Consider the following 72,089-nt stretch of genomic DNA (forward strand, 5'->3'; position numbering starts at 1 on the left):
TAAGTAAGAGCGATGGTTCGAAACTTCACTTGCTGATCAAAATGTATACCAATAAGTATATAAAGATTTGCCATTTATATTTGCTTTCATATTGTTCACTTTTTAGCTCCTTTTGGCACCTACCTCACCTCTCTACCCCTTTGAATTATTAAGGAGTTTTGTCCCACCGTTTGTCTCTGTATATAGGTAACAGTCCTGACGAAGTCCATCTGAATCAACCTTGGAACTTCTACTTGCAATTGACTAAATTCAATTCACATTATTCACCTGTGGTCCTGAAGAAAGCTCCCTGACCTATGGGCTTTATATGAGCTGAAACATGTCGACCAATCACCACGTTTAATGCTGTAGAGGGTTCATTATACACCCTATCTGCAACTTGACTTTTTTAACGTTTCCCCAGCACCTATCAGAATAAAGTCTTTTTTATAGGTAGCGTCTGGAAATCTCACTTGGCCAAAACCCATGTTTGCCAATAGACGAACTCGAAACTACAGAGACATCTTGGTACACATCTTGGTACACACACGTCCACCAGACGTAAAACCAAATCCAAGTCAGAGCACCCTGTGGTCCCTACCCCCAGTAACTGGCCACTTTCCATGCGGCAACTGCTCGGTGTGCTCTCTGACCCAAATTACCAAAAGTGTCATCCTATCACCTAAATTGACCTGGACGATGAGACAACACACCAATTGCAACACGACACATGTAATTTACATGATAACCTGCCCATGTACTCTTCGATATGTTGGCATGACTTGCCGGAAGATTAAACAAAGAATATGCGAACATCGAAGCAACGTAAAATGTGGAAGAGGAACGACCAAATTGAGCTCCCATTACATTGAACACCCACACACTGTCAATGAGCTAAATTGGGTAGTTCTTGAAACATTGGTATCCAAAACACCAAACGCTGAGAAATTACTATTCCAGAAAGAACAGAGATGGGTCCACCGCCTCCAGACCAACATCGTAGGACTGAACGATGATATTCCATGGCTGAGCATGTCATTGTGAATAGAGTTGTGTTTCATATTCCAACTGGGCTAAAAATCTTCAATAGCCCCATCCTCTCCTGCATTTGATACTTAAAGCTCACCTCCCTTCTGTACCTAATAAATTAGGCGTTCAATACCTATATCCACATCAACATATCTGTGTGGGGACCCCGAGCACACCCCCATTGGCCTCTTTTGTCAACATAGTTTCGGCTTCTAAACAGCTGTATTCTTCATAAATCGCCAAAACACATCGGTTTGAATATCAAACCCTGACGCTGTCGTAATTTGACAATTGTGTAAATCAGCGCCCGTACACGGCTTATGAGAACTACAGACAGGAGTTCCATTCACAAGTCCCCAGCCTTCAATAAAGTTATCTATTGACACGGCCCGCACCAGTCCTTTCACTATCTCTACGCTATTGACTATTTAAGACACACCCCCAACCTACGTGTGCATGCAGGAAACTAGAGTCAGCACAAGTCGTAGCAGACCATTGCGGTACGGAGCCCTCGACCTCAACACCATCTGGAAGACACGTAACGTTAACCTGGGGAGTCCCCCTTGTAATGTGTGGTTTCTTGTTTCCATCTATTTAGTAACTAACGCTGCCTGTATCCTCGTACGGAGCCCGTACTTTGAAACTATCAGGTATTTTTTCCTTTAGTGAATACTGTACGTCATTTCTAAACACGAGAGGCAAACTTGACATAGTTTTCCTTCTAAATAGCGCGCCATACTTCGCTACTGATTTTCAGCTATGTTAACAGCCGCAACCTTAGGAGTTAGTTTGATCACAACACGCTCCCAGCCTGACCCGAACAATAGCCCTGTTGCGGACTAAACTCGCATCCATTATACATTACGAGCAGTCTTAATCACCTCCGCTGCCATATATTCCTGCTGAATTATTTGGTTGATTCTATTTGTATGTCTGATTATCTGTTGTATGTCGATTTTTCCTCAACCAGTCTTTGTCTCCTAGGGACATTGCGTTTTGTGCTCTCCTAAGTAAGAGCGATGGTTCGAAACTTCACTTGCTGATCAAAATGTATACCAATAAGTATATAAAGATTTGCCATTTATATTTGCTTTCAAATTGTTCACTTTTTAGCTCCTTTTGGCACCTACCTCACCTCTCTACCCCTTTGAATTATTAAGGAGTTTTGTCCCACCGTTTGTCTCTGTATATAGGTAACAGTCCTGACGAAGTCCATCTGAATCAACCTTGGAACTTCTACTTGCAATTGACTAAATTCAATTCACATTATTCATCTGTGGTCCTGAAGAAAGCTCCCTGACCTATGGGCTTTATATGAGCTGAAACATGTCGACCAATCACCACGTTTAATGCTGTAGAGGGTTCATTATACACCCAATCTGCAACTTGACTTTTTTAACGTTTCCCCAGCACCTATCAGAATAAAGTCTTTTTTATAGGTAGCATGAGGAGCAACCCCCTTTTTATCATACACTTGAGCACTCCTCACTTTTTTCCCTGATCACTGCTGGAGAATTCAGTGGTTCCCTCCAGGTGGAGGATGCATAGAATCAACCCAATGATGATGCTATCACGTATCTAAAGGCGGAGAACCAAGATATACCGCCCAAACATATCTTGACGTGATTGAGGGTTTTTTACCTATATCGGAGACAACCACTTGAACCCTGGTGCCAGTAACAAGTGATCCTTCCTCTTTTGATTATTTATGACTAGCCAGAAGCTGGTTGGATCACAGCTTCTCTTTCCCTACTTTGATTGTATCATACATTTCAGAATAGACAGAATACCCCTAGAAAAAGGAACTTTTCTGTTTGCTATTGATTTGCAAGATCACATATTTTGCTACTTTACCAGTTATCACTAAAATACAATGCGTATCATCAATTCATCAGTATCAGTCATGGGTTCTTGTAAACTCTTGGTATATCGGAAGTCACTCCACAAAGTTGATGGGGCTCATTTTGGGCTTGGCGAGTGGGCCACGTGCCCCTCCCTAATATAAATATGTTTTGCCCTGGGGTATGGGGACACCATGGCATTTGGGCTCAGGGAGGTGGGCCATGCCCCCCCGCCCCCCACTGTTGTATAAATGTTTTTGGTCCGGTGTGATTCCCTTCCCCGGCAGGGAGCTGGATGCCTGCAGCCAACCCCATGCTGCACAGCCCTAGGGTGGGTGTGGTTGGGGTTGTCTGCCCGTGGGAGAAGGTAATTTGCAGGGCATGACATCAGGCCAGGCACTGCAGCCAACAGCACACCGTGCACGTCTGAAAGCCATGCATGGCATAGGCTTGCTTCCCTGAGAGGGCTGGCCACAGGACGTGCATCTCGTAGGGTTGGCTTTATGTATGGTGTAGTATTACTTTACATTTAACAAGCCCTAGCAGTTCACTGAAAAAAAACAAAGGTTAAAGTGACATTATAGTTAGGAGAAACTTTCAGTGACAATGTAATGTTTTGAACTAAAAAACATGCTTAAATCCACCAGTTATTTTAACGAACTTTAACTCGTGCCCCAATTTGAATAAAACTTGTTCCCTGGCCATGCACTGTTAATCAATCCACATATCACTTTACTTATGACATATTCCATATTCTATAATATCATTGATAATATTACTGCAACACTTGTAATGACATTATCATGGCAGGGGTGCAAGTTACAGTTACTTTAGGACACAAGTTATAGTTACTTAACCCCTTCAGTGCCCATGACGAGCTGGACTCGTCATGGGCTGCGGTGGCGCTGTGCCCATGACGAGTCCAGCTCGTCATGAACTCCGCCCGCTAATGAAAGGCGCGGCACTGGGCGGGGAAAGGGGCGGGCATGCAAGGGGTTAAGAAAACTATAACTGGCGCATTTCAGTGTTTTTTTTAGTTCAAAACATTATGCTGTCACTGAAATGTTCATCTAACTATAGTGTCACTTTAACCTTTGTGTTTTTTTTCAGTAAATAGCTATACATTTCAAGAAAAACACTTTGATGGTGAATATGAATATATGAATATGACAAAGTGGTCTCGGAGAAAGGATCCAAAACAGATATCTCGGTCACAGTGGAGATCAAGACGTCAGATGGTCACAATGAGAGAACACACTTGACCACCCAGACACTTGCTTCTACAGGAAAACGGAGGTGAACATTAATGGGGTCCACGAACTCCGGATATGCCAAGGCAGCCAGGATATGGACAGCACTCGGAATCCCATTGGAGACACTACACAAGCGCACCGATCCAAATGTCCGTTATGCAATTTTGGAAGGGTTATTGGATGGTCTACTGATCAGATTAATCTCACTGTACGCACCAAACTCTGTCCAATACTCATGCCTACAAAGTCTGTCCTCAGCGTTAATACATGACCCATCGGCACCAATATACTGGGGAGGAGACTTTAATGGTACCCCCAATCTCGACCTCGATCGCTCGCGTCCCCCACTCCCGGGAACACAATTCGCTACATTAGCACAACATATACACACATGGTCCATCAACTTACAATTACGGGATGCGTGGAGAGGTATGCATCCCAGGAGCAGAGGGTACTCCTATTATTCGGGGCTACACAACCTGTACACAAGAATAGACATAATATTTTGCTCCACTGAGGCACTTCCCCGAGTATCAAGCATGGAGTACCTCCCTCGCACCCTATCGGACCATAACCCTCTATAACTGCAACTAACCTGGGGCAATACTAGATCTAGCGTCCCGATATGCCGCCTCCCTCTAGAACAGAGGTCTTCAAACTTTTGGATGCCGAGACCCCCCTGTCAACTTTTTGATGCGTAAGGACCCCCTCCTGACAAAAATGTCTAAACCTGTTGACTAAATTGCGTGGGATGAAAATGTAAATGAGGTTATGTGATGCCGCGTATTTTGGGATAGCATTGCTTCATTATTTTGATATTTGTTACACACAGTAACGCTGAGGAAAGATTTCACCCAATCAGTACCCATTTATAACCAAAATACAGCAATTATCATCAGAAAGATTTCAAGTCAACCTTTGTGAAGGGCCTTCCACTCTGCAGCAATACGTACTGCCACATTAGAAGCTCACCTGGCCCTGACCGGAAGAAGCAGGGGCCCCTTAAAACCCTGGCGGTTTTGTGTAGAGTTAAGCCGTTTACCCATGCAGCTTTCCTCTCACCCCCTCCCTTCCATCCCTCTCTCCTCTCCTAACCCCGGATCCCTCTCTCACTTTGCAGGTCATTTTCTTTCACCCCTTTTTACAACTTCTGAACTCTCCCCATTCAACCTCTCACTTCACCTTTAATCACCTCTTGCCATTCTGTCCTTTCACTGCCCTCATCTCTAACAGTCTCTCACATTTATCTCATGGCCTCTCTGGCCCTGTCACCTCCCGTGCCCCTCAGCACTTCTCATTTACCTCGTCTCTTCATTCAAATTTTTGTCTATTTGTATCTTACACCTCTCCAGTCCCCCCATTCCTCTTTCACATCTCCCCTTTGTTCTAACAGAAGCCCTCACCTTTGGATCACACTCACTTCTTGCGTGTCCACACTTCTCTTCGGCAATTCACATTTCTCCTCATCCCTGACCTCATTTTGGGTGCGGATGCAAGTTCAGAATGGGATGAATGAATGTATGATTACTGATGGGCTTGTTTGAGTGAGTTGCATATTGAGTAGTGAGGGGGACAGGTGAGTGAAGTGTCACATGAGTGCAGGATGAGTAGTGTACTCGTGTGACTGCAGGTTGAGGTATAGTGTGAGCAGGACAAGTGCATTTTGAGTGCAGAGTGATCACTGTGAGTGCAAGGTGAGCGGGTGAATGGTGCAAGTGCATGGTGATCAGTGTGAGTGCATTGTGATCACTGTGAGTGCAAGGTGAGCGTGACAATAAAGGGCGAGAATGAGGAATGAGCTGTCTGAATGCAGGGTGCATTCCCAGACCCATGAAGTAACTCAGCATGTTATTGACGGGGGCGTAGACTTTAAGATCTAAGTTAAACTATTGCGGCATTAATCGGGGATCGAGGGTGAAGGGAATAAATAATGTGCTGATCCTGCAACAAACTTCCAGTCCTATGGTTAGGGTTACCAGCAGATTATTTTGATGGCCCAGTCGGTACAAAAAAAGCAGTCACCTAAAGCGGTATTTTCAGCGCTTATCTGTGCATACTTCCCAGGGCCGGCTTTAGTGCTGGTGGTGCCCTGTGCGACAATGTTTGTTGGTGCCCCCCCAATGACCACCCCCACCACGGATTCTCTCACTAGCACCCTTTAACAGTGACCAAGTCTCCATAACCCCACACTCTCAGATGCATTGAATTAGTTATATAGTGCCACTCATACCAGTGTAGGGTGTCCGAGCACTTTGCATCACACACACATTACACAGAGACAATCAATCATAAGTGTGTAAATCAGTGTATAGGAAATGTTACATAAGCCAAAGGACTAAAAGTATAGGAGTCACATGTCATCCATACTGGTAGGCAGTATAGTTCAAGAGTGCTTGGTGTGGAGAAGCACAAACTCAGAGTCGAAAAAGAAACAGCATAGTTGGGAGTTTCCTTTAATAATAAGAATTGATTTCTAGCCAAATTAACCCTTTTTGCAACATTAATCAATGGTCTAATAATGTATTCTTTGTAGTGTGCATGCTGTTCTAGGATGAAAGTTAATAGCTCACTATTCTATATTAGGACTTTAAGTTATAAATTGCAAGTAACAAAAGGATGTCTCTTTTGAAAGCAGTAACCTGCTGATCTCTTCACATCATACACACTCTGTAATCTACTTGGTACACGTTCTTTGCAGCAGGCATATTAACCCTCTGCACTAACTTCACCTAAGTCAAAACCTCAACTATACAAAATTCTGATCTCTCTCCAGGAAGATAATTAATCACACAAGTTATCTTGACATTTATGTGAGGCCTGGTAATTGCCGGGAAAGAAATGCTGCAGCAGGTGCTTCAAAAGCACAATAAACTTTCACTCACGGCGCCCACAGGAAGCCAACTTTGTATTCCTTTCCATGAAATGCATTCTCACACTACGGCAGTGAATGTAAAATCCAAATGTAAGGAATAGGCACAGTGGGGACCCAGGGGGTACTGGAACCAGCAAAAAAACCTAAGCCTCTGTAACCAGTTTACAAAGGCATGTTAAAATGCAAATGGTCTTTAAAGACCTGTGAAAAAACACGGGCGTGCCGGAGATAGGAATCCAGACACTGCCCAGCTGAGCCCCCAGCAGCTCAAGTTTCACTGCAGCAGCCGGGCTGATGACACAGGACGGGGAAAGTGTGGGGGGGGGCTGAAGCCCTTGGGCCTGGGCAGAAGTGTGACTGGGAAGGCGCGACCCCCTTTGCATCACTCCACGGCCCCCCTGGGGGTCGCGCCCCACAGTTTGAAGACCCCTGCTCTAGAAGCACTTAAAGATGCACCTTTGTGAGCCTCCCTCACACAAGCTATCACAACATACTTTCAAGACAACGAGTGCACAGCCTCCAACACTGGAATAGAATAGGACGCAGTTAATTAGTCCTACGAGGGCATGCAATGAAAGCAGTATAGGCGCTTGTATGTCCCTTAATAAAGACCTGGAAGACACAGAAAAGGAAATACAATGTTGCGAACACCTTATATCTGACGACCCGCAAATCATACCCGCACAGGCCCAAGCTAAATTAACTCACAAAGAAACACTAGACTGATTGTGTGCTCTGTATTATAAATGATATTTAACTAGAAAACATGCATAGGGGGACAAAGCGGGGAGCACATTAGCATGGCTCTTGAAAACGGACATATCACAAACACCTATCACAGCAATCTATCATCTCGAAGGCCAGCTGGTCAATACACAGGCTGAGATTAACTCAGCAGTTTTTCAGTATTATGCCTCTCTGTACAGAGCCCCCTCGCCATATAATAGTCAGGAATTACAACTTTTCATGAGGCACACAGCTCTCCCATGGATCCCGCAAACATATTTTAATGCCCTAGAGTCCCCCATCTCGATGGCCGAGACCCGGTTTTCCCATCTGGGTCCGAAGTTTTGGAACTCATTGCATACTCCTATCAGGCTTGAGGCTCATTACATGTGGTTCAGGAAGGCCTTAAAAACCTGGCTGTTCTCCCTAGCTCATAACTAGCTGTTTCTTCTTTTGCTTTCACTCTTTTTCCTGCTTAAACCTACTAGCGCCAAGAGACCTGTTGGTGAATGTGCGCTTACATAAGTTCCTAAATAACCTATCATAACATAACCAAAGCCATCCAACAACTAGCGAGAGGCAAAACCACAGGGATGGATGGGTGGCCCCCGGAATTCTACACGACATTTAGCAAACAACTAGCCCTCCGCCTACATCGGATCTATGCAGATGCATTCGACCTTGGTACATTACCAAATTTCTCTGTGAGGCAGTGCTAGTGGCGCTACTTCAGCCAGGCAAGGATCTGCTCCAGATGGGCCCGCACCACCCACTGTCCCTTCTAAACACTGATTATAAAATTCTGGACAAAGTACTGACCAATAGACTATTGGAGGTGACGCAATTGTTAGTGCATGCTGACCAAAACGGTTTTATACCTGGCTGGAACACAAGCTTAAATTTACAGGATACGGCATGGACCTACAGTTTTTACATTGGATAAAGATATTATATACCTATCCATGTGCCGAGTCAAGATGGGTCGCATGATATCAGACCCCTTTAACATAGAGCAGGGCACTAGACAGGGAAGCGCATTGTCCAATTATTTTTGCCCTAGCCATGGAGCCCCTAGCCAGTGCACTCCACAGCCACGTAATCGAATGGGGCATCAAGGCCTATGACCATTGGCACATTATTTTGTTGTATGCAGACGATGCACTTGTTTACCATCGGGGTCACCCAACAGTCTTACATTCCCTGATACAACTGCTGGACAATTTTGGACATATAACTGGGGGAAATCACTCCTGCTCCCAATGACATCTGTCACTTCGGATCAAAGGGTGAACCTACCTGATGCCCCACTCACTTGGTCCTGCAACTCTTTCAAATACTTAAGAGTTCAGATATACCAGTCACTAATAGACCTCATAGATGGCAACTTGGGCAGGGTGATCGCCAGCGTGAAAGCCTCATTGACTTATATATCAAAAATGATACTGCTACCCAGACTCCTATATTCTTTGCCACCCTCCCCTTCCAAATACCGAGAAAATTGTTTCATGACCTAAAATCACTCCTCACATCATTGATTTGGGGTAAATCCCGAGTTAGAGTCTCTCTATCAAAGCTCTGTCTCCACACAGCAGAAGGAGGATCAGGGGCCCCAAACTATGAACACTATTATGCAGCTGCACAACTACAGTGGCCAATGTGCTGGCTAGCGGGCAACAACCTCACCAAGTTGAGCCATTGGGCGCCCAACCTTCAATGGTCCGCACTACTGCCATGGCTCTCGGGCTCTAAATTAGCATATCCAAACGGCCCGGGAAACATATTAATGTCGGACGCTCACAGCTGTTGGTCTGTCGACGTGTTGCAAAAATGCGCCCCCCTGCCCTATGCCCCAGATCTCCACCTCGCGGCACTCCCAGCACGCATACCAACCTTAAATGTCCAAAATTAGCAAATTGGTCTGCAAAGGGTTTAACAACATGGGGAGACTTATTCACAGACTCATGTCTCTGTGACTTCGATACGCTGGTAGATGACTATGGCATATCCCCCGGCTCCTTTTTACTCAAACACCAATTATCCCAGACATGGGGCAGGCCATGTGACGAACCTACGACAAGGTCCTGCAAACACTACTGAAGCGCGGCACGGGTAGGAAAGCAATCACAATATTGTAAAACTCTCTGAACCCAGATGCCATGCTACTACTAGAACCTCTCAGGGACTATTGGGACACAAAGCTAAACACCACACTCACTGATAAACAGAGGACCCAATGCATAGGATTTCCTAAAACAATTTCAGCATTGCTAGGATCAAGTACCTACAATTTAACTACCTTCCCCATACATACCTATCCCCACGCAGACTGGCGAACATGTACGCGACCTCGGCAGACATCTGCCCTAGATGCCAAAGCTCCAATGCTACATTCATCCACATGGTATGGAAATGCCCGCAATTAATCGAGTATTGGAATGAGGTAGCCTCCATAATATCCGAGCCCACGGACACAGCAATTACACCACAGGGCCCACACTTCTTACTAGACATAATGAAGCGTAATGCACACAGAAAAAACATCATCAAATGCCTAGATCTAGCACTATGCCCAGCCAAATGCAGACTAGGCATGTCATAAAAGTCATCAACAGCACCTCACACTCATGCTTGACTCTCCAAACTGAGAAGGGCACTGATAGCGAAACAATAATTTGACCATAGGCAACACCTTAAACCTCCCCATTGCCAATAGCCCCCCAGACTGACACAAATACATAACTTATATAGAATCGAAATTGAACCCCACACCTGCCAGCCCAGGACACAACCAGGACTGACCTACCTCCTAATATGATGCCCCCCACCGAACCATCATCATGTATACTCAAGAAGTATCACTATGGCCACACACTACGTGCCACCTCATAATTACCTACAGCTGACCCTACGCTATGCTACTCACTTAGCCTTGCTCAATAGCCCCTCTAAATCTAATCCAATGCCAACCCCCCTCCCACATCGCAATTGACCTCAGATAACACTGAACCTCTCAGTCACCCAACTAACGCCAATACAAAAAAGGGCTCACAAAGCCATTCACAAGGGGAGTGGTTATTGGTATAGCATGATGAACGTCAGTTGCTATGAAGTTTATTGTTATGTTGTAATATTGATCTGTGAATACAGAATTCTGTAATGACATCAATACCAGAGCACAGCTTAGCTAAACAGCATAAGCAATGCACGTCTTTCACAAAACGCCACAGAAACATATGTACAGCCTTAAATGTTTATGGACTGTGTAAATAATATTGAAAATTAATAAACATGATTTAATTAAAAATAAGAAGGTGGTCACAATGAGAGCAGACCAAAACATTTTGTAGAGGAATATTGCCTCCTACGCTGGGGAGGAAGGTGCCAAGGCTGAGGAAGAGGAGCAGGAGGTCGAAGAAACAGAGGCAAACGAAGAAAAAACAACAGAGTAGGAAGAGGCAGAGATCTATTAACACAAGCTGTGATGGGAAAAGAGACGAATGCCAAGCAACAGGACAAATGAAAGATATGGTAATCAAGAATGACACAGTGATAAACCTATCTAATAAGACTTTGATAGATGTACTATAACTTCTGAGTTATGGACTCGCCTTTTGTCCCACTAGGGGCTTTGATTATGTACAAATTCGAACTGATTTATTTAAATTGACTAGGACGTTTAAAGTGAAAAATGGTACATGGTAAATCAGGGTATCAGGGATAGGATGATCACACCTAAGACCTGGGATGGTAACACCAACCTCACAGTGGGAGATGTCCTACATGAACTAGAACAGAAGGAGATGGACGGTGGGCAGTTACAATGATAGAGAGCTTCCTAGAAGGCCTGGGCATTGTGTAAATAAATCTGTTCCCAGTAACTTAAGCCTGAATCCTTCTTTTTACCACAAATGGCACACAATGCCATTGACACTTTTCAGGATACTGTCACTAGGAAACTCAAGAAGCTTAGAAAATGCAGGAATATAGGACTTGGAACCTTACATGGGAACAACAGATGACTATTGACTCTTTAGCCAGAGATGAGAAAGTACCCCTTGGGAGTGGTTTCAAAAAGAACAACACATTTCTCACATGTAATACAGACTATGTGGTATACAGCCTTGAATGATCCTGTAACAAAAGACACAATCCATCATGCCAAAAAGAGGGTACTTGAACATATGAGGGCAATAGATGATGATATACACTACCCCATTACTAGGCATTTTCTAGAAAAGCACTTTGTTGACAGGAAACTCCTTTCCTTTTTTACAGTGAAGCATATACCCACGCAGCAGAGGTAAGGTAACACGATCTTGACCCTTAGATAGCTAAACTCTAGATACATCATTGGCATTGAGATCAAGGTCTTACTTGGTTGGAATATGGGTGGGGAACTCAGGGTGCACCTAAAAAATTATTGATTAAAACTATAGGATCATTAGGAATTGGAGCTCCATTAAAGTTCCAGTGTTATATTTTTGCACCATTGCACCCACATTTAAATAGGGTATAGGGTCCCGGGAAATGGGGTCCCACTGGCCGAAAATGGCTCAGGAAGGGGGTCTGCCCTTCCCTTTCAGTTAAGCAGGGCCTTTTAAAGGCTTGGGGATTGGTCCACGTGACCCCTCTCCCCTTAAAATATACTCTGGGGCCCAAGGGGCCAAAAAAGGCTTTGGAAAGAGTCCACATAGTTCCCCTCCCCTTTAATTTGAATAGTGAGCCCTGGGGGATGGGTTCCCAGAACCATTTAAGGTTTGGGGAGGGGGCCACATGGCTCCCCTCCCCTTTAAAAAAAATTAAACCCGCCCTGGGGGATGGGGTTTGCAGGGCTTAATAAGGCACACGGCCCCCGTTCCCTTGAAAAACAATACAGTGCCCTGGGGAATTGTGTACCCGGGGCCTTTTGAAGGATTGGGGAGGTGGTCCATGTGGCCCTTCCCTTTTCAAAAATGCCTATCTTGTAGGGGGTTGAAACTTTAAAGAATATCAAGTACACAAATCTTGTATCTCGAGAAGAACAAAAGTCTGTGAAATTTTTTATTTAGATATTGTATCTTCATATCATGATAGCATTCCACATCAGTTTCGATAAGCTCAGAAAGTGTTCTCAAGCATTTTCCAATCCCAAGCATTTTCATATCCCAATGCATTTTGGTCTAAAATAGACCTTCGTCAGGGGACATACTCTACAAATGAATGAAGAAATGAGAGTAGTTAAATGGAGGTAAAACCACAACCAAATAGCCAGAATCAAAGAAATGGATGGTGGCGTTTTAGTAACTGTGCAGTCTTTGATAGAAAGAAATCAATGTGAAGCAACTGATGTTGTGTTAAAACATCATAAAGATCCACCCGGCGAGTGAGTGAAGAAACTAAGCAAAGCTGCTTGATACCGGTGCCTCAAAGTCGACAAAGCAGTGTTCGCGTGAATAAGTGGTTTTTACAATTGACTGGTTCTTCTATGGGCAACTGTGCAGCTTCATCGTATGCAAATATTTTTATGCATATGTTTGAGGAAGAAAACATCTTAAATACCCAAACCTGGCAAGAGCATGCTTCCATTTTTTGAGATACATAGACAATATTTTCATTTTATGGAAAGGATCACAAGCCGAACTAGTCAAAGCTTTACACGCACTTAATGGCATCAATGAGAGGATACAATTCGCTTTCGAGCTCCACCAAGATACCATGACCTTCCTTGATGTTCAAATCAACCAGGTTTCCAACAGACTGGAAACCACTATATTTCGGAAATCTACTGACAGGAATAATCGTCTATACTTTAACAGTTTTCATCAAACAGCTCTGAAAAACCACTTACCATTTTCCCAACTTCTGCAAGTAAAATGTATTGTATCTCAACCAGGCGTTTGTATCCGACAAATTGAAACCTTGATAACAAGATTTGCACAACGAGGATATCCAAACAAGATCTTAGAACAATCAAAAATCCATTGCATGTCAAAGAATCGGACTGAGCTGCTTATCACCACTCCAAAACCCGTTCAAAACCGCATGGTGGTGGTTTCTAAGTTCTCCACCATGAGTCGAAGATATAAGAAAACCATCTTGAAACATTGGTCCATTGTAGCCATGGAACCTGACTTTAAGGGAATTTTTCTGAAAAACCTATTTTCGCCTTTAACAGGGGCAAAAACATAAAAGATTTGTTGACCCAGCCATTAACCAACACACAGCCTGGCACATACAAAGGCACCATACCCTGTCATAACTGCAGCAACTGCAATAATATCATACAAGGACCATTGATTAACCACTCAATGAGGGGCACAGAAATCAATTTACGTGTCAATGCCACTTGTGACACCATGAACGTGGTGCATCTTTTTAAATGCCCTTGTGGTCTAGCCTATGTAGGTAAAACTGAGAGAAAAGTGAAAACCAGGATCCATGAACATAAGAGCAACATTAGAACCCACAATTCCAAATCAGTCGTGGCAGTTCACTTGACTGAACATCATCACAATGTGTCACAATTAAAGTTTTTGATATTGGAAACCATAGAGAGGACAGAAGGAAGAGACAACAACAACTATCTTCTTCAAGGAGAGAATCATTGGATTAAAGTTTTGAACTGTTTAAAACCGCATGGATTAAACGATCGCATGGATTTTTTATGTTATCTGGAACCCTCTTTTCCTTTCACCTTGCTATGTCTTGTTCACTCCATTCAGTCTTCGTCCCCTTCATAGTGCTATTCTCCTCTTATCTCGCTCACATTCATCCCTTGATCCTCTTTATACTTTTGTCAGTCTGTTTGATGGGCAAATGCATTCTTTCTTATTCTATTTACTGTCCATTTACTGTCTTTTTCATCAGGATCTTTATGTATATCACACACACCTTGAGTTATCCCGTTTTATTGGAATTTTCACATCTCGTTTGGATGTCACACCGGTTCTATATTTTCACCAGCAATGTCTGTTAGTATCTATGTTTGAATCTCATTTCTTCATGCTCATATCATTGCATTTAGACTGACTGAATTTGTATACTCCTTTATTACTATTTTTTTGATTTATGCACCTTGCATTCACGGTGATGCATATTTTTTGCCTCTTTAACAGTTACTGGGAGTCTTTAAAAACAGCAGTTTCTCCTCTTCAAGATGGCTCTCACAAACCTTCCAGACTTACTGGGTTGTAGTCCTTTTTCACTGGCTATCACTATACTTAACGTTACAGGGCGTTAGATTCCGATTACACGCTTCGTTCACACTAGAAACGCACTCGGCAATTCTGGCCGTAAGTACTGTTTGCTCACATTTGCTTCCTTGGTCTTTCTGTTGGTTCACTCGCGATATTATTTAGGCTCACAGTCTTTATGATAATGGTAGTTTTGGCACTTTTATGTATGACACATTTTACTCCCACCTTGTTTTCTTCCATTTAACAACAGCGCTTATGCTGAACTCTTATTCATGCGAACACTGCTTTGTCGTCTTTGAGGCACCGGAATCAAGCAGCTTTGCTTAGTTTCTTCACTCACTCGCCGGGCGGATTTTTATGATTTTTTAACACAACATCAGTTGCTTCACACCGATTTCTTTCTATTGAAGGGTGCACAGTTACCAAAACGTCACCATCCGTTTTTTTGACTTAGTGGCTTTTTGGTTGTGGTTTGACCTCCATTTAACTACTCTTATTTCTTCATTCATTTGTAGAGTATGTCCCCTGACGAAGTTCTATTTTAGACCGAAATGCATTGGGATATGAAAATGCTTGGGATTGGCAAATGCTTGTGAATGCTTTCTGAGCTTATCGAAACTGATGTGGAATGCTATCATGATATGAAGATACAATATCTAAATTAAACATTTCACAGACTTTTGTTCTACTCGAGATTCAAGATTTGTGTACTTGATATTCTTTAAAGTTTCAACCCCCCAGTGGGATTTTAGTTGTGCTCAGGGGGACGTCCCCTAACCAGGGGACGCTACATTATGTGGTTTTGAATACACTCCATGTTCAGAGAGTGAAACCCCAGAAGCACGCTACAAACACACAAACTGAATAATTAGGCAGTGCGTGCCCCAAATCCTTTTCATGTTGTAGGGGATCTAATAAGACTTGGGTAGGGGGGCACACAGCCCCCCTACCCTTTAAAAAAAACAGCCCTAGGGAATAAGGTCCCCAGGGTCAAATAAGGCTCGTGAGGAAGGCCACAGGGCCTAATTAGGTCGGGGAGGGGGGCATGTGGCACTCCTCTCCTTTAAAATAGTTAAGGCCCTGGGGGATGGGGTCCCAAGCACCTATTGATGATCCCTCCCACTTTTTTATTAAATTTGGCCCAAGGGAATGGGGTCCCTGGTGCCCAAGGCCAACCCTATGCTGCATTCGGCAAAGGCTGCATGTGGTGTGGGGTTGGCAGCCTGCTGGGGGTATGGGCACTGGGCCTGGTGGCAGGTCAAGCCCTGTGATAAACCCCCACATCACACGGCCATAAGGCTGTATGCAGCACAGGGTTGGCTGCCTGCGGGGAGTTGGAAGCAGGTCCTGGCTGCAACACAGGCCATGAGTCTAATGCCATGCACTCTCAGAGGCTGTGCGTGGCGTGGCATGGGGTTGGCTGCCTCCTGCCACACACACCCTTTGACCGTGCCCAGCGGAGGCTTGGCTTTACATATGGTAATGAAAAATTACTTTAAGTTAAAAAACCCTAGAAATTAACTGAAAAAAACAAAGGTTTAAGTAATGTTATAGTTAGGTGTGATCAAAATATCTGTTTTTGTTTTTTTTAAAACTTAGAAATTCACTGAAAAATCCAAAGGGTAATGTAACGTTATAGTTAGGTGACTATGGTGAATATGACAGTGGCAACATTGACGTTTAGAACTAAAAAAAACACAGAGCCCCCGCCATGCACTGCTTTTGACCTCACAAATTACATCACTCATGACATGTTCTATGACATCATTTATGACATCACTAATGACATCTCAAATGACATAATTGATGACATCACTGATGACATAATCCAAGCTTCTTTTGAACACATTGCTTTATAAACAGTGCAGCATTAGAGCTATGAAAGTAAGTACAAAATAGCTAATTACTGATTGGTTTGACAAATAGGAAATGAACCAATTTAGCAATGCACCGTTCTCTCAAAATGTTATCATTGTAAGGTAGTTGACTCTTCAAAAGGCAGCTGAACCGTCCAAAAATACAGGAATGCAAGCGTTATCGACATCGAGCAGGAGGTGGGAGTCATCAAAAACTTGAATAAGGGTGGTTTCTCTGCTACAGTCCTGTCTGAATCTGAACTGGAAGATACTAAAGAAGTTATTTTCCTGTATACAGTTTGATAGTTGTGAGGGGACACAGCTTTCTGACACCTTCCCTAAGAATGTAAGTGTTGAGACAGTGCAGAAGTTGCTCAGATCACCTGTGTCAACTGTGGGTTTCTTTCATAGGAGCAAAATGTGCCGGATCTTCAAACTCTTGGCAAAAACACCTTGTTTCAGTGAGCAATTTACAAGGAAGGCCTAGTAGGACAGCAGCGGTTTAGTCATTTCCTTGTTGACAGAACCAAGCAGTGCATTTGAGAGAAGAATGGAAGGTTTGAACTTGATCATTATGTCATGTTACTCTGACTTAGAAACTGTATCAAGTGTGACCAGGAATGTGAGCTTTGTGGATTAACTTGCAGTCAGCCAGATTTTGGAGGACAAAATTGTTTAATAGACATCACTTTCACCTTAAAAGAAGTTTGCAAAATCCTCACGTTTGGTTCCCTGAGCAGGGGCCTTGCTAATGGAGGAACAGGTTTAACCTGTTTACCAATATCAATCAGAGGTTTTGGTTAATTTTTAGAGGTAATCAGAAGAGAGTTGATGTAGGAGATTTTCTCCCTGAAGAGATTCAGTTTATAAATTCTTTTAGCATCCCTGGGTCTAGTAGGATTAGACTGAGAGACTGCCTGATTCCAGATTTTCTCAAGATGTCTAAAGGCCTGATTTAGAGTTAGGTAAATGGGCACAAACATGACATGTATCCAGTCTACCCTTTTACAATTACATTATATTCCAATGCCCTTGTAATAAAGCAGTCGGAGTATCTGTCAGCCAACTATAAATCATGCCCAATGTTGTTTTATTTCATTATATAACTCCTTTGACAACCAGGGCTCAAAGGTTTTTTTTTTTTTCTCTTGTTTTTTTAGTGCAGCATGTTCCTTGATCAGGTTTTCCATGCATTTTATTGTATTCCTCTCTCATTACATTAAACTCATACTGGGACTATCGGATGAGGAGTTTATCGCAAGCCTTGTTGGCTAGAGCAATAATGTGAATGTTTTTTATGACATGGTAGCAAGTCTTCTCACTTTTACATTGACCTGACATTTTCTGGTGGACAATGAAAGAGAGAAGGGAATTTGAAAGTGGTCAGACTAATCTAATGGAATGGACATATCAGAGGCCAACAGCAAGTCAAAAATGGAGCCTTCGTCATAGGTGGCTTTTTGGCTGTGTTGGAAGAGGTCTCTGTCACAGAGGGAGTAAACAATTTTACAGGTTTGTTGTTTGCTGGGGTGAAGACCTCAGTTTAGATTAAAATCCCATGAGAAAGATGGTGGTTTTGGAGATTATCAGTTGTGCTAACCTAAAATCCATATGTTTTTCAGCAAATGTGCTGCTTTTACTTTGAGTGTGGTATTGAACATTCATTCTAAGATTGAAAGATTTAGGGGCAAAGATTCCTAGGGCGAGACATTGGAGAGCTTGAAAGTGATCAGTGGGAAGATGACTGCAATTTAGAGTGTTCTTGTGAATCACAGATACACTGCCACCATGTCTGTGTTCATGGTCACAACATACAATGGTAGGAGAGGGTCGAGGATATTATTTGAGGCATCAATGAGCCAGGTTTCCTCATACCCAAGATGACTAGGTTGATATTTGTAATAGAGTCTGAAATATCCAAGCAGTGTTTGACTACTGTTTACTCTGAGACCAACCAAGATATATTTTGGATCAGGGACAAACGCCCCACGGGAACTTTATAGCATATACACCAGAGACAGATGCCTGCAGACACATAACCACAGATACATGCACCCCCCTTGTTAGACCTGGCACCTTGGCGTGAGTTTCCCTTCCACTTTTTTGATGGTGTGCCTCGATGTTTTGCTGGTGTTGTCCGCTCAGGGCATTGCGCCACGGCTAATCCGTGCCGCAGTGCAAGTGCTCCCTAGATAAAGTGTACCTGTAATTGATGTTCATGATTGGTTTATTGGATTTACTGTCAGTCCCCAGTAAAGTGCACCAGGGGTGCCAGGGCTTGTGAATGCCAATGCTGCTGGTGGGCTTGCAGCGCTGGTTGCGCCACCCACAGAAAGTGGCCTTGTAAAATGTGTCTAGGGTCTGCCACCGCAGACCCTGCGTGCAGTCTGGGACTGTCGCGCTGACTGCGCAAGTGCCCCCACTTGCCAGTCCCTAAACCTTCCCTTACCTACATTTTAGCCACCCCTCTGGTAGGCCCAAGGGCAGGGTGCATTGTAGGCATAAGGTAGGACATGCCCTGATGTGTGTGGCATGTCTTAGTAGTGAATTACAGCCATTTTCGTTTTTCACTATTGAAGGCTACCTGTTCTCCATAGGCCAGAATGGGCTGCTGGAGTCGCTACACGCTGTGACCCCAGTGGACTCATAGAGCAGGGTAGAGTATCAAGTTTAGTAGGCCTGAACTCAGAATAATAAAATACTTCTTGTAGTCAAGTTTATTTTAATATCCTGGGTTTGTAAATACTACTTTTAGAAAGTTAGTATTTACTGACCTGGCCATTTCAGTCCGCCTCTGCTGTGTGTGTGTGTTCTGCCTAGCAACAGTAAGGAGCAGGGTTGGGGAATCCCCAGAGACAGGTTGGCTGCCAGGTGGTGGGTAGAGAGATGACACCAGGATGGGTGGGAGGAGTACACCTTGACTCTTGAATAGACCTATGCTCTGCCACCACAAAGCCGGCGCCGCCCCCTGTGGAGCGGCTGATGTCTCTGCCCTGCTGCTGAAAGGAAAGAGCAGAGTCACCATAACAAAGTGCTCCAGAACTGGACTGGGCCAGGCCCAGGCCCCCTGGCGCTAAAGAACAAAAGAATCACGGTATAAAAGTAGGAGCCTGGCTCCTAAGAAATCAGAATCCGGTTTTACCACAAAGAACCTCTGCCCGACTAGAAGGAGAAGAAGACGCTGGAAGGACTGGCCTGCTGCTTGCCTTGCTGAGAAAGGAGAGGAAAAGACTCGCTGAAAAGACTTTGCTACTTTGTGCTTGAACATTCTCCAAGGGCTTGATCTGAGCTTGCCCCCTGAACTGAACCCCAGGACTAGTGGGTTCTCTGTGCTCTTGCTCGTCCTCCAATTCGAGCTGTGTGTGCATCCCGCTGGAAAGAGACTGCGCCCCTCATCGCCCCTCCTAGGGCCATGAACATTCAGGAGCTTGCCTGCCTTTACCCCGTGAGAGCCCCGCTCCGTCCGGAGCCGCTCTCTGTCCCCGGGCTAGGTTGCCTGCACCCCTGTCACCGCCTGCCACTGGAGTGCGCTGAACGCGCTGTCACCTCTCCCGCCGGAATCCGTCCGACGACTGTGATCTACGCCGGGTCACCCCTCTGCACTGACCGTGCCCTGTGACCCCGCTTCGCTATCCCCGGACATCTCAGGCCGCGCCGCCCCTGCTGTGGAGACCCCCCTGCACCGCCGTGCTAAGGGTCGCTGGCCGCGCCTGCCTGCTGCCCACACCCGCTGATTGAGGATCCAAGAACACTTCCCCAAAGCCGAGAGTCGCACCGATCTGTGCCGACTCTCTCCTCGCAACAGTGCTACAGGAATTCCAGTATCGGGCTCGGGGCCCGCACCGCCTTACTTCCCCGTTAAATCCTCACCGCACGCCCGTCTCACCGCCGCTGCCCGGGAGCCACCGAGAGGAGCTGTGCACGCGTGAGCCGCGGTAGGCCTGAAGTAAGTCAAAGACTGGAATATCCCAAGTGACATTGAAAAGAGACTAAAAGAGCATCCGCTGAAAGAACCGTTTGCCTGCTTGATAATCTGGTGGCATCAAAACAACGTTACTGGTCTTGTGATAAATCTGCATATTGAGAGAACTATTTTTATATAAAGAAGCGTATTTTCACATACCTAAGCCTGGTGTCCATTTCTGGGGGGATTGATGTATTTACTGTGTGTGTGATTGTAAGTGCTTAACCAACAACGCCTGAAGAATCGCCTTGGCTGCTCACGCCACGCACCTAGAGGGTGAGCAAGGGTCATTCCAAAAGGGGTTATTCTTTGCCCTGACGTGGAGGAGAGGGTCCCTGCTTGACACAAGGACATCCTTGCGCCAACCAGAGATCCCCGACTCTAACATTGGTGGCAGCGGCTGGGATTTCGGATTTGCATTTATAATTTGCATACAGTGAATTATTAATCACCAGATAGTGAGAGCAGACCAAGTAACGCAGCCACAGGTTTTCATTTTTGAACTGTTGAAACATCGACCATTGCTTCAGCCATGCCTGGCTCACTCCCTGCTGGAAGAGCACTCTCTGTGATTTCTGGAATAGATGAGGTGGATTGGGAGGGACTGGAGGGATACACAGTAGAGCAATTGAAAGGCTACAGTGTAAAACTCCGAGTTCCCCATGCTGGATTCAAGAGGAAGATCCAGTACACCAAGGCGTTGAGAGCCTGGAAGGAGTCAAGAGACCCACAGAATGCGGGGGACATCGTTCCACCCGACAACCTTGGGGAGCCCAGCAGAGTCCTGTCGCCAGAGGAGCTGGCCGACAGGGCAGCAGACAGGGCGCATGCAATGGAGATGGCAAAGTTGGCAGGACAAATGGAAATGGAAAAGCAGAAGTTGGCCTTGGAGGCACAACAACGCCAAATGGATCATGATATAAGATTGAAGGAGTTGGAGCTGAAGGCGAAAAGTTTGGACACCGCTCCTTCTGGTGGCAGCACTCCGCCGGTGCAGGTAGAGTCCAAGGTGTACATCCCCAAAGATGTAGTTAAGGAGTATTTTAGAAAGGATGACATAGGGCAGTGGTTTAGGGCCTATGAGGTGGCCATGTCTTCACACCGGGTCCCTGAGAGAGACTGGGGAGCAGGGTTGTGGGGAAGGTTCCTTGCTGAAGGGCGGGACACACTGTTAGATTTGCCCCTAGAAATCCAGACCTCATACCCCCATATGAAGGAAGCTTTAATGACCAGGTATGGGTTAACTCCTGAGCTATATAGACAGAGGTTCAGGGAGACTAAGAAGATCCCTGAGAGTACGTATGTGGAGTATGTAACTTTTTTCTGCAGAGCACTGGATGGTTGGGTGAAGGGTAGCAAGGTGAATGATTATCAAGGGCTGCTTGATTTAATTGCATGGGAGCACTTGTCCAGTCAATGTTTTCCTGAGCTACACCAGCACCTGATTGATAGCAAGCTGTCCAACCCGAGGAAGCTTGCTGAGGAGGCGGACCGCTGGCTCAGCACCAGGGTCCACAAGGGTCAAGTGGGAGACTCCGCCAAAAGTGGGCAGGGTCCCCAGCAGAAGAGTGGGGGGGACAAGGGTAAACAGAAGGGGTTCCAAAAAGGCCCCCAAAGTAATCCCCAAGGGAACCAGCAGAAGGGTTCTCAGCCTCCCCCGCCCCCGCAGCAGAACGGGGCCCCGACAGGTAGGCCTGTTCCAAAGGGGCCCTTCAATTGTTACAGGTGTGGTGACCCGGGTCATATTGCCTCTGATCCTAAGTGTCGCCTGTTTGGTAAGACAGCACCCACTGGTGCTCCACCCCGGCAAGTAGCTAATGTTAATTTTCGGGAGGAGGTAGCAGTCCAGGGGGGTGGGGGTCCCGCGCATATGACCCTAGTCTCGCTAGGAGACAGTGAGATGGTCCCTGAAACCTACTTACCCTCCAACACTTAGAAATATGGGCAAGTAGTGACCATCAATGGAAAGAAGGTTGAGGCTCTTAGAGATACAGGAGCCAGCGTGACCTCGGTGAGGCAACACCTGGTGTCTCAAGAGCAGATTGTACCCAATGCCTACTGTAGGGTTGTCAATGCTGACAACAGAGAGAGTCGTTGTCCAATGGCTCAAGTTCCCTTTGAGTGGGGGGAGGTCTCTGGTACTCTCCAAGTCGCTGTGAGAACTGACATGCCTGTAGACTGTCTGCTAGGGAACGACCTGGAGAGCTCCCCTTGGGAAAAGGTGGAGAAGACCACGCATCTGAGGATGGTGGGTCTACCCGACTGGGCGTGCATGACCACCCGGTCAATGGTAGCCAGTAGGGGTGTTGAAAGGGTCCTGGAGCCTGAGGGAGAGGTCCAGGAACCGGCCTTAGGGAGAAGGCGCAGGAGGCGCGGGAAACCGGCCCCCAAAGTTCCCACGGCCCAGGAGGAAGCAGACCCTGAGGGGAATGCTCTGGAGCCTACCGGGGAACAGATTGCCGAACTGGGAGACCTGCCTGAGCTGACCCATTGGCAGCAAGAAGGAGGTCCCTCCAGGGAGGAATTCTGCAGGGAGCAGAAAGAATGCCCTTCTCTCGTGGGTATGCGGCAGCAGGCTGCAGACCAGGCCAATGGTGTTCAGGCCAAAACACACTACGTGTACTGGGAGAGTGACCTCCTGTATTCAGAGCCTAAGGCTGCTGAACCTGGGTCGGCCCGTGTGCTGGTGGTACCCCAGAAGTTCAGAACCTTCCTACTGGGGCTGGCTCATGATGTGCCTTTAGCAGGACATTTGGGGATGGACAAGACCTATGACAGGCTTGTCACTCACTTCTACTGGCCCCAAATGCACAAGAATTCAGATTCCTACTGCAGAACCTGTCAGACTTGCCAGGCAAGTGGTAAGAGCGGAGGGAAGCACAAGGCTCCTCTGCAACCCTTCCCCGTGGTCGGTACGCCATTCCAGCGAGTGGGTATTGATATTGTTGGGCCTCTGGACCCCAAGACAGCCCTGGGCAACAGGTTCATCCTGGTCTTGGTGGATCATGCCACCCGGTACCCTGAAGCCATCCCTCTGAGGACAGTGACGGCCCCCGTGGTGGGACGGGCACTCATGGGAATTTTCTCCAGAGTGGGATTCCCTCTAGAGGTGGTGAGCGACAGGGGGACCAATTTCATATCCACATATATGAAATCCCTGTGGAAGGAGTGTGGGGTAACTTACAAGTTCACCACTCCTTACCACCCCCAAGGAAATGGGTTGGTTGAGAGATTCAACCGGACCCTCAAAGGCATGATCATGGGCCTAGACGGTCCAATGAGGCGTAAGTGGGACGTCCTCTTGCCATGCCTGCTCTTTGCTTACCGAGAGGTGCCACAGAAGTCTCTAGGGTTCAGCCCCTTTGAGCTTCTGTATGGTCACCCGGTAAGAGGACCTCTGAGCTTGGTCAAGGAAGGCTGGGAGCAATCTCCCAGGAACCCTCCCCAGAATGTATACAGTTACATGCTGGCCTTCAGGAACCAGACTAGGCGTTTCAGGCAACTTGCTGAGGCAAATCTGGAAGCCAGCCAGGAGGAGATGAAGCGGTGGTACGACCGGAATGCCACTCTGGTAGAGCTTCAACCTAGACAAAAGGTGTGGGTCTTGGCCCCAGTGGAGCCTTGTGCACTTCAGGATAAGTGGACAGGTCCATTTGAGGTTGTGTAGCGCAAAAGTCCTATCACCTACTTGGTGGACATGCAGTCTCCCAGGAACCCTTTGAGGGTCCGACATGTTAACCGCCTTAAGCCCCACTTAGAGAGGACCGAAGTGGGCATGCTGCTGGCCACTGATGATGGAATGGAAGAGGAGACCGAGCCTCTTCCTGACCTCTTAGTAGCCTCTGAGAAAGATGGGTCAGTGGATGGAGTTAACCTCTCACCCACCCTGACCTCCGAACAACAGGAAGATTGCCGCCACTTGCTGGGGCAGTTTCCAGATAGGTTCTCCCTGGTTCCTGGTGTCACAGATTGGTGCGTCCAAGATGTGGACACGGGAGACAGCTTACCTGTGAAGCACAAGGCTTACAGGGTAACTGACAGGGTCAGAGCTTGCATCAAGGAGGAGGTCTCCAAAATGCTTGCTTTAGGGGTGGTTGAGTCCTCCAGCAGTCCTTGGTCCAGCCCCGTGGTCTTGGTCCCCAAAGCTGCTGCGCCGGGAGCCACACCTGAACTCCGGTTCTGTGTGGACTACAGAGGACTCAATTCAGTAACTAAGACTGACGCGCACCCCATCCCCAGAGCTGATGAGCTCATTGATCGGCTGGGAGCTGCCCGGTTCCTCAGCACGTTTGATTTAACGTCTGGGTACTGGCAGATCGCCTTGACCGATGGGGCCAAAGAGAGGTCAGCATTCTCTACACCAGATGGGCACTTCCAGTTCCGAGTCATGCCATTTGGAATGAAGAATGCCCCTGCCACCTTTCAGAGGTTGGTCAACCAGGTACTGGTTGGGCTGGATGAGTTCAGTGCCGCCTACCTGGATGACATCGCAGTGTTCAGTGCCACCTGGCCCGAACACCTGCGCCACCTCTGGGAAGTGTTGATGGCTCTGCGCCGAGCAGGCCTCACGATCAAGGCGAGCAAGTGCCAGATCGGGCAGGGTTCCGTGGTGTACTTGGGACACCAAGTGGGGAGTGGCAAGGTGGCACCCTTGCAACCCAAAATTGAGACCATCCTGGCTTGGGAGCCCCCCAAGACGCAGACCGCAGTGAGGGCCTTCCTGGGGCTCACTGGGTACTACAGGAGGTTTGTCAAGGCCTATGGAACGATTGTTGCCCCCTTGACAGAGCTGACTTCCAAGAAGCAGCCCAGGAACGTGATCTGGACTGACACCTGTCAGAAAGCTTTCGACACCCTGAAGACTGCCATGTGCACGGCGCCCGTGCTCTTGGCCCCTGACTTCTCCAAAGAATTCCTAGTGCAGACAGACGCTTCAGAGCATGGTGTAGGGGCTGTTCTCTCACAGATGACTGAGGAGGGCTGGGACCAACCCGTAGCCTTCATCAGTAGGAGGTTACCTTCCCGGAAAAGTAGGTGGAGTGCAATTGAGCGAGAAGCATTTGCTGTGGTCTGGGCGCTGAAGAAGCTAAGACCCTACTTGTTTGGGTCTCACTTCCGGGTTCAGACAGACCATAGGCCCCTCAGATGGTTGATGCAAATGAGGGGTGAGAACCCAAAACTGTTGAGGTGGTCCATCTCCCTACAGGGTATGGACTTTACGGTGGAACACCGTCCTGGTACAGATCACGCCAACGCTGACGGTCTGTCCAGGTATTTCCGCCTTAGTGACGAGGAACCCCCTGGGCAAGGGTAGTTCTCCCCACATTTCAGCTGGAGGGGACACGTGTTAGACCTGGCACCTTGGCGTGAGTTTCCCTTCCACTTTTTTGATGGTGTGCCTCGATGTTTTGCTGGTGTTGTCTGCTCAGGGCACTGCGCCACGGCTAATCTGTGCCGCAGTGCTAGTGCTCCCTAGGTAAAGTGTACCTGTAATTGATGTTCATGATTGGTTTATTGGATTTACTGTCAGTCCCCAGTAAAGTGCACCAGGGGTGCTAGGGCTTGTGAATGCCAATGCTGCTGGTGGGCTTGCAGCGCTGGTTGCGCCACCCACAGAAAGCGGCCTTGTAAAATGTGTGTAGGGTCTGCCACTGCAGACCCTGCGTGCAGTCTGGGACTGTCGAGCTGACTGCACAAGTGCCCCCACTTGCCAGTCCCTAAACCTTCCCTTACCTACATATTAGCCACCCCTCTGGTAGGCCCAAGGGCAGGGTGCATTGTAGGCATAAGGTAGGACATGCCCTGATGTGTGTGGCATGTCTTAGTAGTGAATTACAGCCATTTTCGTTTTTCACTATTGAAGGCTACCTGCTCTCCATAGGCCAGAATGGGCTGCTGGAGTCGCTACACGCTGTGACCCCAGTGGACTCATAGAGCATGGTAGAGTATCAAGTTTAGTAGGCCTGAACTCAGAATAATAAAATACTTCTTGTAGTCAAGTTTATTTTAATATCCTGGGTTTGTAAATACTACTTTTAGAAAGTTAGTATTTACTGACCTGGCCATTTCAGTCCGCCTCTGCTGTGTGTGTGTGTTCTGCCTAGCAACAGTAAGGAGCAGGGTTGGGGAATCCCCAGAGACAGGTTGGCTGCCAGGTGGTGGGTAGAGAGATGACACCAGGATGGGTGGGAGGAGTACACCTTGACTCTTGAATAGACCTATGCTCTGTCACCACAAAGCCGGCGCCGCCCCCTGTGGAGCGGCTGATGTCTCTGCCCTGCTGCTGAAAGGAAAGAGCAGAGTCACCATAACAAAGTGCTCCAGAACTGGACTGGGCCAGGCCCAGGCCCCCTGGCGCTAAAGAACAAAAGAATCACGGTATAAAAGTAGGAGCCTGGCTCCTAAGAAATCAGAATCCTGTTTTACCACAAAGAACCTCTGCCCGACTAGAAGGAGAAGAAGACGCTGGAAGGACTGGCCTGCTGCTTGCCTTGCTGAGAAAGGAGAGGAAAAGACTCGCTGAAAAGACTTTGCTACTTTGTGCTTGAACATTCTCCAAGGGCTTGATCTGAGCTTGCCCCCTGAACTGAACCCCAGGACTAGTGGGTTCTCTGTGCTCTTGCTCATCCTCCAATTCGAGCCGTGTGTGCATCCCGCTGGAAAGAGACTGCGCCCCTCATCGCCCCTCCTAGGCCCGTGACACTCAGGAGCTTGCCTGCCTTTACCCCGTGAGAGCCCCGCTCCGTCCGGAGCCGCTCTCTGTCCCTGAGCTAGGTTGCCTGCACCCCTGTCACCGCCTGCCACTGGAGTGCGCTGAACGCGCTGTCACCCCTCCCGCCGGAATCCGTCCGACGACTGTGATCTACGCCGGGTCACCCCTCTGCACTGACCGTGCCCTGTGACCCCACTTCGCTATCCCCGGACATCTCAGGCCGCGCCGCCCCCGCTGTGGAGACCCCCCTGCACCGCCGTGCTAAGGGTCGCTGGCTGCGCCTGCCTGCTGCCCACACCCGCTGATTGAGGATCCAAGAACACTTCCCCAAAGCCGAGAGTCGCACCGATCTGTGCCGACTCTCTTCTCGCAACAGTGCTACAGGAATTCCAGTATCGGGCTCGGGGCCCGCACCGCCTTACTTCCCTGTTAAATCCTCACCGCACGCCCGTCTCACCGCCGCTGCCCGGGAGCCACCGGGAGGAGCTGTGCACGGCGTGAGCGCGCCCACGACCGATGCGTGAGCCGCGGTAGGCCTGAAGTAAGTCAAAGACTGGAATATCCCAAGTGACATTGAAAAGAGACTAAAAGAGCATCCGCTTAAAGAACCGTTTGCCTGCTTGATAATCTGGTGGCATCAAAACAACGTTACTGGTCTTGTGATAAATCTGCATATTGAGAGAACTATTTTTATATAAAGAAGCATATTTTCACATACCTAAGCCTGGTGTCCGTTTCTGGGGGGATTGATGTATTTACTGTGTGTGTGATTGTAAGTGCTTAACCAACAACGCCTGAAGAATCGCCTTGGCTGCTCACGCCACGCACCTAGAGGGTGAGCAAGGGTCATTCCAAAAGGGGTTATCCTTTGCCCTGACGTGGAGGAGAGGGTCCCTGCTTGACACAAGGACATCCTTGCGCCAACCAGAGATCCCCGACTCTAACACCCCTCAACTCATGTCAGGGTGTTGTAATCCCTTTCCAACCTCCACTATCATAAGCTCCATCATATTAGCATTAGGGTGACATGTTACTAGTAGGCCTACAGGACCGTTTTCTGAGCTCATGATACTTAGAGAGACACCTCTGTCCAGCCCCTTTGAAGTAGCCCCCACTCTAAGATTACTTCCCATTATCCCACCCAGGATAAAGTGCTTGTTAGTGAGAGATCTGCGATCCCCACCCACTACCGCCTGTGTGGGAACACAATGAAATGACATACACAACCATCAGTAACACACTGGCTCCCCACAGGGCACCCAACAGTACCCGTTATTACCAGGAGGCCTCCAATCCTCTTTTGGGGGATCCTCCGGACCTTGCTAGATTGAATATATATTTTTCCATTTATAGAGAACCATGTGCAACAATCAGTAGTGGTGATTTACTCAGGTCACTCTTCAATAACGCTGACAAATTGCAAAGGTAAGAGGCAGGTTGCCGGACTTACTCTGTGCACCTACATCCACCAGCACATTTTCGCATGGACGTTACACTTTTTGCACATGGGCTAGACTGTTGTATGCTCCCTGCATGACACCTGGGGCCTCATGTAGGTAGCCAAATACCGGTCGGTAACGGCCGATTTTCGGTAATTATACCGTTACCGACCGGTATTTTGGCCATTGGCATGTAGGGGGACAAACTTTGCTTTCGGAATTTACCGAATCGGTAAAATTACCGATTCGGTAATAATACCGAATCGGTAATGTTACCGAATCGGTAACTTTTCCGAATCGGTAATTTTACCGATTCGGTAAATTCCGAAAGCAAAATCGAGATGTAGGGGGAGTGTGTGTGTGTGTTTAAGAGTCGGTATTTACCACCAACTTATAGTTGGTGGTAAATAATGAATGTATGTGTAAATGCATTTTTACGCGCGTAGCAGTGTGCAATGTGGCATACATACATGCCCTTAGGGCATGTATGTGTGCCACATGTGCACACATGGCCGAATCAGGGGTGCAACAGGGTGTCAATGTGACACCCTGCCACCCTTGTATGTGTTCCCCCCATTACTGAATCGGTATTTACCGATTCGGTAATGAGGCATACCTTCCCATCAATGGGAAGGTATGCCTCATTACCGAATCGGTAAATACCGATTCGGTAATTACCGACTAGTAACGATTCGGTAAAAAATACTGACTCATTACCTACATACCAGTTACCACTTCTAAAATACCGATTCGGTATCGTTCGGTATTTTAGAAGTGGTAACTGGTATGCTACCTACATGAGGCCCTAAGTATCTAATATGCACTGGAATTTCTCTGTGATACATCAAGAAATGCAGGGTAGATAATCACACACAAAGTGTCCACTAATAGGCCGGTTTCGCACTACACCACCAGGTCAGTGTTCCCCACACTTTTGAGTTGACCCAGAATGCTCATGGTTTACATTGTTTCCTCTGGGCACCTGTGACATGGTATCTGCAGTTGGTCAACAATGTGTGGATTTTTACACATTTGTGCCTGTTTTCTTGTCTTTTTGTCCTCTGACACCAGCGATCTGGTTCTATGTGCCACAATTGCATTGTACATATTGACACTTAAGGGGTTTGTATTGTGTAAATATATATGTACAATGTTTATAAGAAGTACCCATACTTATGTAGGGTTATTTAATTTTTTTAAGTCAAAGGATTCACACTGCTTATATAGTTCTGAGGAGGCCGCAAACTAACTTGAGTCCACACCAAAATGGAAAAGGAACTTTGATATAATGATCACCAGCCTAATCACATTACTTATGCAATATATGGAAATTAGGCAACTAGATTGTGGAATATACTAGTGGACTACCTTAAAACGGCTACAACACAGATTAATATTTTTGGACCAACTGTGTACAATAAGAGTATATATATGAGGAAAGTGTGTTTTATGTTGTGTATTTGTTATAAGCATGGGATTAAATTCAAGAAATAATTTAAGAATTGATCTATATCTACAGTCCAGAAGGAAATGTTTGGATTATTCGATATTAGAATATGTTTTGTTTAAGAATGCATGAAGTCCAATAATAATTCTGATATTATTGTAGACACTAAATAATAGACATTTATCCCTCAAGAGTCAGACTTTTTGAGTTATTTTTGAAAAGCAGTTATGCAGCATGTGATGAGTTTAGACACAGGACTTGTTTAACATTTGTTGTGTACCCGAGTAAGATTGGATGGTTTAATATTTCTGGGTGGTAGACCTTGTTCTGGTGGTCTGTGGTTTCTGGTGGCATGGATGGGGAAGTTATCTTCACCTGAGAAAAAGACGGGTTTGGTAGCTGCATTTGGTCCATAACTTTCAATGTGTTTGCTAAGGTCAATACTATCCAGGAAGGGATTTGTTCTTTTGGCCCATGGTTCTCAGTTGCACCAGCAGGTTAAGTTTCACCAGAGGAATTATTCTTTGAAGTGTGGCAGTTGACTGTGTGCTTTTTTGGGGTGAGCAGAATGTGAGTGTGAATATAGTATATGAGAGTTGTGAGACTGCCTGTGGTAGTTCTTCAATTTTGTTGCACTGAAGGGTCAAGGAGGAAGGAAGATCAGGAAAGTAAAACTGGAATGGTACTGGTATAGAAGGTATGGGGTGTATATCAAGATTACGGGTAATATTTAGGAGCTGGTTGTGAGAAAGCCAAAGCTGGAGTAGCAGGGTAATATATCGAGCTCTAACTGGTGATTCATTGAGGGAGAAAGATGGGGGTATGTGGTGTGCATGAGAGAAAAAGAATGGAGGATACTGGGGGTCATTGATTAAGGTAAGATGAGACCTAGCACATGTGGAAAGAAGAGGTGATTAGCAGGAGGAGAGCAGGTGGTAATGTTATATCTAGGTGGGAGAGGGATAGAGTCTTAGAATTTACCTGGACCGACCATGCCATCTTTCACTTCACTATTTATGACAATCAGGACACCAATACCAATCATCACAGCTCCTCCTGCTACAGCTGGAGAAAAATAACCGGGATACTGTGGACACAGGCCCTCAACACCACCTAACCCTTAGCTTCATCAGACCTTGACCAGGCTGTCCTGCACTTCTCCGCATGGATCACCAAATGCGCCCTGTTGAAACCAGCAAAAACAAACAAAACCTCAAAACAAGCCAGCTGGTACACCCCAGACCTTAGAACCACCAAGCGCGACTGCTACCTACTCGGAAAATTATGGCGCACCACAAGCAACACCGACAGAGCCACTCACAAATTAGCCCTCAGCAACTACCACCTGTGCATCAAGGAAGGCAAGAAAGCAGCCATTACAACCCACATAGATACAGCGGCCAACCACACAAAATAACTCTTCAAACTCTCCAACCCAATAGTCACAGAAAACATCATCCACCCCTCTCAAGAACTCTGTTACAGCCTCCCCACCACACCCTCATCGATAGACTCTACAACATCAGCATTCAGTAAAATCACAAAAGAGGATCTCCTCTTTCCTTTCAGGATACACATAGAGCATCCGGGCTACCTCCCTTCACCTCCAAACCCATGGACATCCTATGAAGTGCACCCTAAGGATCATCCCTCAGCCCCACCTTGTTGAACACCTACATGTCCCTCCTCGCAGACATCGTCAGATCCCACGGCCACAACATAATCTCCTATGCTGCCGACACTTAACTAATCCTCTCACTCACTGAGGACCCCTCCAATGCCAAAATCCACTTATGGGACGCAATGACCAACATAACCAACTGGATTAGAGTTAACTGCCTTAAACTCAACTCTGGTCAGATAAAAGTGCCCTCTCAAACGTCCACCTTCTAGCCTCCTTTCTCAATCAATTAAGAGGGATTACCAACACGATGGGATTATAGTCCAACATTACTCAGGGGAAAAGTTCCACCTGAGCCTTCTTGAGTAAAACCGATGAAACTAAAAAATAATCCAGTCTGGCAAACTTGCCATGGGGAGCTGAATAATAGGTATATCCAGGCTCCTGGGCTTTCAATCTAGGCCAAACATCCACCAATCCAATATCTCTTAAAAGATTCTTCCTGAACTAAAGACTCTATTATCTCCAGAGGCTCTTGTAGACCCGTTTATATTTAAGTCCCCACAAACTACATATGGTACTGGCCAAGAGGGTAGTTCCATAGCTAAACAAATAAATAAGCCAGGATCATCTAAAACTGGAGCATAAACTGAACACAACGTAAAAGAACCATTGCCTGCTTTGCATTTCGCTATTGCCCATCTGCCATGCTTATCCACTGCATTTCTCCCAGGGTTAATAACATTAACTTTCACTAATATGGCTACCCCCTTAGTCCTAACATCCTGAGTTGTGTGACATACTACCTTCAACCCCAGAGAGTTCCGCTTGTTGCTATCGCTCCGTGCTATATAGGTTTCCTGAAGGCAATACATTGCTTTTAGAAACTTTAAATCTTCTTGAACCGTTCTCCTTTTAGCTCTGTCATTTAGCCCACAGATATTTTTAGTGACAATGCGAAGCTTAGCCATCGATCCGGTGCATCTGAAATGCCCTGCCAAAATTAATAGAAACTACTTACTGCCATAAGAAGCTCCTCCCTCCGTTCTTAAATTCACAGCGTCCTCTATCCTTTAATGCTGCCAAAAAAAATAAGTTAATAATATTTTTCTGCAATTTACATACCAGCTTTTCAATGTTTACTCCCAACCCCCCTTAGTCCCCCCACCTCCCACCTAACCCCCCACTGCCAATGAAAGCAGCCAGACCTACTAGTTCTGTGTGATAGAGAAGGCGAGAAACACCGCAAGCTCCCACTCCTGGGCCCCCCTTACGCCCCCTCACACCAATGTGAAAAATAATACCTGCCAAGATAAAGTGAGAAACCAGCCAGATATATAACCACCCTTATTATATCAAAGAAAAAGAGAAAAAGGGGTATGCCTCCCTAAGAAGAAACCCGCCAATATCCAGCATAGCCCACAGCTTCTTAAACTGAAACATCAAAAAATCTATACATATCTTCTTTCTGCCAAAGCCTAACCAAAATAATCTCTGGCTTGTATTTTAGAATTAAAATTTTTTACAGACCCTCTGTTGTCAACCTTGCTGGCACCAGCAAAAAAGCTTTGAATCCAGCCTCTTGATATGGTTTGAGAACCTGCTTTAAACGTCATCTGCACCTCCACTGTTATATGGCAGAAATCAGGGTGCACATATATTGCCTTCTCGCCTCCGGGTGAGCTTTCTCAAACATAGCCTGCTGCAGTATGAAATTACCCCAAAAAACTAAAATAGCCCTCGGCTGCTTTTGATCTCTGCTGGGCTGCGTAGTTTTATGACGAGTAAATGGAAACCGGTGGACCCTCTGAACTGCACATTCCCAGTCCCACCCTGTAAGTTCGGAAAAAGCTTCCTTTAGAAGGTCCAAAATAAAAGATTGAATGTCATTCCTTTCTAGGCCTGCCTCAATCCCAAGGAAGCGAAGACTATTCTTTCTCTGGTGTTTCTCCAGATCTTCCAATTTCCACATGGTGTTCATCAGTTGTATGTATTGGGATTTAGTCTGCTCTCTCACAGCAACCAACTCAGTCTCTATGGCAGTTGTTCTCTCCTCTATGATGTTAAGCCGCTCACCGATCTCCAAACAAGCCTTCCCTACTTTCGAACAGCGCCTTCCAGCTTTTTTGCAGCCGGCCTGGCTTTTTTCCCATCCGCCTGGGTTTCTGCGCGGTGTTCCTTAATCGACTCCAAAATCAAGGCCAGAGCGGAATTTGTATTTTCTATCCTTTCAGCCTGCTGACCACAAAGCGGAGTCTCTGCCTGAGCGGGCACCACCTCTGTTGATCCCAGTATCCTCTTATGGGAATAATCCCACTTCATCCCGCTGCCAGTGATGCTTCTCTCCCTATTCTTCCGTGGATCTATGTAGCCCTTGGATCCTTTAGAGCTCCTCTGATGCTTTTGGCACTTAAGGGCTATCTCGGGTGCTTCAAGTGTGCTAGAGCATGAGGTTGATGAACTATCCCCTGTTTCGCTACGGCTAGAATTAGAGACTTCCCAATGAGAGTTATCAGTAAGTGAGAAGAACTCATCATCCCCATCAGATGTAAGATCAGCGGCTACTGACCCATCGGGCTCTATACTACAGATTGAGCCCTTAATAGCACTGCTAAGAGAAACAGACTGAGAGTTAGGTTGAAGATCATATGTGACCCTGTGTTCTTTTCCTAGGGCCCCCTGGATCATCTCTTTGGAAGTACCGACCATCTCCCCCTGAGTGCTAGTCTCGCCTAGTGAAGAAGCCCTGGATACACAGAGCATAGAGCCTCCATTATCTGCCACTTCAGCTACCACCTCAATATTTTCTAGATGTACAGGGGTCAACCCGAGCCAATCGTTTTGATTTTTCAAAATCCTGCACTTTAAGAACTTCTTGGGAGATTTGGCTGCCCCTACATCCTTAGTCTTAAAGACGTCTGTGATAGCTGACTGGTGTGATGCAAGAGGAGAGGCCAGATTGTCTTTACCAGGGGGCAAGACCCCCTCTCCAACTGTCTTCCTCACCACCAGTTTTCTAGCCCTACCTTGCATACAGTCTGTTAAATTTCTTCTCTTCCCTGTCCCCATGCTATCCAGCGGATTTTTAGCAGTATGGGACTCATGTAGCTTACCTGCATTCTCCTCAATGTTAACTGGGGGAGACTCCTGTCTTGACCCCTGCAGCTGTGCTGTAGCCCGTGAAGTAACCTCCATGGCTTGCTTTGTCATTTTGGGAGGCATTATGCATTCTCAGTAATCACTTTCTCCAAGACAAAACCAGATAATTCTTCCTGGGCCCTCCGGCCGAATCCACAATTCACTGTGACAAGTCCCGCTCACTCCTTGAGGGCGCAGCGGCATGACTGAGCGAGCTTCTCAGCCAGCGCAGTGAGCATGCCAAGGTTTTTCTTCCATCAAGTTGCGCCGGCCACTCCCAATGCACCCCGCCGAAAAACGCTGTCGGCAACGTCTACCCAGCTTGCCTGGAAATCTGGCAGCCCTGGATGCTGCCTGTCCATCCGGCATCAGCGCACCGCCAACAAGTCACGTGCAGGTAAGCCAACTAACAGGGGGTTGAGGGGGCTGGAGCGGGAGCTCGATCACAGTGATTCTATGCGATCACCAGCTTCCTTTTCTGTAACATATTCCCCCCTTAAACTCAACTCTGCCGAGACAGAAGTACTGATCTTTGGGAAGTCAACACAGTTGCCTCCTCCTGCATCCACACCCTTTGCATGCTTTTCAGAATCTTCAGATTGGTCCCAGTCAAGACCAGAAAGACCGTCATAAGCCACCTCAATAATGCTCGCTTCGCTCGCTACAACAACGCTCTCTACGCCGGCATCACCACCCAGCTCCTCAGAAGACTCCAGACCATATAGAATGCAGCAGCCAGACTCATCCTAGGCCTCCCCAAACAGACCTGCATCACCCCCACCTCAGAAACCTCCACTGGCTCCCCATCCAGAAGAGATGCCAGTTCAAGAGCCTCATGCACGCCTACAAAGTTCCACATGATCACCGACCATTCTACATCAACCATCAACTGAACTTCCATCTACCCACTAAACACCTGCGTTTCTCCTAACTGGCCTGTGTGCACACCCCTTGCATCTGCACAGCAGAGAACTCTCATTCCCCTTCATCGTCGCCAAATCCAGGAAAGACCTGCCCCTCCACCGCCAAACAGTTCCCTCCCTGGCGGACTTCAGAAAGAAACTCAAGACCTGGATTTTCAACTGACTCATGGCACCCTCAGTACTCAGATACCTCTAGGGGTGACAGTGTTGTGCTATACAAATGCTGACTGATTGATTGATTAAGTTGTCACTTACTACCTGGGGACTGCAGGAAAAAGTCCTCTTGAAGTTTATTGTCTCTCTAGCCACACAGGAGATGAACCAATGGATGCTTAAAGTCAATTTCATAGTCCTGGGTACAAGTGGAAGCAGGTACAACCCTTCTTATTTCCAAATGGGTCTCAAACAGCAAGTCCAGTCTTCTATTTTTCCGCAGGTCTGGAGAGTGTACTGATGAGCTGTGGGTTAGGGGCAACTTTTGTAGTATTTACTAGCCAGTGGGGGAGGGGTCTCCTGGATACTCCCTAACCAATGTGGATAAAGCTCTATTAGATGTGGGGGTCTCTTGTTGGCACAGGCACAGGTAGGTACTTGTGACAAATAGGGTCCCTTGCCTCTAGTCAGGGTAAGAGGGTACACTCCTAAAATAACCCCTGCTCACCCCCTTGGTAGCTTGGCACGAGCAGACAGGCTTATCTCAGAGGCAGTGTGTAAAGCATTTGTGACCACATACAGTAATCCAGTGACAACACTACAAATGGACACCACACAGGTTTTATATAAAAAATACGTATACTTTATATAGATTTACCACAAGACCATAAACAACAAAAATACACAATACTATTACTTTAAGATGGTAGTTTTTAGCTTAGTTCAGTTCTTAAGATGCAACACTTTGCGTCAATGTACCTTACGATGCGTTGCGCTTCCACGACAAGAAATGTCGCAGCGATGGAAATGCGGCAAAGTTCTGGTGCAAAGAAATAAAGACGTGAAGATCTTCCAGATGCGGCACGCTTCTCTGGGGATGCGAGAAGTTCTCGGTTCGATGCGTGGACTGCAGCGGTGACACCCTCGTTCAGAAGTGCGACAGCAACAGCTCCAACTGATGCGTGAAGCTTCCGCACGATGCGACAACTACAGCAGCAACATCCTTGTTCAGAAATGCGATGGCAGCAGCTCCGACGGCGGTGCGCTTCTCGGGGATGCGAGGCGCTTTCTCCGATGCGGTGCAATGCGACAGTTCCAGCGGCGACACCCTTGTTCAGAAGTGCGACAGCAGCAACAGCGACGGCGACACGCTTCTTCCTCATTGCGAGACCCTTCTCTCGATGCGGTGCAGTGCGACAACTCCAGCGGCGACACTCTTGTTCAGAAGTGCGACGGCAGGCAGCAGCGACGGCGACACGCTTCCTCGTCGTTGTGAGATGCTTCTCTCGATGCGGTGCAGTGCGACAACTCCAGTGGCGACACCCTTGTTCTGAAGTGCGACGGCAGCAGCAGCGACGGCGACACGCTTCGGCTTCGTTGAGTCACGCTTCCAGCTTCTTGCGACACGCAGTCCCTCAGAAGCCCCAAAATCGCAGCAGGCACTTCCAAAGAACTCTGGGGAGCTGGGGGTTGAAGTCTGTTGTCCCTGAGACTACAGCAGGAGGCAAGCTCTGTTCCAAGCCCTTGGAGATCCTTACAAGTTGAAATAAGCACACAAAGTCTCTTCTCCTTCCTTTGGCAGTCAGGCAAACCACTGCAGGCCAATCCCCCAAGCAGCACTTCAGCTTAGGGATAGTTTCTCCTCAGTTTCTTCAGGTTCCGCTCATAAATAAAGGTTTCTTCTTGTTCCAAAAGTGATCTAAATTCTTGGGATCAGGGTCCCACTACTTATACCCCAAAATCCTTTGTTCTCTGAGGGGAGAGGGGCTTTTGCCCAGTCCAAACCAGTTCTGGAGCACTCTGTTTACATGACTCCTTCTTTCCTTTCACAGTGCAGGGCAGAAACATCAGACGCCCCACACAAGGTGGAGCCAGCATTGTGGAGGGAAAGCCCAGCCCTGGAGCACTTTGTTGACATGATTGCTTTTTTCCTTTCACAGTGCAGGGCAGAAACATCAGACGCCCCACATGAGGTGGAGCCAGCATTGTGGAGGGAAAGCCCAACCCTGGAGCACTTTGTTGACATGATTCCTTCTCTCCTTTCACAGTGCAGGGCAGAAACATCAGACGCACCACAGGGGGTGGAGCCAGCACTGTGGGGGCAGGCACTGTCCTATTCAGGTCCCAGGTGCAACTCCTCCCTCCCATCTAGATGCAGATCTCTCTATTCACCACTGGGCGGACTCACCCTGTCTCCGGGTATCCCCCAGCCCTGTCACTCAAACTCCAGACAAGGAATACACAACCTAGCAGAGGCAGGCTTGAAAGGTTAGGCAAGAAAATACTTACTTTCTAAAAGTGGTATTTTCAAACACAGAATGTTAAAACCACCTTCACTAAAAGATGTATTTTATCACTCTGAGATCAGGCATACTAAACTCAAATTTCTACCATGTTCTCTGAGTCAGTTAAGATTATAAACATGTAATAATCTCACAGCCCTTTCTGGCCTATGGAAAACAGCTGGCTTTGCAATAGTGAAAAACGAAAATGCTGTAATTCACTATTAGGACATGCCACACACATCAGGGCATGTTCTACCTTATACTTACAATGCACCCTGCCCTTGGGTCTACCATAGGGGTGTCTGATATGAAGAAAAGGGAAGGTTTTAGGGACTGGCAAGTGGGTGCACTTGCCCAGTCAGCATGACAGTACCAGAATGCACACAGGCTCTGCAATGGCAGACCTTAAACATATTTTACAAGGCTGCTTCTGTGGGTGGCACAATCAGTGCTGCAAGCCCACCAGCAGCATTTGGATTTACATGCCCTGGGCATACTCAGTGCACTGTACTATGGTCTGACAAGTAAACCAAATCAGTCAATCATGGAATCACTAATCAATACATTCATTTACCATAGGGAGAGCATATGCACTTTAGCACTGATCAGCAGTGGTAAAGTGCTCAGAGTCATAAAACAGCCAACAACAGGTCAGAAAAAATACAGGAGGAAGGCAAAAAAAGTTCAGGGATGACCCTGCAAAAAGGGCCAAGTCCAACAAGCTCCCACGGGATAACCTTAATACTTTTGCAGCACATCCTGTTTGCCTTTCTGCAAATTATTCCACAGTGTGCCATTCTGAAGCAAATCCAATATGGCAGCATCCATCTGGCCCTGTAGGGAATTGTGTACTAGTCAGGGATATGTTTCTTAAACTGAGCATTCCTCTCTCCTCCTTAGCTACAACAAACTGATTGTGGATCCATCTTTGCCTATCACTGGTCTGGTGAAAAACTTGCTACGGAAAGCCTAGATGACAAAAGGCTTCTGTTCTCTAGGTCTCCGTTTATCCTTAACTAATAATTGGCAGGCCTCAACTTGATCTCTTTTATGTTAGTGAAGTGAACCCTCCTCAACTGCCCTTTCTGAGCTGATTTATGTCACATACCTCAAGCCCATGTCTTCCTGCCAATATGGTTAAGCCATTGTTTCTTCTCTGGGAGCAGTTTTCACACCTCATCAAGGCGATGCACTATCAGGGCCATATGCTAGCATGTTAATTCTAATTAGCCTACTGGAGGTTCGGGCAGACAAAGTATACCTTTTTAAAAGTCAATATTCTTAAATGTACATTAAAAGATATGACTTTAATACCGAATTAGATTTTTAATTAACATTAAAAACAACGCTTGTATTGTTCCAGTAAATTGTACGAAACCAGAGTTTGCAGACTTATTATTTTATTTCAAACATTAACTTTTCTCACAGGACAGCTATAGCCCTTTACTGTGAAAATAGCTTTTGGAGACTAGTCACTGTAAGTACATGCCAACATTGAATTCTAGAATATACAATTTTTAAACACTAGGCACCCAACCTTGTGGGCTTTAAGGCAACTTAGGGGTGTCTTATTTATTATTTTAAAGTAGTGCCCTTTTGTGTCAAAAAGGGTAATTTTGTGGGGCGTGGCTTGCGCGCCGCCACGATATGGCGGTTTGCGCTTGGGCTCTGTGCTGAGCGGGAGCCGACGGAGGAATAGCTGCTGTTTTGGGCTGCCCCGGTCATCGCGGATATCGGCCATATGGATAGGAACATGTCACGGGTGCTTTGGAGGAGGTTTCCTGCTTCCTGAGGCTGCCGGCATTCATATTCTGGATCCTGTCTGACGGCGCTCGGTGTTTTCACGAGCGGCCGCCATTTTGTCTCCTCAGAAGCGGTGAAACGTCTCTCCTCAGCGCGAAGTCGACAATGCCACAGAAGTCCCAGGAATGATGATAGATAAGAACTGGTGACGTTTCTTTTATTTCCTCAACTGATATTGCTTTTTATTTTTTTGCCTGCTGCCTTGCTGCCTATTTTGGTAACACTTTTTGGTTTTTCTGCTGATATTTTGCTCGTCAGAAGCATCGTCAAGACCATTTTGTGGGGCCTCTTTGCTTAATGGTTACCTGCCTTTGGGTTATTTCTGACTGTTGAAAGGATCCCTTTTGATACCGGCAAGGTGTGATATTTTCGTGAGGTGGCTCCCCTCCCTGTCCCTGGAATCTGCCTTTATTATTTTTTCTGTTCTCCTGCTAAGAGCGCGCTATCCATTTTTGTTCGCTCCCTCATGATATATTGAGGTTTCCTACTTCACCTGGCATTCTCTTCTCGGAATTTGTCTGGAGTGGTGTACTGTTCTCCTGCTGAGGTGGTGTGCTTTATGGCTGCGAATATGGGCCCGTCTTCAAATACTAAAGACGCAAAGGAATCTAAAGCGTCGCTTAAAAGGGCCAAGCAGGTATCTCCTACACCTGAATCTCCGCAAAAGGACCCCAGTCCCACTCTTGAGACTATCCTGACGCGCCTTAATGAGGTCTATGAAATTGCGCAGTCTACCAAGACTAACACAGATTTATTGCAAGTGGAAGTGTTAGCTATCAGGAATGACTTCAAGGCCCTGTCTCTTCGTGTTTCGGACACGGAAGCACGTATTAGTGGCGCAGAGGATTCCATGCAAAAGCAGTCCAGATTTCTTTCACAACTTGAGCGATCAATGGTAGCTTTGCGGAAGGACCTCACTGAGCAAGAAGATCGTAACCGCAGGTCTAACCTGCGCATTTTTGGTCTTCCTGAGGATGTTGAGAAAGATGCGCCTTCTATGATTGATTTCCTCTATCAATGGATTCCTTCCACACTGCAAATTTCCTTCCAAAGAGATTTTGAGCTGGAACGTGCACATCGTGTTCCCACTTTTCGTTCTAAGTCTGCTACGCAACCTAGGGCGGTAATTTTTAAGCCACTGCGCCATCAGCATACAGAACAAATTCTGGCTCATATGCGGAAGGTTAGAGTTGTTTCGTGGAATGGTCATCGCATTTCAATCTCTCAAGATTTTGCCAGAGACACGTCATAAGGAGGAAGGGTTTTCTTAATCTTCGGAAGCGTCTATCTGAGATGAATATCCCCTTCTCTTTTGCTGGCCCCTCAAAATTCTGCATTACTTTTAAAGGTCACTCTAGAATCTTCGATGAACCTGCTGACTTGGTCTCGTTTTTGGATAATCAGATGGAGCTACAGATGGAACTTCAAATGGAGGCCTCGCTTGATCCTGGTTCTTCTGGCACCTGATGCGGTTATTCATACTGCAATGAATTTTCTTTTTTGCCAGATCTATTGAGATTAGTCTCTTTTAGTTCTGCACGGTGGTCTTAGTGTCCATTGTTTTTGTTGTGCTTTTGTCGTCTGGTGGTGTTCCCTCCTTGTCGGTATGGTGTAACGGTCTTTTATTGTTGATAGTTCTATTGTATGAATCTTCCAAGATTTTGTGGTAATGTTTCGTGTTGGTTTGACGTCACTCTTCCGCGTTTGCCATCCTTTTTATCCTTCTCCTTCCCAAATTGTCTTTCCGCATATTAGGTCCTGGTCCGTTTCTTATCCCAGTGTATGACTTCTTATTTTCTTTTATTGTGGTTATGTGTATGACTTTCATCGTCTTTGGTTGTCTCATATTTGTGGAGTACTTTAGTGTTTATAAATGTATTGGTGTATAGATTGATTACATATTTGATTCATTGATGAGTATTTGTTGCTTATTAATTGCTATTGGTAGAGTTAGTGTTTAGTTCTATGTCACTGTTATAGCATCGATTGGTTTGTTTCGTTATTATTAAGTGTCTTTTTCGACTAGGTCGGAATTCTATAGCTGTATTGTAATTGATAGGTTTATGTTTCTTTACTTCCATGTTCATATATTTAAGATATTCTCACCTCTCTCAGTTAATTGAGTGCAACGAGTGATATGTATTTTTGGACAGTTATTTATTAGCTTATCTATAGATTTTACATTTTTTTGTATAGTCTCATTTATCTTATGTATCTGTCATAAGACTTCATGGTTTGATATATTGATCTATTACTATATGCCGCTCTCCTCTTTATTTCATTTACTTTCTTCACAATGTATTATATAGTATCCTTTGGAATTTATTTCTTCTCTTTATTCTTTCTCTTATTCTTCATGTGTCTGCTTTGGTTTGGCTTGATATAATAGTGACGATAGCTTTTAGCTCTCTTTGCATCAGTTATACTTTTTTATGACTCTATTTAGGTGTTACCTTTTTATCAATTTGGTCAACTTGTCGCCTGTATAGACTTATATGTTGTACTGTTTCTAGAACGATAATTGATTCTTGTTCATATCCTTTAGATAGTTCTTCTTTTTAAAATAACGTATAATCTGTTATGTTCGGTTTTGGGGCTATTTATGCTGATGGTTTCTATTCCTCATGTTGGGCTCTTTGCTCATTTTCCATGTCCCCCCTTTGTATGAATTCGGCCTTTTTCAGACCTTCCTTGTTGGCCCTTCTCCCTCTTTTTCTGTCTTTCTTCTTGCTCTCTTCTTTATCTTTTTTTTCCTTTTCTCTTCGGATTTCCTCCTGGGATTCTCCCGGTTTTGTGTTGATGTCTAGTGTCTGTAGGCGAGGTCTCTTGGATGTTGTAGTTCATATATCATTTATGCAATATCTTTTTCTCCTGTTAATAGGTCTATGTCTGGATTGAATGTACTCTCCCTTAATGTCAAAGGGCTAAGTCACCCAGTTAAAAGGTCGAAGATTCTAGACTATTGCAAATCTCTTTCTTCGTATCTCGTCCTTTTTCAGGAGACAAAGCTCTCTGTTAGCGATGCGTTATTTCTGAAGAAGGAGTGGGTTGCTGATGTTGCTTGCTCAGATGCTTGCGGTAAAAGAAATGGGGTAATTACTTTAGTCTCTAAACAGTCTGGTTTGTCTATCGTTTCCTCTGAACAGGAAACAGAGGGACGCTGGCTACTATCTAAGGTGTCCGATGGTAATGCTGTTCTCTTTGTCATGAATATCTATGCCCCTAACAAGGATGATCCGTCTTTTTGGAAAACGATCACCAAAAAGCTAAATGACACACCTCATTCTGGCAATCTTGTTGTAGGTGGTGATTTTAATTTACCAATGGATCCTATTTTGGATAGGAATTCTGCCTTTAACTTTCGTCCCCCTCAAGCACATAAACAAATGATTAATATGTGTTCTCTGACCCATCTTCAGGATGTTTGGTGTCTTCATAATCCCACTGGCAGTGACTTCTCCTTTTTTCTTCCCCTCATTCGTCCTTCTCACGTATTGATTATCTCCTGGTTCACTCCTCTCTTGTTCAAGCTTCCGCATCTCCGCTTATTCACCCCATTTTAGTTTCAGATCATGCCGCGGTAACTTTCACACTTATGTCTTTTGCTCCTAGGGCAAAGTCTCGATCTTGGAGGCTAAACACGGAAATTTTACATGATGTTTCCCAGGTTCAAGAGTTTTCTAATGATATTGAGACGTTTTTCCTTGAGAATGTTGGTTCAGTAAGCTCCCCTGTTGTTCTCTGGGACTCTTTTAAATGCACTTTTCGTGGTCAGGTCATTAAGTGTATGTCCAGGAGAAACGCTGCCATTAAAAAAGAACTCACGGATTTAGCAGAGGAGATTAAACGTCAGGAATCTCTTTTTCGACATTCTAAGGATAAGTCGTGCTTACAATCTATTAAGAATTTAAAATATGCGTATAATACTATTGTCACTAAGAGGGCGCATATTGGTTTTCAAGCTCAGAAATCTAAGAGGCTACTGTTAAAAAATCGTGCGGGCAAGACTCTTGCAGCTACATTAAAGTTCCAGGAATCTGCTAATAAGTCTTCCCAAATCTCCTCTATTACTGACCATCTTGGTAAGAGGAAATTTCAGACTGAAGAGATTCTTGAGGTCTTTCACGATTTTTATAATAATTTATATACCCCCTCTACTCAGGCGTCTTTTGAACAGTGCCAGGAGTTTTTGAAGACAGTGCCGTTGAAAGTTCTACCGGAGGATGCTAATAATTCATTAAATGCCCCGATTACCTCTGATGAAATTATTTCCGCGATTAAAGCCACTCGTTCCGGTAAGGCTCCGGGTCCTGATGGGTACCCTATTTTGTTTTATAAGACCTTCCTTTCTGTGATTGTTCCGAAACTTCAATCGGTCTTTGATACTTTTATCAAGGATGGCTCTGTGTCTGGCTCTGCTGCCGATGCTACTATTGTAGTAATCCCCAAAGAAGGAAAAGATCATTCAGACCCCAAGAATTTTCGTCCTATTTCCCTGCTTAACATGGAAGCTAAGATTTTTGCTAAAATCCTAGCTAAACGATTAGAATCCTTTATCCCTCAATTGGTTCAGCCTTCCCAAACAGGTTTTGTAAAGGGTCGTCTTGCACGTGATAATATCCGTACTTTCTGTTATATTCTAGGTGCCGCTAAGCGATCCAACCTTCCGGCGGCGGCTTTGGCCCTTGATGCTGAAAAGGCCTTTGATAAGGTTTCCTGGCCTTTTTTACGAGCTGTTTTATGTGCACATAACCTTGGTGATTCTTTTATCCGTATGGTTATGTCTCTTTACTCCCGACCTAGGGCTAACATAAGAGTGAATGGGGCTACCTCGTCCTTTTTTAATCTTTGCCAGGGTACTAGACAAGGGTGTCCTTTGTCTCCTCTTTTATTTTTGTTGTCCATTGATCCTCTTCTCAGACTGATTGACGTACATCCAGACATTATGGGTTTTTCCTTTGGTTCCCATCAGCTAAAAGTAGCTGCCTATGCTGATGACGTTCTCATTTTTTCTGATGATATTGCACGTGCTATCCCGGCTATTTCTGAGATCATTTCCATTTTCTCAAAGGTTTCAGGTTATACACTGAACAGAGATAAGACAGAAATGTTCCCCTTAAATGCTTACTGCTTCTCCTCTCATATGGGTTCGGCGGGCTTTAAGTGGCAATCTAAGCAACTAAAATATCTGGGTATTTATTTTTGTTCCACCCTTTATGCCACGGTTACTTATAATGAATCTCAAACTATTCTTAAAGTGCGACATCTTTTAGATAATTGGTCTCCGAAGCATATCTCCTGGTGGGGTCGGCTCCAAACTCTTAAAATGATGATAACACCTATTATTAATTTTGTCTCTTCTATGCTTCCAGTAAAGCTCTCTGATGCCTTCTTTCATGATCTTGATTTAATTACCTCCAAATTCTTATGGAATAATAAAAGGGCTAGAATTGCCTATAAATTTTTGAGGAAACCCTACGAGTTGGGGGGATGTAATCTTCCTGATTGGGGAAAATATCAATCTGCTTTTTTAGCCTCCCAGGGTGCGCTCTGGTTTTCCTCTCCCTTTATGCATGTTCCAGCTTGGTTGCTAATAGAACAGGAATTGGCCTCTCCTCTTCCAACTGCCTCTTTTTTAACCACAAATACCCTTTTCATTCCATTTTCTAGATCTATTATTTTGGATACTGTTGCTGCGATTCGCAAAGTTGATATGAGAGTGGCGATTCCGCTGCATAAAACTAGATGGTCATCCATTTGGCGCAATTCCAAAATCAAAATTACTATTGATCCAGACTTGATGTCTTACTGGTCGGGGAAAGGTATCTCGCTTGTTAAACATTTGTATGATTCCAATAATGACCCTCTTCCTTTCTCTACCCTGGCCCAGCAATTTTCTTTATCTAATTTAGATTTTTATACTTTTCTTAAGATAAAGGTAGCACTTGCTAGAATACAGCTTCAGCCTTCTTCCCCCATGATTATGCTTTTTCACCTATGGATTAAGTCTGGTCATGTAGCATCTAGGATTTATAAATTTTTGTCGTCCTCGACACTTCCTACTCAAACTGTTGCACAGCAAAAATGGCTACGTCATTTCGAGCATGAGGTCACCGATCATATTTCTTCAGACACTTGGCACGATATTGGGAGGCTCTCTCTTCGTAATAAAATCGCCCCCTCATTAATGCAATCTAAGTTTTTCTCTATTAATCTTCTTCACTGGACTCCCACTCGTTTACACGCGTTAAATCTCAAGGACGATAATCGATGTTGGAGTTGTGGTCTTGCACCAGGTGACTTCCAGCATATGTTCTTTGATTGCTCTCTGCTCCAACCCTTTTGGGGTTTAGTTCACAAACACCTCATGCTTATCTTTGATATTAAGTTTCAACTCTCTTTTCCACTAATTCTTCTAGGTCCGTTGGCGGCCTCGGTCCCGTTGCCCTTAGATGCCATGGAATTACAATTATTGGATCTTTTACTAACTATTGCTGTCAAAGTAATTCTCATGGAGTGGAAATCTTTTTCTTCAGTCTCTTATCATACTTGGTGGGCATGGGTTTCTTTTCTGCGTAGTGCTCATACGTCAGTTGATCATGCTCACCTCTCTCCGTCTATATCTAATGATGTGTGGCGGACTCTAGATACGTACATGCAAAGGGCATCAGAGGGATTGGTGGCTCAATATCCTTTTGATGTGCCTGGTTAATGCTGTCGTTGCTGTTGGGTGAATCCTTTTGAAATCCTCTTCTCTTCTTTCATCCTGTCTTGTCTTTCTTCTTCTTTTCTTCTATCTTTTTTCTGTCTTTGCTCTCTTTCCTTTCTTTCCTTTCATCCCCAAGTTAATATAGGATGATGATACTTATGATAAGCACGTCTCCTGATTATCCATTGTTTCTTCCTTATTTAATGCATTCCTCTGATATTTCCAGATTAATGAACTTTGTAATGAAATTTTAGTGTTAACTCTCATCTTTCCAGGTTGGATGTCTTTCAGCTGATATCATTTGTATCATTCTTGATTGTATACTATGCTTGTTCTTACTCCCTTAAAATAATAAATTCTTTTGAAATAAAAAAAAAACAACTTTTCCGTGCCATTGCTGTATTTCCTGCGCCATATGCTAAAGCCTTACTGGGAAGTTAAAGATAGCAATTACAAGTTAGCTGGGTGGTGCTAGAGGGCGCGCAAGCAAGATGGCCGCACATACGTGAGGCTCCTTGCAGCCCGGAGCCTAAATCCTTCAGCATCCTGACTAATCTAACCCTACAACCCCTCAAACTACAAGGGATGACAAGCGGAACATATCTGGCAACTAAACAGCGGAACAACGAGCGGTGATAACGATCTACAGGCCAATTAACAGAGAGCTATCGCTGGGCCTCTCTGCACCCATTTTACAAAATGGCGGGCGCCCGCTGTCCTGGCTGAGCTGCAACTGCCGTGTGCACCTAGGCGTGGCTGGACACGGGCCTACTCCCCCTTCCTGGTGGACCTTCTTTGCCTGAAACCTAACGCCGGTCCCCAATGACCTGGGTACATGGGGAACTGCTGGGTGAAAGACGGTGCTGCCCGAAGAGAGACATCCTGCTGGCTACGGCTGGCCAACTCCGAGAGTCCCAGTGAGTGCCCTCTGCTGCTGAGACACACCACACCAGTCCTGACTGCCCTGAGAGGGTCCCTGGTGTGCGGCCGGGACGAGAGGACTAGGCTGCATCCCGGCTGAGCACACTACCCTGCACTGGGGACCGGCCCCCGGGGGTAGCGCTCCCCACTCAGTGTGGCACTGCGACCTGAATTGAGAACCGGGAGCTGCCGTGGCGGGTGACCGAGGGGCCTGCCGCTGGAGGGGAACCTTGCGGACAAATGTCTCCGAGGTGCGGTCGTGCCCTGCGGAGCAGAAACAGCTGGGCCTATAAGCAGCAAAGTGGCCTGATACACACTCTGCTGGCTCCTTTCCACACAAGCAGGAAGGTGAGAGAAGTCTTCACCTCACATTGCGCTGTGTCACCTCTGATTATTGCCTAATACTCCATTTTAACTCCATTTTAATTTTTCAACTTTGTCACTCCAATCGGCTTTAAGTAGTTAGCGTGCTTTTTAACTCTGAACTAATTTTTTAGAAACTGTCTGGGTACTATTTTCTTAGTGTATGAATTCTGTTTTTAAAAACTGAAATTACTTTTATAAAATTATTTGTGTACCACTTTTCAGTGTATGATTCCCGCACTCATCTTACAGCAATTAACATTTTAGAAGCCTCTTGCACACTCACATTTTGGTGGTCTTGTGGAAATGTGGATTTTCCTGGTCAGTTATGTCCCCTATCTTGGACCCCAACGGTTCTATGTGCATGTTACAAGTACATGTATGTTCCCTCCAGTTCCAGTTATGAAGACGCAAATACATGTGCGTCCACCGTCAACATGTCCTCTGTCAGATCCGCCATTAATGGGCTGGATATTCGATTCCTAAGTATGAAAGGCCACCGACTTTATATGGCTAAGTTACTCCATTTTTACAGTTCAGGCGAGTAGGCCCGATTCTGTCCTTAAAGCCTTCCCTGCTCTCTGTCTCTGACAGCTTCAGCTTGAGCTCGCATCTGTATCCATGAACTTTGTCCTACTCCCTGTGCAGCTAACGGTGCCTGCCTCGGCCAGTTTTGCCTGCCTGCCAAGAAGCTGTATTTCACCTTCGAATTATCTACTTTGCTCTTCAGCCGATGCATTCCTGTCCAGTGATTTAGGTAAACATTTCCTTTAGCTCACAAGCAAAGGACTCGGCCTTTCCGTCCTCCTGCAAGTAATTCATAGCCCTGTTGCCATGGAAAGTTTTCTGCCCCTCGCATCTCATATAGACACTTAGACGCTTGTACACGCACACGCAGTCAGTATAGAATAGATTCTGTCCGAGAGTCTTTTCTTGTGGATAACATAGTTCTCTAAACATAGGATGTTAGATATGATTTGGGATTAGGTTGACTTGACCCCCCAGACTTCTCGTCTCCACATGTAGAGCTAAATGTCAAGTCCCCGTCACCCCTAGTTGCACGTCAATCACACGTCATGCTGCTGCGCGCGCATCTATGTTAAGTATTATCTTATAGATCCACCTATGCATGATAATCAGAGCCAATCATGTTTCTTTCTGCTCCTTATTACGCCTAGTTTCGATTACGTACCACTCTGTCATTTCTCTTATCAATTGTTACGCCTTTTGCATTCATTTCATTGTAATGTATGACCTATAAAAGTTACTTCTTGTCAATAAAGTATTGTACTTCACTTCCTGAACCCTCGTGGTGACGGAACCTGAAGGCCGCCACTCGAGTCGGCCATTTTGGAATAAAGCCCATTCAGAAAATCTCTTATACCACGGATTCTGCCTCTTGTTATTTTGAGCTATTCTACTTTGTTTCAGATTCAGTATGAAATTCAGTCAAGGTAAAAAGAATATTTACCACATAATGGCGCCCGAACAGGGACACTTTCTCATCTCACGCGCCGGCGGTGCGTTGCAGGCCCGGTCTCCTGCCACAGCTGGACGGACCATAAACGCGTACCAGCAGGATTTCCTGTAAGCTCCCTCCGGTCAAGCGGGGGCGACTGAGGCTGCGATCAACCCAGACGAGGCGGTGAGAAGTGCGAAGTATCCCGACCAGAGCCTAGCTGAGAGAGCAAGATCCGAGGTATACAGAAGCCCACCAGGTTTTCGAAATCCCGATGTCCAGAGGGTCCGCTGTCCGCAGTCATCGAGTCCCGTTCATTCTCTGAGGCCTTCCGTTTCAAGGAGCTACTCGGTGAGTACCATCGCCGGGGAGGCGTGTTGACGCGCACATAGGTTGTGCCGGTCAAGACGGATTTGGGTACACAAATCCGGTCTGCACTGTTTAGCAGTGTATATGTACTGTTTAGCAGTATATCAAGTATTCCGAAGTATTCAGTTATTGTCAAGAATTCAGCTTGGTGATTAGTTATGCAGACTGTCATCATCGTCGGTCATTTTTAAAATGTTTAATGTTTAAATGTTTAAAGTGTTCAAATGTCTTGCATATTGTGGTATGAATGATTGTTCATTGTTCACCGTTCATTATTGTGTTTTTCGTATTAAGTGAATTCAAGAGTAAGTATCAGATCAGTTGTCAAGATGCCGCTCTTCTCGAAGTTAAGACAGATTACTACCAGAAAAGGGGTGCTCGAAGAAGCAGTTCCTATTCCTCCTAGGGACACCCCAGGGCATTTTATGTATCACAAGCATGGCTTAGATGCCATATTGTTTCTTGATCTATGGGTAGATTATACCAAGGGATTGCCGGAAAGTCAAAGGTGGCCCGCAGCGGGAACCTGGGATGCAGAGTGCATCATGAAAGTGGAGGAAGAGTTATGGAAAAGAAAAGTCAGACAGTCACAGAAAGACGCTGTTGAGTTATGGCGTAAAGAATCTCATAGACGTACAGAAAAAGCACGTAGACAAGAAGAGAGGAGTAAAGAGAGTTCAAAGGAAGTTCAAGAAAATATATTAATTGAGGAAGGTATCCGAGTGAAATCAGAACAAGTAGATAGACAAAGAAACGCTCTTATGAGTGGTATGTATCCCCTCCTAGCCGAAGGACTACCTAAGGCTGTTCCAGAAATGCCAAAAGACTTGCCACCCCCATTATTTCCAATTAAGGTACATCCAAAAGGGCATCCCAGAACCGCAGAAGATGTTTTTCTTTCCTCATATCTAGATGACGCAGCTCCCGAGTATGCTAACCCCACACCACATAGACCGTCTGGCAGAGGGGTTCAACGTCAGGATCAGGTATCTGTCCCCGTGCAACAGCAAGTCCCGACACGAGCTCCAGCAAGCACATCTGTTTCCGCATCTGTCCCCGCAATCGATTCTACAGTGGTATCGACACCTATAGTTGCTGTGTCACGTTCGACGAATCCATTCACACCCGACGCCCCTGAAGGGGCCACGGGAGGTGCAAGCAATACTTTTACGCCACCTAGAATAAATAAACTTGTTTTTCAAGAATCAGCGCATTCACGTACACCCAAATTCGTAAGTGAACGCACGCTTAAGGAACTCCTTATAGATTGTAGATATGACCCGGTGGTCGGTAAAGAGGACGAAATGGTCCTGGCATCATTACGTATCAGACGAGCCGCAGAGTATTTAGCGAGGTTACCAGGAATGACTACGCATCTAGATAACATATATCATTTTGTCCAAACAGGGCGAGACCCAGAATGTATTAACAGAGCTATGGAATTCCAGAAAGTAGAGATACAGGGGGAACTGTTACGTTTCCTCATAAACTGCGTGATCAGAAATCAAGACCGTCCGGGGGTAGACCCGAATACAATGCTTATTCTTACAAAATGGAGCCAGAATATATCAGAAGGGAGACACGATAAGAAAAACTGTATAATAGCCATGTGCCGAAAAATCCGTAGGGAAATAGAACGTATTCACGAAGAAAGATTGGAAACAGACGAGTTCGAGCAAGATGAAGTCTCCGAATCAGGGAATTCCGCAAGACAGTCAGAAACCATAGCATACGTAGGCAGAGGAAGATCCTGTGATAATACTAGATGCTTTTCTGATCCCATACACTCTGTATGTCCAAATAATAGCAGAACGTATCCGACGCCTGTAATAAATTTAAAGTCTCCTGAACATCTGTTCCGAGCCGCAGATAAACTACTACGAGAACGAAGGGGTTACCACCTCCTCGATTCCATGGATGAGCAAGAATTGGCCAGATCAGCCGTTCACTGGATTGACAGTCCTGAAAAATACGGTGATGAGACCGTAGCACACACGTTTTTTAACCTTAGTGCAGATGAACAACGTTTAGCTGGAATCTATATGATTCAGCAACTCCTTATACTATATAAGAGCCAACATGCTGACCCTGGTCCTTTACCTGATATATTAACGGAACTACTCACGAACAGATGGAGAGGTTCTAGTAACAAGTTAATTAAAGAAATATTAGTGTCACGTAAACAGTATGTCCTTTTTGTAAATCCGGATTCTTTCCCGCTGCCCCGCAGAGAAAGAACGCCGTATTATATGGATAGACAAAATCCCTTACGAGAAGTGCACCCAATAAAAGGCGAAGACAATGAGTTTCACCGTGTATTTGTATACACACCCATATCAAAAATTGAATTGTTAGAAATGAAGAAAGTAGTACCAAGTCATGACAAAGACCCAGCGGGTTTCCACCGAGAAATTAAGGACATGTTGCTGATGGGAGAGTATACCTATCCTGATATTATGACGATATTAAAGGTGCTCTTACCTGCTGGCATTTATGAAAAACTGAAAGAAACAGAGTGGGAAGTGGGAGACCAAAAGATAGATTGGACAGCATTAGAAACGGAAGAAAAGGCCCGAGCTGCAGGTTCAGGGCTCGGGGATAAAGTCAAAGCATTACCAGGTTTACTAGTACAAGTACTGCCACGTTTGTTAACTACGAAAAAGGAAGATTGGGGTGCAATCACGGCCTGTAAACAAAAGCATGATGAAGACACAAGGGACTATTATGCCCGTTTTGAAAAATGTTTTGGAATAAATAGTGGTATAAAAACAAGTAGTGAGTCGTATCCACATTTATTTGTAACAAAATTAGTAGAAAATGCATTACCTCCAGTAAAGAATAGAATATTGAAATTCGAGAGTACCTGGCAAAGTAACACTCCGTCACAAATGCTACAAATGTTACAGTATCATCACAATAGAATTAGAGATGAACAAGAACACGAACAAAGACGTATGAAAGATACAAAAATGAAAATGCTAGTGTCTCAGACAGTACCGGCTGAAGGACATAAAAAGGGTATGACACATTCCGATTCAGCAGGACTGGTAAAAGGGACATGCAATTATTGCAAAAAACCAGGTCATTATGTACACGATTGTCCAGTTTTAAAACACAATATCGCCATAGGTAAAACACAAGAAAGATCACGGCCACTCAGACAAGATCAGAATGAACAAGGAGCTATGCCACATTCCCAGGCCATGCCAGCCGCACAACAGCCAATACAGTTTGTGCCAGCTGCACCACCGTTGCCTGTTACTGCCACACAAACCACCACACGACAAATGTATCAGACTGCACAGTATGAATATCCTGAGTATCAGCGTTACGCATGAACCAGCCTAGAGAGGGAAGTTGACTTACCGCTTATCGAGATTCCTGTAGATCAAGAAGGACCTTATGTACATAGTGAATTATTAGGTCAAGATAGAAAATTCTTACTCGATACAGGGGCAAGTCGAACAACTATAAAACGTAGTGAAGTTCCAGGGGCACCCCTCTCAGGCTCTCAAAATGTTTCCCTTGGTTTTTCAGGAAAACCTATTGTTAATGAAGTATCACAGCCTCTTCCACTTACGATAGGACCTTTGACACGAACTACAGATTTATTGCTTACTAAATCATGCCCAGAAAATCTGTTAGGAATTAAAACTCTGAAAGCCCTAGGAGCCATAATATGTTGTTCTCCGGGAGGAATAAGGTTGTTTTTACGTGATTTTAAAGGTCACTATGTGTCTAGAGACATGGATCCCCGACTACAGACTTTACCAGTACATCTATGGGCACAAGGCCCTACTGATGTTGGTTGCATGAACATTACACCATACCGAGTTACACTCAAGGCAGGAGTGGTATTACCACGAATGCGACAATACAAGTTACCGCAAGATGCTGTAGTGGCTTTGCTGAAAATCATTGATGAGTTAATTGCCCAAGGAGTAGTTGTAGAAACAGACTCCAATGTATGTAATTCGCCGATAATTCCGATTCTTAAACGAACTGACCCTACTGCTCCGCCGGTATACCGATTGGTTATTGATTTGCGTGAACTAAACAAGTGCATTGTGCCACAATTTCCTGTGGTCCCCGATATATCATCATTATTGACAGCAATTGATTCCGAAGCAACATTCTTTACTGTAATTGATCTCAAGAATGCCTTTTTTAGCGTCCCAATAGATCCGGAAAGCCAATATTTGTTCGGATTCAGTTTAAATGGGCGCAGCTTTAAATTCTCACGCGCTCCCCAAGGATTCACAGAAAGCCCCAGCATCTACAGCCAAGCACTGAAACGAGAACTTGACAGTATCCACATGCCAGTCAATACTGCACTGCTTCAATATGTCGATGATCTGCTGATCACCGCGAGAAGCGAACCTGAATGTGAAAAGGCTTCTCTGACAGTTTTACATTTTCTAGCCGACAAGGGGCACAAGGTGTCCCCTTCTAAGCTGCAATTCTGTGTCCAGCGAGTTATTTATCTTGGTCACTCGCTGTCCAAGGAGGGAAGGCAGCTTACACCAGATCGCATCCAGTTAATTGCTAACATGTCAATACCCCAGACACAAAAGGAGGTGCGGGCTTTCATAGGCCTCACTTCATATTGTAGGCAGTGGATCCCTCAGTACGCATTTCTAGCAAAACCACTCATTCAGTTAACCACACAGGAGGCAGCCACATCGACTGTTCTCCCTTGGACTCAGGAACATACACAAGCTTTTGAAAGCTTAAAGGAAGCTTTATGTCATGCACCTGTTTTAGCAACACCATGTTATAGCAAACATTTTACACTCTTTGTCACAGAACGCGAAGGTACTGCTTTGTCAGTACTCACTCAGGATCAAGCAGGATCACGCAAGCCATGTGCTTATTTTTCCAGTACATTAGATCCCGTAGCTCAGGCTTTGCCCGCGTGCCTGAAATCAGTGGCAGCAACAGCTTTAGCAATCAGACAAAGCGATGCCATAGTGTTAGGACATCCATTGACAGTACAAGTACCACATGCAGTAGAAGTTCTTGTGAACCGAACACAAACACAACACTTGACCATAGCAAGACTTACCGGTTATGAACTGACATTGTTTCAGCCACACATAGAGATCCGACGGTGTAATACATTGAATCCTGCTACACTATTACCTGTAATTGGAACAGACCCACTAGCTCATGATTGTGTTGAAATTATTGAAATAAAGACGAAACCTAGACAAGACTTGACAGACGTTCCATTGTTAGATCCAGACCTGACGTTGTATGTAGATGGATCGTGCATGAGAGCAAGTACAGGAGACTTAGTGGCCGCGTATGCAGTCACAACAGACACTGAAGTTATTGAGACAAATTGTATAGATACTTTGTCAGCCCAAGCAGCAGAACTTATTGCCCTAACACAAGCCTGTATTCAAGCCACAAATAAGAAAGTTAATGTATACACTGACTCACGTTATGCATTCGGAGTTGTACACGACTTCGGCGTGCTGTGGCGAGAGAGAGGTTATTTAACCTCCCATGGTGCCCACATTCAGCACGGAACCCTCATTCATGCCTTGTTAGACGCAATACATCTACCAACTGCCATATCGATTATGAAATGTAAAGCACACACGAAGGTTACTGATATCATTTCTCAAGGCAATGATTTAGCTGACAGAACAGCTAAACAGACTGCTCAGAATCGCACATTAGACATGACAAAGCCAATAGTTCAGACACCAACACAGTGTATGACAATTAAGGATCCCGCACTTGACGTAATTGACATACAGACACATGCTACTGCAGACGAATTAAAGAAATGGACTGAACTAGGAGGGATCCAGACAGATCAGGGATGGATGACAAAGGAGAAATCTGTATGGTTTCTTCCTGACTCTATGGTCCAAGCCATTATAGCTACAATTCACAGCCCAGCGCATTTAGGAGAGAAAGCTATGCTAGATAGCATTCAACACATTTGGTTCAACAAACATTTACGAGCAGCAGCTAAACAAAAAGTCCGTACCTGTATGATATGTTGTCAGTTCAACCCGGGAAAAAGTGTTCCCGTAGAACAGGGTGGATTCCAGACTCCTGACCATCCTTTTGAAGTGCTCCAAATGGATTATATCCAGATGGAACGATGTCGAGGATTCAAATATGTTCTGGTAGTTGTCTGCGCTCTGTCCCGTTGGACAGAGGCGTACCCGGTTTCAGATTACACTGCCCCGACTACTGCCAAACAGTTGGTTCGAGAATTCTTCCCACGGTACGGTTTACCACGTGTTGTATATTCAGATAACGGCCAGCCTTTCTCATCCGAATTAATGAAACATGTCTCACTTTTGTTGGGATATCAGTGGAAATTCCACTGTGTCCGACACCCCGAGGCAGCAGGTCTCGTGGAACGACATAATCAAATTTTGAAAATCAGATTGTCTAAAATATGTAAGGAGAAAGGTGTTGACTGGATAGTAGCATTACCAGTTGCACTATTTTACATAAGAATGGTAGCACACTCTCGAACAGGGCTATCCCCGTATGAGGTGATCTTCGGAAGACCACCAAATATGTGGGGGACGCCTATACCACGTAAAATAACTGATGTCAATTGTAATATGCTGACAGATTACTTGGCTTCCTTGATGTCTGCACTACAATCTTGTCGTTCACAGGTAGCTGCAGCTTTTCCTGACAACACTGAGGTGAAACCCCATGACGTTGCTCCGGGGGATCTGGTGTTTGTGAGAAATTTTGATCGGAAGACCCAGTTGGAGCCCAGGTGGAAAGCACCGAAGCTAGTCCTGCTGACCACAAGAACAGCCGTGAAAGTTGAGGGCCGCAAGGGCTGGATACACTCCAGCCATATTAAGAAATTTCATGGACTATCCTCGGATATAGACACTGTGCCCTGCACTCCCTCACAGACTGATTCAAAACTTCCTTTTGTTGAACAGAATGACTCTCAGTGCTATAAATTAAAGCTTAGGCCCAAACAGTCGAGCAATTTGATTGTTTAAGTCCTCTCCAAGGTGAAGCGGTTGAATTGTCTCCGACATGTATCCCTTGGACCTGAGTAGAGAAAATACCCGAGAAATGTTGAAACGACAGGCGTATTGTAAATCACTGCGTAGCTACTGTATGAGGACATTATTAATTTTGTTTTTATTGAGTGTTTTAATAATTATTACGAGTGTGATTTTGCACATATATCATCCTATTTCTAGACATGTTTATAATGTTGCTACTGAACATTCTTTTAGTGACCTACCGCCACATGAATTATCTTATAGACTTGCGCTGCGCAATAACACTTTCATTAGTATGTTACATCATTCCCATCAGACTAGTAATGCCACCAATTGTTGGGTGTGTGGCCGACTCCCTCCCTATCAGAATAACAAAGGAGTTCTGCCTTTCTTTCCACATCCGTTCACACACAATGGCTCCTGTGGAGCATGGTTTAGTTTACTAAATTCCATAGACCCAGACACAGCAGTTTATCAACAACATTGGATATGGGGAAATCTGAATCTAGTTTTATTCAAAGTCTGTCATCCTAATAAGGAGGGCCACCCCAGTAGAACAGGAACTGATCTAGAAAATGAAGTGTATAAATTAGGTAATTTTACACCTAATCTTATGATTCTGAATGTCAAATCCGAAGTTGAACTAATTCTGCCCACTATGTCAGTATTTCCAGTTAAGGGTGAATTATGTGTAAGGAAAGTTGGTTCAATACATATGGGCCATAGCCAATGCGTTACTACAGTAGAATATAGTGATCAAGGTAAATCTTCATTTAGAGCTTCTCGCCATTCTTACTTTATATGTGGTCAGACGGCATATATGCGTCTGCCTCTGGATTGGGATGGTACCTGTTACATAGCATTCCTTCTGCCACCTGTTTTCCTAGCTCCCCCTGATTATTATCGGAATGTTCATTTAGTACACAATAGAGAGCGAAGAGATCTCCCAGTTGTCGATTATACTGAGACGGCATGGGACAAGTATGTAGATTTCAATAAAGGTATCTTTCCCTATATAGGTACAATATCAAATAGTAAGCTGATACGTAGACTAACCAAGACTCTCGAAGCTGTAGTAAACGAGACTATAGCCGCCCTAGGCAATCTGACAGAGGAACAATCAGTGATGAGAATTGTTGTTCTCCAGAATCGTCTTGTCCTTGACGTCATCCTGGCCGATAGGGGCGGAGCTTGCAGGGTCATCGGATCCAGCTGCTGCATATTCATACCAGAAAATTCGCCATCTGTATATAAAGCTATAACACGCCTTCATAAGATTGTGAGCCAGATACACGAGAATCCAGGCACTTGGACGTGGTCCGGGTGGTTTTGGAGTGTGATATCAGCCTGGGGATGGAGAGTTCTATCCTTCCTAGGTATTGGCCTTCTTATGCTCTTCAGTTGTTGTTTATGCCTGCAATGTGGACCAGCGATTTGTGGTCTGTGTGCCACATCATGCATTCCATATCAAGGTTCTCGTTCAAAATGCCGGAAGAAGAAGGAAGAAGAAATGATGCTCCATGAGCAAATCGATGGAATGATGAAGATTGATATCTCTTGAAGGGCAAGTAGGGGACAAGGAGGGAATGTGGAAATGTGGATTTTCCTGGTCAGTTATGTCCCCTATCTTGGACCCCAACGGTTCTATGTGCATGTTACAAGTACATGTATGTTCCCTCCAGTTCCAGTTATGAAGACGCAAATACATGTGCGTCCACCGTCAACATGTCCTCTGTCAGATCCGCCATGAATGGGCTGGATATTCGATTCCTAAGTATGAAAGGCCACCGACTTTATATGGCTAAGTTACTCCATTTTTACAGTTCAGGCGAGTAGGCCCGATTCTGTCCTTAAAGCCTTCCCTGCTCTCTGTCTCTGACAGCTTCAGCTTGAGCTCGCATCTGTATCCATGAACTTTGTCCTACTCCCTGTGCAGCTAACGGTGCCTGCCTCGGCCAGTTTTGCCTGCCTGCCAAGAAGCTGTATTTCACCTTCGAATTATCTACTTTGCTCTTCAGCCGATGCATTCCTGTCCAGTGATTTAGGTAAACATTTCCTTTAGCTCACAAGCAAAGGACTCGGCCTTTCCGTCCTCCTGCAAGTAATTCATAGCCCTGTTGCCATGGAAAGTTTTCTGCCCCTCGCATCTCATATAGACACTTAGACGCTTGTACACGCACACGCAGTCAGTATAGAATAGATTCTGTCCGAGAGTCTTTTCTTGTGGATAACATAGTTCTCTAAACATAGGATGTTAGATATGATTTGGGATTAGGTTGACTTGACCCCCCAGACTTCTCGTCTCCACATGTAGAGCTAAATGTCAAGTCCCCGTCACCCCTAGTTGCACGTCAATCACACGTCATGCTGCTGCGCGCGCATCTATGTTAAGTATTATCTTATAGATCCACCTATGCATGATAATCAGAGCCAATCATGTTTCTTTCTGCTCCTTATTACGCCTAGTTTCGATTACGTACCACTCTGTCATTTCTCTTATCAATTGTTACGCCTTTTGCATTCATTTCATTGTAATGTATGACCTATAAAAGTTACTTCTTGTCAATAAAGTATTGTACTTCACTTCCTGAACCCTCGTGGTGACGGAACCTGAAGGCCGCCACTCGAGTCGGCCATTTTGGAATAAAGCCCATTCAGAAAATCTCTTATACCACGGATTCTGCCTCTTGTTATTTTGAGCTATTCTACTTTGTTTCAGATTCAGTATGAAATTCAGTCAAGGTAAAAAGAATATTTACCACAGTCTCACTGTTCATCTCTGCTTCCCCGGTCCAATGCCGGCATCCTGCCGTTTGAGTGGAGGGAAGCGGACACACCCCCATCAGGCCGACCTGATTTTTGGCCAGGTTAACTTCCGGTAGGGAGACCGGAACCTAGGCTCTTCCCGTGACCGGCCAGCTATTTAGTTTCATGCTGGGCCGGATGCGCAGCGGAGCAGGAAGGTGAGAGAAGTCTTCACCTCGCATTGCGCTGTGTCACCTCTGATTATTGCCTAATACTCCATTTTAACTCCATCTTAATTTTTCAACTTTGTCACTCCAATCGGCTTTAAGTAGTTAGCGTGCGTTTTAACTCTTAACTAATTTTTTAGAAATTGTCTGGGTACTATTTTCTTAGTGTATGAATTCTGTTTTTAAAAACTGAAATTACTTTTATAAAATTATTTGTGTACCACTTTTCAGTGTATGATTCCCGCACTCATCTTACAGCAATTAACATTTTAGAAGCCTCTTGCACACTCACATTTTGGTGGTCTCGCTGTTCATATCCACTTCCCCGGTCCAACACTGGTATCCTACCGTTTGAGTGGAGGGAAGCGGACACACCCTCATCAGGCCGACCTGATTTTCGACCAGGTTAACTTTCGGTAGGGAGACCGGAACCTAGGCTCTTCCCGAGCCCGACCAGCTATTTAGTTTCATGCTGGGCCGGATGCGCAGCGGGTGCGTCGCCGGTGCGCCAAAGGCTCGTCAAAGGCAAGCCCGTCTGCGCCCGTCCTGAGGCATTGAAATACTTACATTCTAAGGGGCACTGTAAGTGCCTGATTGCACCTGATAAAATTTGGGGGGCCTGGTACTGTTATAGTTGCAGAACGGATTGACTTGGGGGCTCTCCCATATCTATAAATAGGACAAGCCTACCCACCACAGCACATAATACCCAAATTAAAGGAGGTTTCAGCAATGCTAGATCACTTAGTAAACATTGTCAGGATGTTAGGGATTTAATCCTAGATCAGCAACTTATTTTTTTTTTTTTACTTTATTTATCATTTATAACCAAACCAGCAATAAGTTATTTTCAGTTGTTACAGTCGTCCTTAGTATATGATAACAAACACAACAATGACATCATGTCCGTCTCATCTTGCAATATACAATGGTATCTTGTCAGAATAGAAATATAACATGCTGTGCAACATATCACATGACAGTTAATTCTCCTTAGCTCCATTTGCGTAGCTATGACCCCTCCAGTTTTTACCAAGGTGGCAGAACAGTGATCTGCCACCAGAGTGCTCAACGAAGTGGACCGGGCGAAGGAGATGCAGGGCGAAACACTCCCATGCAGCATAATGCCCAGCCCGACATGTCAGTGTGCAGACCAAATGGTCTAACCAATCCCCGTGGGAACTATCCCTGAGCTAGATTGGGATGGTGAAGCATTGTTAAGGGTGTTAATATACGACTTGTATGGGCCCCAGATATCTTTAGGGCGCGCTGTGCTGGGTAGCAGGCTAGAATAGATCTCGCTGTTTGTGCTGCAGAACGCCAAACTATTAAGCCAGCCGTGTGTTGTAGGAACAGTCCTGCCACCCAAGTGCAATGCTATCTCCCGTTTTGCCAGAAGGAGACCAAGGGATGCTAGCTTCCGGACTGCTTTAGGAAAGTTGACCGTGTAACCCAACAATGCCACCTCCCGAATAGGAACCAGTGTGAGCCCAAGAATGTCTCCCAATATTTTGTGTACCTGTTCCCAGTACGTATGTATGCGTGGACATGTCCAGGTCAAATGGGCGAAATCAGCGTGTTGCATGCCACATTTCAGGCATGTGTGGGGCCTTCCAGGGTCGATTTTATGCAGTTTTGCTGGTGTCATGTAGCCTCTACGAAGAAACATATAGTGTAAGAGCTTACGGCGACTATTTAACGACATGTTTTTGGTAACCTTGCAACAGGCGGACCACTGGTCATCCGAAATAGGATTTCCCAGATCGGTCTCCCATTCCACACGAAGCCTATCATCCACACTGGGAACTTGTGCTATACATAATTCTTACAGTTTGGGGATGATGTGTGCACCAGTTTCCTTCTCAATGAGCAGAGTCAGCGGCTCAAATGAGTCTGGTTCCAAAGGGAAGCCAACTATCTACTAACATAGCGTCATGGAAGCGTGCGTCCTCCGAGGCCGAAGATATGTGTCCGCCAGGAAACAAATCACCTATTTTGGCAACATCAAATTTAGTCAATGTGCGTTGCATGAGTTTCTCGCCCGTTATGGGGAGCCAACGAGCATTTGGCAATGGAAGAGCCGATGAATATAAAATTGAATTGCCCGTACAGCGCAGGAGCCTGCTCCATGCCCAGCAAGTGGTCAAGACCGTTTGTATGTCGACTGGACTCCTGGGTTCGCCCTTAGGTAAGACAGCTGTCAAGCGCTCAGGGAGGACAAAGTCAGCCTCCGGGCGCAGAAATGGGATCCGTGCGTCAGGGTGGCACCAAGCAAAGGCATAGCCACACTGAGCTACCAAGTAGTAAACATAAAAATCCGGCACTCCAAATCCACCTCTATCGTATGGAAGAGTGAGTGTCCTCCATTGGACATGAGGCTCTTTTCCTCCCCATCCCAGCCTGACAAGATGGGATCGCAAGGTTGCAAAGAAACTCTGAGTGAGTGGTATGGGGATATTATTAAAAAAGTATACAAATTTGGGGAGAACCATCATCTTAATGATAGTGATTCTGCCTGCCATGGATAAAGGGAGACGTAGCCATTTCTCAACTTGAGACTCCAATTTCGCGACCGCTTGACCATAATTAAGGCGTATAATCTGATCTTGATTTAGGTGTACGTGGATACCCAAATATTTGACGGAATCTGAGCACCATTCTAATGGAAACTCGCATTGCCAAGGGGATATGCTACTGGTTAAGGGAAAAATAATCTACTTATGCCAATTAATTCCCAGCCCAGAGTGCCGACCAAAGCGGAGTATTTCCCGTATGAGCGGTGCTAGGTTCAGATGTGGTTCTCTGACATAAAGGATGGTATCATCGGCATACAATGAAACCAATAGGGGGCCGTCCTGAATTATTGTCCTCTATGAAGATGTCGCTCCTGGAAATGCCGTATTAAAGGGTCCATGGCAAGAATAAACAAAAGAGGTGACAGTGGACACCCCTGGCGAGTGCCTCGGGTAAGGGCAAATGAGCCAGTTATAGTGCCATTAATGCGGAGTCTCGCTGTGGGCTGACTGTATAATAGGCTTGTAGTGGCTATGAATCCAGCCGGCATGCCCATCCGACGCATTACAGATAAAAAGAAGGGCCATTCGAGAGTGTCAAATGCTTTTTCTGTATCAAGCAGTATAGCCGCAGCCAGAGTTTTGGGGTTTATTCTGTGCAACACTGCGAACAAAGTTCGCAAATTCAATGAGGTCGAGCGATGAGGGACAAAGCCTGATTGGGCCGGTAAGATAATAAACTTCATTAATTGTGAGTCTGTTGGCCACGATTTTAGCAAGGATTTTATAGTCGATATTCAATAGGGAAAGAGGTCTGTACGACCCACAAGCGATGGATCCTTGTAAGATTTTGGAAGAAGAATAATGACCGCTTCGTTTAATGTGGGAGGCAGGGTTTGTCTTGCAAGGGCCTCGGCATAAAACTCAATCAGTTTAGGTGCTAGAAGATCTGAAAAGGCCTTGTAGAACTCCCCTGTGAAGCCGTCGAGGCCCGGGGAAGAGGAGCCACGCAGTACTTTAATTGCCCCATGTTGGACCTGTCAGCCCTAGGGTGGTCTCCCCTTCTATTTTTGTATCGTGCCTCATTTTTTCCACCCTCATTTTTATGTTGGACTAGGTCTCCGGGCACCTTTTCATTGCTAATCAGTGTTAAGGTGCAGGTGTTCCCTTCTCCCAAGATGGCTGCCACAGACCCCTGCTACTGCAGGGTGGTCGTTTTTCATAGTAGCACCCTAGCTGCCAGGAGCTGGCTGGGACCCACAACAATGTTGCGACACCAGCCCGCCTTTTGTCCCATAGGTAGAGTGGGGAAGCTCCTGGAAGATGCTGGAACCTTCTAGAAGGGAGGTGGGGTTTTACTTTTGCCGCCTTGGCTAGAGGTCACCTGACCTAGGGCTACTTAAGAGTGGGAGGGAAACTTTTGTGGTGAGTTGGCCATTGGGGTGAAGCAGAGCTGGAAGAATTCACCAGGAGTGTAGGCGGTAGGGCCTAGCCAGGGACTTATGCCTCTGAGAGTGACAGGATTTAGGTACTGCCTCTTAAGTGAGTGAGGTGCCCTGTGAATCCCACTGATCTTGCCCAGTAGTAGGAGGGCCCAGAGACTCTCTGCCAACCTGACTAGGAAGGACCTAGTCGCCCTCTCCATTCCTACCCCCTGTAACAGAACCCCTTAAGGGCGCCAGATACATCTGCGCCAAAAGACTTTATCTGTCAACTGAGAACTGGAACCTAACTTTAAGAACTGAGACTGCATGACAAGAGCGAGCTGTAAGCCTTGAATGCCAGAGCTGAGACTGCGTGTCCAAGCTAACTTATTGAACTAATTGCTAAACCGATTGCCAAGCCACCGGGGATCGACCAGGTACTAGCGCTGTGACCCCCGCGCTCCCTGCCCTGGTCTGGGACCCCCGGCAGCGTGCTCTGCTGAGCACTTTACCCCATCCTTAATTTGAGCCCCCCCCTGCGACGACGAAGCCAGCGCGCTCACCGCCGCGGCCTGGAGGCCTGGAGGAGTGCCCTGCTGTGTCGCGAGGCCCAGGTGAAGCCCGGGGCCCCGTCGCTGCCGTCGCAGCCGTGTGAGGAGGTGCGCAAGGTCGGGGCCGAGTTCCCCCAACGTCGTGAGGACGGACGCCTGCTGACGCCGAGACGGAGGTAAGCCCGGAGGCCGAGATCCCCCCTGGTGCGCCCCCTGCTGGTCTGGAAACCACACCGCACTTGGCCCGGGTTGTCCCCTCCATAGGAGTCCCCTCCCCTGCCTGCGCGACGGAGAGACCCCGCCGAGGGATCCTGTCCGTGTCCCCCCTTTTGTAATACTGAGCGCGGTGCTCTGTGAACTGCACCGGAGCATAGGGACCCGCTCCTCAAGTCCGGTCACCCTCCCCGCTGGAAGCCGCCCAAAGAACTGACTGACATTACCCTCGTGTGGCGCTTCACGCCACCGACCCTGCTTCCCCAGCCGGAGAGACCGGGACTGCGAGTAGCGCACTGTGTTATCTGCTCTGCTCGAAAGTAAATTACATGCCAAGGAATGCGAGTAGCGCACTGTGTTATATGCTCTGCTCGAAAGTAAATTACATGCCCAGGAACGCGGGTAGCGCACTGTGTCATATGCTCTGCTCGAAAGTAAATTACATGCCAAGGAATGCGAGTAGCGCACTGTGTTATATGCTCTGCTCGAAAGTAAATTACATGCCAAGGAATGCGAGTAGCGCACTGTGTTATATGCCCTGCTCGAAAGTAAATGACATGCCCAGGAACGCGGGTAGCGCACTGTGTTATATGCTCTGCTCGAAGGTAATGATATGCAACTGATTACGAGTAACGCGTTGTGATAACTGTTCTACGCAAACGTTTCCACATGTAATTGATTGCGCGTAGCGCTGTGTTTTATGTGCCTTGCTTCACAGTACTAGGGGCCAGTGGTCACGAGGAGCGCTCAGTTCGATAGGCGCCATGTTGATGAACCCAATGTTCCCCCTTACAAGTAGTACGCTGTGTTAGACGGCCTGTTCAGGGAAAGACTTTACATAAGCGCGCATAACGCTAGAATCTCCCGCTTTTAACCAGCGGGCGTGGGTACATGAACGAGGTTAGGCACTGCATAGATATCACCAAGAGTGTCGCATGTACTGAACGATGGTATTATGATTCATGTATTACCTTGTTATTTCCTGAACTGCAACTGACCAGCTATAGTTGGATAAACTTGAAGTATTTGCATAATTTAAACGGTGTGGCGTCCCTTATTGTGTGCGACTCTAGTCCATGAGAAGCGTGTGGTGTATGGTTGCTTAACACATAGCCCTCTGATTGCCTGACCGGCTCGCGCCACGTTACCGCCCTTAGGGCCTGGTGAACCCAGGTTCCTACATTGGTGGCGAGCGGTGGGATCCTTGGGACTTGTGACCATACAGCACCCTTCCGTGAGGCGAAGGGCGCCACAATTAAACGCCTGTTGTGTTCCAAAGCTCTAAAAACATTGATTGCTGCATTGTTAGTTCCACTGTCCAGGTTGAGAGTGCAAGAAGCCTGGTGAGCCGGTAACTGTTGCCTATACCCTAGGAATTTTCTCCTTAGTGTCTAGGTCCCCACCTGCCAGAATGGAATCCCGGTTAGCTGACCTCGAGGGGTACACAGTGAAGCAACTAAGGGAGTTCGCGCAGGAGTTGTGGGTGCCTGGGATGCGGAGGGCCAAAGCGCCGGAACTCCGTACCGCCATTAGGGCATGGGTAGAAGCCCACCCAGAAGGGAGAGGGGATGAGGGACAGGGGGCGCCAGATGCACCTCAGGAGGAGAGCGCCCAAGAAGTCCTAGACATTGTAAACATAGAGGAGTCTGAAAATGTGCCCCCAGGGAGACGTTCTGGGGCCAGTAGTAGGACAGGGTCTAGTAGGAGCGCGTCTCCAAAGGAGTATGAGGACAGAAGGGAAGAGAGGCAGTTAAAATGGGAGCTAGCCAAACTGGAACAGGATAGAGAAAGGGAAAGGGAGACTAAGAAATGGGCAATGGAGGAGAAGAAGCTGGCGCACGAGCTTCAGTTAAAAGAGCTGGAGCTACGCGCCCTCCAATTGAACGCGTCTAACAAAGACAATGGTGGCAGCATACCCAGGGAACCTCAAGAACCAAAATTCTACCTACCCAAAGAAGTCATAGCCAATTATACACTAGGGGATGACATCATGAAGTGGTTGGAGGCATACGAGGTAGCCTTAACGGCCCATGGGGTACCCGAGAGTAACTGGGGAGGTGGTCTCTACCGGTATATACCTCCCACTGTTAGGGACACCCTGTTATATTTGGCCAAGGCGGATCAGGTTAAGTACGCCCCCATGAAAGAGGCCTTGTTAAAGAAGTTTGGCCTGAACCCCGAGAAGTATAGGCAGAAGTTTCGTGGCAGCCATAAGCTGTCCACCCAGACATGGGTAGATTTTTTTGATTATGCGAGGAAGGCACTAGATGGTTGGGTGCGTGGCAGCGAGGTACAGGACTACCAAGGGTTGTACGATCTTTTTTTAAGGGAGCACCTCTTGGATAAGAGCTTTCCGGAGCTGCGCCAACATCTGGTGGACCGCAAGCTGAAGGATCCTCGAGAGCTTGCGGAGGAGGCAGATATTTGGGTGAGCACCCGGGTGTCTCACAAGGGCCCCGGGGGAGATGGCTCGAAAGGCGGACAGGGTTTCCCCCAGAAGAAAGAGGGGGGAGATAAAAAGGTGGAGTTCTCGAAAGGTCCCCAAAGTAAGTTTGGGAAGGGAGTAGGAACCCCACCCCCGTCCAATTCCACAAGACCCACTTACCCTGACAGGAGTCAGCAGCCAAGGATTGTGCGGTGCTACGAGTGTGGGGAGATTGGACACTACAGAGGAGATCCCAAGTGTCGCAAGCGACCACCAGCCCCATTGGGCGGGAAAAGTCCCGGGGTGAGTAGTATAGCGCTTGGGGTGGAGCTGCCCTTAGATAGGGAAGGGGAGTGGACAGGCCTGACACTGGTTTCACTCGGGGATAGAGAGGTGGTCCCCGTAGTGTCCCTGCCACCGAACACTGCTAAATAGTAAATATCAGCAGAGGGTGAGAATTAATGGGGAGGAGGTGGAAGCTCTGAGGGACACAGGGGCCAGCATGACCACTGTCGTGCGGCGGCTGGTGTCCCCAGACCAAGTAGTCCCCGAGGAGTTCCATCCGGCCGTATTGGCTGACGGCAGTTTGAGTCACTATCCAGTGGCTTGTGTTCCATTCGAGTGGGGAGGAGTCAAAGGCCTACTGCGAGTTGCTGTGAGCCCTGCCTTGCCTGTGGGGTGTTTGCTAGGGAACGACCTGGAGCACACCAAATGGAAGGACGTCGAGTTTCACGCTCACACTGAGATGCTGGGATTACCAGGGTGGACTTGCGTGAGCACGCGGTCCATGGCTGCCCGGCATGGAACTCACCCGGAGTTGGAGCCTGGAATCATGGCCCAACCCAGACCCAAACATGGGAAGAAGAAGGTGGTAGAGGACATGCCCCGTGAGTCAGATGGGGAGGCCGCAGAGGTGCCCCCGGAGTCCGCGGAGGTAGATGTCATTCCTGTGGAGGACTTACCGACCCTTGCTGACTGGCAAGTGGAAGGAGGGCCTACCCGGGAGGAGTTTTGTCAAGCACAAAGGACGTGCCCCACTCTTGAGGGTATGCGGCGGCAGGCCGAAGCTCAAGTGGCTAGTCAGGAACTGGGAGGTTATCATGTGTATTGGGAGGATAGTCTCCTATACAGTGAGCCCAGGGTGCCGGTACATGGATCTTCGAGGGCCATAGTGGTCCCCCAGTGTTACCGGGCCTTCCTGCTGGAGTTAGCGCACGAGATCCCCTTAGCTGGACACCTGGGCCAGGACAAAACCTTTGCACGGTTAGTCCCCCATTTTTATTGGCCCAGGATGAGGATTGCCTCAGACGCCTTTTGCAAGACCTGCAAGTCTTGTCAGGCTAGTGGCAAGACAGGGACAAAGTTGAAAGTCCCGTTGGAACCGCTCCCCGTGGTCGGGACCCCTTTTGAGAGGGCGCGGTATCGATATTTTTGGGCCATTGGACCCTCCGACCGCAGCAGGACACCGGTTCATCTTGGTTTTGGTGGACCACGCCACAAGGTACCCAGAGGCTATTCCTCTGAGGACCATCACTGCACCGGTGGTGGCGCGGGCACTGTTGGGAATTTTTACCCGAGTGGGATTCCCGAAGGTCGTGGTGTCGGACAGGGGCACAAATTTCATGTCGGCCTACATGCAGGCCATGTGGAAGGAGTGTGGAGTGACCTACCGGTTCTCCACCCCTTACCACCCCCAGACTAACGGACTTGTAGAGCGCTTCAATAAGACATTGAAGGGGATGATCCGAAGCCTTCCCGAAGGCTTGAGGCGTAAGTGGGACGTCCTCCTCCCCTGCTTGTTATTCTCCTATCGGGAGGTACCGCAGAAGGGAGTCGGGTTCAGCCCGTTTGAATTGCTCTATGGCCATCCCGTTAGGGGTCCCCTCAGTCTAGTGAAAGAGGGGTGGGAGAAGACTTCACAGAAGCTTCCCCGTGACATTGTCAGCTACATGCTGGCGTTCCGCAGCCAGATGGCCAAGCTGTGGAAGGCAGCCACAGAGAACCTGGAGGCTAGCCAGACCGTGATGAAGGAGTGGTATGACCTCAACGCTCGGACGGTCGAGTTAGACGTTGGACAGAAGGTGTGGGTTATGGAACCTGGGGAGCTTTGTGCCCTCCAGGACCGGTGGACTGGCCCGTTCTACATTGTGGAGCGGCGAGGCCAGACCACATACGTCGTGGATGTAAAAACCCCCCGTCAGCCCCTCAGGGTGCTCCACGTCAACCGCCTGAAGCAGCACCATGAGCGATCGGAGCTTGCTCTCCTTATGGTGACGGATGGGAGCGAAGAGGAAGAGAGTGAAGCTCTTCCTGACCTTCTTGCGGTACAAGAGAAGGATGGTTCGGTGGAAGGTGTAGTCCTCTCCCCATCCTTGACCCCAGAGCAGCAGAGGGACTGTCGCCATGTCCTGGGACAGTTCACCTCGTTGTTCTCCCTCACGCCTGGAATCACTCATTGGTGTACCCATGATGTGGACACAGGGGATAGCCCCCCGGTAAAGAACAAGTCTTACCGGCTTTCTGACCGAGTGAAGGATAGCATCCAGCGTGAGGTGGCAAAGATGCTGGAGCTGGGGGTGATAGAACCTTCCAGCAGCCCGTGGGCTAGTCCAGTGGTGTTGGTGCCGAAAGCGGCCCCACCGGGTACGACACCAGAACTTCGGTTCTGTGTGGACTACCGGGGGTTGAACTCTGTCACGAAGACAGATGCTCACCCCATCCCGCGTGCAGATGAGCTGGTGGACCGGCTGGGAGCAGCCCGGTACCTCAGCACCATTGACCTGACGTCCGGATATTGGCAGATTGCCATGGCCGACGGAGCACGGGAGAAGACAGCGTTCTCCACCCCAGAGGGCCACTACCAATTTCGAGTGATGCCCTTTGGGCTCAAAAATGCTCCGGCCACATTCCAGCGGTTAGTGAATCAGGTACTATCTGGCCTGGAGTCCTTCTCAGCAGCCTACTTGGATGACATAGCTGTCTTCAGTAGCAGCTGGGAGGACCATCTGCAACACCTCCAGGAGGTATTGCAGGCGCTGCAACGCGCTGGCTTAACCATTAAAGCCAGCAAGTGCCAGATTGGACAGGGATCTGTCGTGTACCTGGGACACCTGGTGGGCGGAGGTAAGGTGCAACCCCTCCAGGCCAAAATTGATACCATCTTGGCTTGGGAGCCCCCCAAGACCCAAACAGAGGTCCGAGCTTTCCTCGGCCTCACTGGGTATTACCGCCGGTTCGTCAAGGGATATGGTACCATCGTGACCCCCTTGACGGAGTTGACCTCAAAGAAACAACCTCGCAAGGTCATATGGACAGCTGCATGCCAAGAAGCCTTTGATACGCTGAAAAATGCGATGTGTACAGCTCCAGTACTAGCAACACCCGATTTCAGCAAGGAATTTATTGTACAGACCGTCGCCTCAGAGCACGGCATAGGTGCGGTGCTCTCGCAACTCAACACCGAGGGCCAGGACCAACCTGTGGCCTTCATATCTCGAAGACTCCTCCCTCGGGAACGGCGATGGAGCACCATTGAGAGAGAAGCCTTCGCGGTGGTATGGGCTCTGAAGAAGTTGAGGCCATACCTCTTTGGCACTCACTTCCTTATCCAGACCGACCACCGCCCCCTTCGCTGGCTCATGCAGATGAGAGGCGAAAACCCCAAGTTGTTGAGGTGGTCCATTTCCCTACAGGGGATGGACTTTCGGGTGGAACATCGGCCCGGAGTTGACCACGCCAATGCTGATGGTCTCTCCAGGTTTTTCCGCCTTAGTGAAGAGAACTCCCTAGAGGTTGGGTAGCTCTCCCCTCTTTCGGCTGGGGGGGGACGCATGTTGGACCTGTCAGCCCTAGGGTGGTCTCCCCTTCTATTTTTGTATCGTGCCTCATTTTTTCCACCCTCATTTTTATGTTGGACTAGGTCTCCGGGCACCTTTTCATTGCTAATCAGTGTTAAGGGGCAGGTGTTCCCTTCTCCCAAGATGGCTGCCACAGACCCCTGCTACTGCAGGGTGGTCGTTTTTCATAGTAGCACCCTAGCTGCCAGGAGCTGGCTGGGACCCACAACAATGTTGCGACACCAGCCCGCCTTTTGTCCCATAGGTAGAGTGGGGAAGCTCCTGGAAGATGCTGGAACCTTCTAGAAGGGAGGTGGGGTTTTACTTTTGCCGCCTTGGCTAGAGGTCACCTGACCTAGGGCTACTTAAGAGTGGGAGGGAAACTTTTGTGGTGAGTTGGCCATTGGGGTGAAGCAGAGCTGGAAGAATCCACCAGGAGTGTAGGCGGTAGGGCCTAGCCAGGGACTTATGCCTCTGAGAGTGACAGGATTTAGGTACTGCCTCTTAAGTGAGTGAGGTGCCCTGTGAATCCCACTGATCTTGCCCAGTAGTAGGAGGGCCCAGAGACTCTCTGCCAACCTGACTAGGAAGGACCTAGTCGCCCTCTCCATTCCTACCCCCTGTAACAGAACCCCTTAAGGGCGCCAGATACATCTGCGCCAAAAGACTTTATCTGTCAACTGAGAACTGGAACCTAACTTTACACCACTACAGTTGGCTGGTGAAAAGGAAGCGCGGAGGACTGGCACTGTCAAGGAAAGGCAGCAGCCCCTTCCAGTTAGAGTGCACTCATCTCCCCTGCAAAGCAGCAGCTCCCCTCGAGCGGAATCGAATGGGCAGAGCACACCACCGCCAAAGGATCAGCGCCTCCTGTTAGAGTCCCGCCACTGCCGGTGGGGGGCCATGCGGGGGGGACAGCCCGGGCACCGGGGGCACTTAGCGGGCCCAAACACTCTCCCACCCCGCAATATGCATGCCGCCACCGGCCCAGCCGCACCAGCACCGCATCAATCAAGAGCGGCAGTTGAGATCGGGAAGCGGCGCGGCCGGGACAACACAGCAGCGCCTGGCCGACACCATCTCGGCCACACGAACGGCGCTGACCGTGCAA

This window comes from Triturus cristatus, chromosome 2_2 (genome assembly GCF_964204655.1).
Source record: "Triturus cristatus chromosome 2_2, aTriCri1.1, whole genome shotgun sequence".
Classification (NCBI taxonomy): Eukaryota; Metazoa; Chordata; class Amphibia; order Caudata; family Salamandridae; genus Triturus; species Triturus cristatus.